At 38.4% G+C, this 72,089-nt stretch overlaps 1 long non-coding RNA gene and 1 pseudogene across 2 annotated transcripts; one reads left to right on the top strand and one right to left on the bottom strand.

Moving 5' to 3' along the window:
- Window positions 1-30,049: 30,049 nt before the first annotated feature.
- On the bottom strand, window positions 30,050-57,082 carry LOC118550625 (uncharacterized). Of its 2 annotated transcripts, XR_013447868.1 has the most exons (5): window positions 56,852-57,082; window positions 46,421-46,493; window positions 43,107-43,165; window positions 35,344-35,448; window positions 30,050-34,616 (listed from the first exon to the last, which is right to left on the bottom strand). It is a non-coding gene; the product is annotated as an uncharacterized LOC118550625 (long non-coding RNA). The 2 variants fall into 2 exon arrangements; XR_004924667.2 differs by lacking the exon at window positions 46,421-46,493.
- A 13,491-nt stretch (window positions 57,083-70,573) lies between these two features.
- LOC118550627 (programmed cell death protein 6 pseudogene) lies at window positions 70,574-70,930 on the top strand (annotated as a pseudogene).
- Window positions 70,931-72,089: the final 1,159 nt, after the last annotated feature.

Here is a 72,089-nt window from a genome sequence, read left to right as displayed (position 1 = left end):
TAAAGACAAAGAAAAAAATCTTGATAGAAGCAAGATAGAAATAACAACTTACCTACAAGAGAAAAGTAATTCAAATGTAAACAAATCTTTCATCAGAAACCATGGAGATCGGAAGAAAGTGGCACATTGTTCAAGTGCTGAAAGAACAGAATGGCCAAACCCCATTCCAGAGATAGTGACTTTTCAGGAGTGATGAAAGAAATCTAAGATAATTTGTTGCCAGGATACCTACCTTAAAAGAAAGGCTAGAAAAAGTTCTCTAAACAGAATGTTAATGAAAATTAAGAAATATTGGAACATCATCAGGAAAAAAGAAAACATGGTAAGCAAAAATATAAGTAAATATGGTAGGCTTGCCTTCTCCTCTTAAGTCTTCTGAATTATGTTTGATGGTTGTTGCAAAAATTATAACACTGTCTGATGTGGTTATAATTGTGTATAGAGAAAATATTTTAAACATTTATATTCTGAATGGGGGAAGGTAAAGTCACATACAGGGAAGTAAGTTTCCACACTTCACTCAAACTGGTAAAATGATGACACTAATAGAGTGATAAGTCATACATAAATAATGTAATATCCAGGGCAATCACTAAAAGAGCTATATGAATATATACATTAAAACACACCATAGATAAATAAAGATAGAATTCTAAAAAAATGTTTAAGTAACCAAATGGAAAGGCAAGAAAAAGAAAAGAGAAATGAAAAACAGAGAGAAAAAAATAGAAACAAAGAAATTCACTGACTTAAGCCCTAATATATCAATATATATATTCAATTGTAAGTGGTCTAAATACATCAATTAAAAGATATTGGTAATGTGGATTAAAATAATGACCCAACTATATGCTATCTACAAAAAACTCACTTTGAAAAGGTGAATAAAATTGACATATATCTAGCAAGACTAACGAAGAAAAAAAAAGGAGACACAAATATACCAATATATTGATATGTACCAATGTATCATATATATTAATATTAGGAACAAAACAGGAGCTATCACTAAGAATGTGCAGATATCAAAAGAATTATAAGGAAAAATTATGAACAACTCTACACACATAAATTTGACTACTTAGATGAAATGAGCCAATCCTAAAACAACAACAACAACAACTACCATAACTCATCCAATTTGAAATTGATAATTTGAATTACCTTGTAACTATTCAGGAAATTGATTTATAATTTAAAATTTCCCAGAAAAGAAATCTTCAGACACAGATGGTTTCGCTGGAGAATTCTACCAAACATTTAAAGAAGAATTAATGCCAATTCTCCACAATTTCTTCTAGAAAACAGAAAAGGAGGAAATACTTTCCAATGCATTTTATGAAGTTATTATTACCTTGTACAGAAAAAGAAAACCACAAACCAATATCCTTCATGAGTATAGACAAAATATCCCTTAAAAATATTAGTAGAGAGAATTCAGTACTTTATAAAAAGAATTATATATCATGGCAAAGTAGGATTTATTCCAAAGATGCCAGGCTGCTTTAGTATTTGAAAAGCAATCAGTATAATCCAATATATTAATAAGCTAAAGAAAAAAAAATCTCATGATCATATCAGCTGATACAACTAATTTGACAAAATCTAAATCTATTTATGATAAAAACTCTCAGAAAAATAGAAATAGTGAGGAACTTCCTCATCTTCATTAAGAGCATCTATGAGATGGATATAGCTAACATTATACTTAATGGTAAAAGATTGGATGCTTTCTTCTTAAGATTAGGAACAAGGCAAAGATGTCTGCTCTCTCTTTTTCAACATAATACTGGAAGTTTGAGCCAGTGCATTAAAAGCCATAAAAGAAAAGCACACACATCAAGAAAAAAAAGAAAATAAATAAAACTACCTAATTGCAGATGACATAACGGTTCACATAGAAAATTCCAAATTATCTACAAAAAAACTCTTTGAACTAATAAGTGAGTTTAGAACATCATACATAAAAGATCAATACATAACATTAATTTTATCTCTATATACAAACAATGATCATGTGGACATTAAAATTAAAAGTGTAATACCATTTCTTTTTATTATTATTATTTTTTGGAGAGAGAGAGAGAGAATCTTAAGCAGGCTCGACACCCAGCGGGGAGCCCAATGTGGGGCTCCATCTCACAACCCTGCGATCATGACCTGAGCTGAAATCAAGAGTCAGATGTTTGACCAACTGAGCCACCCAGGCACGCCAAAGTATAATACAATTTTTAATAGCTAATAAAAATGAGACATTTAGGTATAAATCTACCAAAACATTTACAGGACTTGAATGCTAAAAACTACATAACACTGATGAAAGAAATCAAAGAAGATCTAAATTATAGACCACGTTCATGGAATGGAAGACTCAACATAGTAAAGGTGTAAATTATCCCCAAATTGATATCAAGATTTAATGGAATTTCTACCAATATTTGAGCAAGATTTTTGTAGATATAGATAAGATATAGATATAGATATCTGAAATTTATATGGAAAGGCAAAGGAACTAGAATAGCTCAAATAATTTGAAAAAGAAGAAAGTGGGAGGAGTCAATCTACCTGATTTTAAGGCATTATTTAGGTATAGTAATTAAGACTATGTTGTGTTGGTGGAGGAACAGACACATAGATTAATGGAAAAGAACAGAAAACCCAGAAGTAGATCCATACAAATATGCCAACTTATTTTTGACAAAGATGCAAAAACAATTCAGTGGAAGAAAACTTTTCAATAAAGGTAGTGGAGCAAATGAATACCAACAGTTTAAAAAATAAATAACCTCAACCTAAGTCTGACAACTTACGTAAAAATTAATTCACAATGGGTCTTGAAATTTAATGTATAATGTAGTCATAAATATTTAAGAAACTAATATTGGAGAAAATCTTCGAGATGTGGGACTAGACAAAGAGTTTGTAGATTGACACTGGAGCACAATCCATTAAAGGAAAAAATGATGAACTGGACTTCACTAAAACTAAAAACTTATATTCTATAAAACATCCTGTTAAGAGAATGAAAAGACAAGCAAGATATGGCAGAAAATATTTGCAAACCACATGTCCAACAAAAGACTAATATCTAGAATACATTAAAAACTCTCAAAACTCAGCAGTAAAAAAAAACAAATAAAGAACAAAACAGGCAACTCGCTGAAGAGATTTCACCAAAGAGGATCTACAAGTGGAAAATTAGCACATGAAAAGACGTTCAAAATTAAAACCACAGTGAAATATTACTATGCACTCATCAGAATGGATGAGTAAGAAATAGTGACAATACCGAAGGCTAGAAAAGATATGGAGAACTGAAGAAACATTGCTGGAGGGAATGTAAAACGAATTAGCCATTCTAGGAAACAGTTTGGCAGTTTCTTTAAAAAATGAAACATGTAGCTACCTTATGACCCAGCAACTACAATCCTGAATATCCCCCCAAAATTAAAGACTTATGTTCACACAAAAACCTATATATGAACAGTTATAGCAATTTTATTCCTAATAGCCAAAAACTACAAATAATCCAGATATACTTAAGCAAGTGAATGGCCGAACAAACAGTAGTTTATCTACAATCATGGAAGACTGCTGAGCAGCAAAAAAGAATGGACTGTTGATACACACAACAACCTGGATAAATCTCCAGAGTGTTAAGCTGAATGAAAAAAGCCAGTCTCAGTTATAAACTGTATGATTCCATTTATACAACATTCTTCAAATGACAAACCTATAGACACCAAGAGATTAATGGTGACCCAGTTAAAGAGAGAGTGAACAAGAAATGGATGTGGCTAAAAAAAGGCAACATGTGGAATCCTGTGGTGATGAAATTGTTCTATATCTTGACTGAATCCATGTCAATATCCTGGTTGTTTTGTATTATAGTTTTGCAAGTGTTACCACTCGGGGAAACTGGATAAAGGATATATAGGATCTCGCTGTAGTATTTCTTACAACTGCATGTGAATCTACACTTACCTCAAAAAGTTTATTTTAAAAAACAAACTAAACTCCTCTCCCAAGAAAGGACACTAGAATTTTAAACAAATAAAGTTTATGTTTCAGAATGTCAAATGACCAAACAAAATCAGGAAAACTTAAAATCATAGTAATGAATATTAAAGAATTTTACATGTATACAATTTTAACAAAGCACTAATAAAAATTCACCATGTCAATTCAAGGCAACTATCCTGCAATGTCTTTGAGTATGTGCAATAATGAGATGCTAGAAAATGTGTATTTATTTTAACTGGGGGCAATTATTTAGAGATCTCCATTCTAAATATTTTTAGAGCCTGCATTCCAGCCATTAGGTTAGATAACTGGCCAAGTCATGATATCAAATGAATATAAAGTAACTCAGGAATAATCATCTGTTAAATATATATAGACCTCCTTCAGCAGATGTCACTGTGTACACAAGTGTATGAGCACATAATTTGCATTTTCATTTGATATATAAAACTTCCATCATCACAATTCTCTATCCATTTTAAAATAAAAGACATATTTTGTAGCTTTAAAGCCATATAAATTCTGTAACTGAATTTATCAATGTTGGTACTGGTAGGAAAAAGTAGGAAGAACTGCAAATGGTCCAGCAATATCATTCCCCAAAAATTACCTTTTTAATTTCATGGGGAGCAATGATAAGTAAGTGATAAAATGAAGGGCACTTTATTTCAAATTCTAATTTTACTTAGTCAGAAAGGAGAATGCACAGGGATTTAATTCTGGCAAATGATGTGGAGAAACAAATGGATGTTTTAAATTGTGTGAAAAGCAATGCAGAAGAGAAATCACAACTGGGAATTCTCAAAATAAAAAATCAGGAGCTTAAGACAAGTATGAAGCAAATAGTTAAAGACTTTGGTACCATTGCCAGAAAAGGCAAAGAAAGAGAGAAAGAAAAACTGTCAATAAGAAACACTTCAGGAACTTTAAGTTAACATTTATCAATTCTGAAAACAAGAAAAAAATCATATTTAAAAGAGAAAAAAGTGGTAACATTTCAAAATGTATCTTCCTTAAATCCTGTTTTAACATTTTGAAAATTAATAAAATAGAAGTTATAAATAGTAATATATTATAGATACAAATATTTCCATGAAAATTTACATATATAATTTATGCAAATATTTCCATTAAAAGTCTCTTCTTTGGGTATTAAGGAGGGCACTTGTTATGATGAGATGAGCACTGGGTGTTGTATGTAAGTGATGAAACACTAAATTCTACTCCAGAAACCAATTTTGCACTGTATGTTAACCACCTAGAATTTAAATTAAAAAAAAAAAAAGAAGTCTCTTGTTTAAGAAAACAAGGTTAACTGCATCATGTGCTCAGAAAACAGACCTACTTATTTTTAGAGAAAGTCTTATCCACTGACAAGCACTATCATAAGGCATTTCATAAGCACCAGCTATTTTAGAGTTATGTAATCACCACCTAAATTAGATATGTAGTTTCAGTGGGAATTAATCCATTTATAACCAGGCACACTTTTCAAATCTAAATATTTGATGAATTCTTAGCATGTGTTTCAAACTTGTGTCTGATACAGTCCTTTCTGAATGCTTTTTCCTCCTCTCTCATGAGAGGTAATGGAGAAGGCAACAGATCCTATTTCTGTCATATTCTATCTTTCCTTTATATTATCTTTGCCTCCTAAATACAAATGTATATAGCTTTTCCTTCTAAATTGTGCATTTCATTTATTATATTACTTTTCTATCCTTCAGCAGAATCCTGCAAATAAAGGGTAATGATGGTATTTATAGACATCCAGGTTAAAATGGAAACATGCCTGAACATTTCTGCTCAACTTGCCATTAAAATGCCCATGAAGATATCAAAAAAGATAAAAACTGGCAATTGCATCAGACACTAGCTACAAGAGAAGGTGACATGTCAAAGTCCAGGTGGAATGTGCACTAATTGCAATGTTGATTAAGATGACTTTATCAACACAGTCTTGGACGGTACCATCACATACTCTAGCCTCTGAATCAAGCAGAACAGTTCACCTTGAAGGAGTTGGGGGAAACCATTTTGACATGTCTCCACAGCTGAATCAAAAGATCCAAATTCAATCCAAGAGACTTGCATTAGAAGAATGCCAACTAGCCATTGCAAATTCTACCAACTTGGAATTTTAGGTTTAAATCTGGGATAGAAAATATTCTAGCCCAAGTTTATAGAAAAGGAATTTAGATTATTCCACTCTGTCGGAAACTCCAGGAATAAATAAAGATCTTCTTTTTCAATGTGTATAAACAGAAAAGAAAAATTATCCACTTTGTAGAGACTTAAGTCAAAAGAATCATTGCTCTGAAGGTTAAGAGAGTCATATTTCTGATTCTTATTTTCTTTTAAAAAAGATGAAAATTTTAGAAGAAATCTGATTAATGTCCTCCAAAAACTACAGAAAAATATGAACCATGTAGAAGAAAACACACACACAAAAAAAAACATTCATGAAAAAGAGATTTTAAGTGAGGTGGCTGAAGTATTAATGAAGATTTTAAAATATGATAGCAGAGGGGCACCTGGGTGGCTCAGTTGGTTGGGCAGTGAACTCTTGATTTCTGCTCAGGTCATGATCTCAGCGTCCTGGGATCTAGCCCCGAGTCGGGGCTCCATGCTCAGTGGGGAGTCTGCTTGACGATTCTCTCTTTCCCTCTCCTTCTGCCCCTCCCCCTCTTCGCATACATGTGCATGCACAAGTGCTCTCTCTCTCTCTCATAAAAAAAAAATGCATATAATAGCAGAAAAAGACTTAGGATACATAAAAATATAATACATAGGCTTTGGTTCATAAAGTTTTTTAGATAATTGGGAAGGATTAGTCGGGGAATGCCTGTAGGTGGGCCATGATACACATCTGACAGGAGAGCAAGGGCAGAAGGAGGCAGAATAGAGCGGGAGAGCCTCAGACTGTGACACAGATCTGACAGTGTCGGCCAATCCAGTGGATGAGCTCATTCAGGAGTCCCGCACTGGGCAGAAATGGCAGGCCCTCATGCCCCTGCTGTGCTCACTCACTGGCTGGAGGCTGCCCCGGAGGAGAAGGATCCTGGCTTGGATGTTTGGCAAATCCCAGAAGTGCTACATCTGGAGATTCGTCTAGCTGCTCACAGCTGAAGCCCAAGTTCCTTCTTGATGAGAGGTCCAAGCAGCTCACTTCCCTGGCTACATCACTGGGACACAAGCCAGTACACATTATTGTGCTATGCTTTTTGTTCATATTTTGGAAATTTTCATTTAAAATGTTCAAAAGCAATAGCAGGATTAAAATATACTTTGGAGGCAAGACAGCATAGAATCAAGGTTGCAGAAAAATGAAATCAACGATAGAAGACAAATATGGGAGACTCACCCAGAATATAGAAAAAAACAATGAAACGAAAAGGAACCTCTGAGAGAAGACAATTGCTCCAAAGGACAGAAAATCACCAGAGAAAGGATATCAAAAATCAGCCCAGAAATGATCATCATAGATATTTATAGATGGCATATTTCATTGGAAAAATATACAAGCCAAAGAGCCATTGAGCCCCCCCAAAAATGAATGAAAAAAACCACACTCTGAATATAGTGAAACTTGTCTTTTGATGTTGTTTTTACAAAGACAGAGCTCATTTCTTTAAAAGTATCGTCCCTTTCTTACAATTTGCTGTGCAGCAAATTTAGTCCAATCTGGTGAAAAACCGAACCTGGTTCACTAAGCTGAACAGTCTTTTAGGTTTAATTCAGTTACTTTGGAACAAATTCTTTTCAGATTCCTCCCCTGCCCACCCCTCCACCTGCTACCTCAACAAGGGCTTTTGGGATCCACTTTGTTTCCTGTGATTCCTTCGAGCTCTGGAGTGATAGCTTTTGTCTGCTTGGTTGCTTTTAACCTCATGGTACCATGGCTGAAGTTAGGGGCCAAAGAATACATGGGACCCTTGGTTCTCTCCGTCTGCTTTCTGTCAGAGAATGTCCCAAATTCCCCAGTCTTCTGCTAGGGCCAATCCCCTCTGCACACCCCCTCACCCATTGCCACAGCAGGCCCCAAGGCCTCAGTTCAGTTACACGGCCCCTCGACCTGGCCCCAAGGACCTGTGGGAACCCTAGTTTCCACTCATGCTTTACCCAAACTGTGCCGCTGACTTCTCAGTGATGCTGAGGTGCCAAGTTTGGACTGACAGCCTATGAAGCAGTGTCCTGCCTGAGTCCCCGGGGATGTCCTTGTCTTTCACATGTTCCTCACTCAGTCCAGCACACCCCCTGTAGTGGACAACCATGTGTCTCCCTCCTTGCTGCCTTACTTCCCTTTTTTCGAACAAGGAGGAATCCTAAGGGCATAATGTTGGGCAATTTAGAAAAGAACCAAAATAAGGCTCTCCTCAGACTTCTCCTTCTCAACACAAAGAGAAGCAAACTTTTGATCAAAAAATTAAATATCAAACCAAGCTGTCACATGTGCAAAAACAACGTGGACATGTACAGTTGAGGGAGGACTTAGAAAATGAACCTCTCTCAGACAACCAGCAGAAGAAATATACCCGCACATCCAAAAGATGTCTATCAATCAAGAATGACAAAGCCATATTATGGAAGAGGTGAATGAATTAAAAGTACACTATAAATTATAAATAGCTATTGTAAATATATACACAATAAAATACAAACATCAGTCTCTCTTCAAGGTAAGATTATTAAATTGTATAATAATGTGATGAAACTATAATCCCAGATAAACTTTTAAAAGCTTGTGAAGGGTTAGGGAGGGGATGAGCCAAATTGCCTCATAACCTATGAGGAAAGTTTTTATTCCTATGAAAAGAAATTTGGGCAACTTTTACATTCTCAAGAAAGAAATCAAATTAAGAAGCAAGCGGTTAAGGGTTATTGGAACAGTACATTGGAATATCTTAAATAGATATATTTGTATATATTTATAGGGTGGCTTGCACACGTCTATTCACTAATGTAAGTTGGTGTTGAATTGAGTGAACGGTTTTCAAACTGATCTTGGTGGCTACTTGTTGCTGTGACTACAGAACAGTCTTTTCCAAAGTTTGCGGGAACTGTTTTATTTTGCTTCCCTCTTGGTCTTCATTCAGGCAAAACTGCATGAGAGATTATCAGTGACTGGTCAGGTCTTCACCACAGATGAAGAGTTCTTCTTAAAGATAAATCTTTATTTATAGACATCTGGTTTTTGGTTTGAGAGTTGATAAGTGTGCATTTATTTTGTTTTTGCTTGAATCACTTGTAGAATCATCTGTCAGGACAATGCCCAGAAGCATTTAAGATTCTATGTAACAGGCATTGAACATAATGAGACAAATAAGTAGAAGTTTTATATTTAAAAGTGGGGGAAAGATCAGTCCCAACAATTCTGTGTCTTTGTGAAATAGCCAAATAATTGTCTTCTCTTCAGCTGAGCTACAATTTTTTTTTTTTTTTTAACTTATGAGTGGTGTTAATTCAGGCAGCAATGGTACAAATTCTTCCCTGGTTGGCCAAAAGAAAATCTATGAATATTTTGTTACCCATGACTACTTTAGTTAAGGAATTTAAACTGGTCTGTTTTATCTTTAGGCTATACTATTTACTATATCATCCAATATGAGGGAACAAAGTTCTGATGGCCACCTCAAGTTATCTGATTTCTAAGGAAGGAGTCACCATTATTAGGAATCTTTCCAAAAAAAGGAGGGAGTGGAGGGAAGATTTCCTATCTTTCTTGGTTTTCTGTGAAGAGATACAGCCCTTTAGTGGTGTTATGTAATCACATCTCTGGAATGACTTAACCCAAAGGGTTGACAAAGCATAACCTGAAGGCCAAATCCAGACTACAAGCTAAGAATGGTTTTTACATTTTTAAAAGAGTATTAAAAAGAATAAGAATATATGACAGAGACTGAGACTGTATATAGCTCAGAATGCTTAAAATACTTACTGTTCTCCCTTTACAGAAAACATTTGCCAACTCCTGGCTTAACAAGAGCCATATTAATGGAAAGACATTTTACCTAAAGCTTACACTTAAGCAAATCATTGCTATCAGTAAGGGGAATATGGTAGACTAAGTCAGAAGCACAGTAACTTTAAACTAGTAAAGAAATAGAACAAAAATAATAGTAGACAAGAGTATGCAAGATGAGTATGACATATAAAAGAATCTTGTTCTGATAGTCTTGGGCAGAAGCTTCCTACTTCATGTGATCATCAGCTTCTTCTGAGGTTGTGTCAGCCGTCAACCTCTGAGGATCACCTACTTCTTGAGACTCTGGAGAACTTCTGTTTAGGCTCTGTCATGGTTGTAACTTCCCATATCTGCTAAATTCCTTTCATTTTCAAGAGGATTGAGAGTAGTAGAGACAGATCTCTGAGTAAAGAGCAAAGCCTTGCATCAGTTATATACAAGAATAACTCTATTTCATGTTTCACGTTAGATGTATCCCATCTAAATGGACCATACATTAGAATGTCTAAGTAGGAAATGCAAAAGCCAATAGCATTTTAGCCATGGTGAATGTCATGGTTTCCAACAGAAAGATGCTTGGATTCATTCAGGAAAAAAATCAAGTCTACTATTATTAGTACATATTTAGAACCCATAGAGGAAAGCAACTGCATAAAATCTATTTGGAAGTATCTAAAGAGTGCTTTAGGCATGGGCCCAGTCCATAGTCTACCTCTACAGCTTTTCCAGATTAATTTAGCCACAGATATAACAAACTGGCTATGTCCTCCTCCTTTTGTGCAAAGTGATCCCAGTGTTTAATACTGAGGCATGGAAGATTTTTTTCAAGTGTATATTTGAGATTTTATTTGGTTCTTCTGGTGGCCATTTAGATTTTGCCATATCTTATTCTCATAAATAATACAACATGATCATTTCTAGAGTGTCTTTTCAGAATTTGTTTGGCTTATGGTTATTAACATATTTATGATATTTTTAAAGTATTAATATATTATTTCTAAAGTAATTAAGTAGCATTTTAAAAGTATTTTATGAAAACTACAGTATAGCATACTACTTTCTATAGTACATTTTTTCTGTCTTTACTTTTAAAAAACAGCTTTACTGAGGTATAATTCACATAAAACTCATCCATTTTAAGTATACAATTCAACAGCTTTAAGTACTTTTATTGAGTTGTGCAACTATTACCACAATCTGGTTTGAGAACATTTCTGATAAGTCACTTTTTTTTAATCCTTTATTTGACAGAGAGAGAGAGAGCACAAGCAGGGGGAGCGGGAGAGGGAGAAGCAGACTCCCCGCTGAGCAAGCTCCCCGCCCCCCATGTGGGGCTTGATCCCAGAACCCTGGGATCATGACCTGAGCCGAAGGCAGACACCTAACCAACTGAGCCATCCAGGTGCCCCTAGTAAGTCACTTTGGACAGCAAATATTTTAGGCAGCATCATGGTATCTATTTATTGCTCATTAATAGACTTGTCATTTTTATTAAAAAGGACCTAAGGAAATTTTTTAAAACTATTTTTCTGCTGCATTTTAAAATAAGGGGATAATTTTAAAATATACCAGCTACTAGTTTTATATTTACTAATTTATTTTAGTAATTTCATACGCCATTAGAGAAGACCAGACAGGTTCAGACATTCGAATAAGTTGGCTTCTTGTAAGGAATTAAATTTTACAGGAGAAACTAGACTACTTCTTAAAAATCAAGCCTGATATTGTCCTTCTTTTATTATAAATAAAAGACCCATCAACTCACCATTTGGTGTTGGTGTGTCCAAAAATTGTGTTTCTTCTTGACTTGAAGAAATATGATGGATTCCTCTCTATTGAGTAACGGTTAAGGTATTTCTGTATTAAGAGTATTATACCAGTAGATAGTGATACAGGAGATGGTAACAATAATTCATAATTAGTTAATCAACTACTATAAAAATGTTGGATAGTTTCCACTAACAGTAAGAATTTCCTATATGTGGTTGCATTAGATTTAAAGACCTAGTCTAAGTTCTAAAGGTGCTTTCACCAATTTAGTTGATACCTGTATTTGTCCTGAGGCAAGGAAACTAAGCACTGGCTACAGAATTAAGGATAGTTGAGGATACTTTGATGTGTAACATGTTATTGAGTAAATTACCTTAGAGCGTGGCTTAATCTTTTTATGTTTGTATGGAAAGAAAGGCTTATATAAGCCAGGAAGAATCAATTTGAATTCTTAAAAACTCATGCAATTGTCCTATGGTGTCTTTTACCCATAGGGATTCAGAGACCGTAACTATTTCTCTCTTAATTTCTTGAATCATACATGGTGAAACTATATTAAGGTTCATATTTGACAGTCATATCATGTATAGAAACTTCAGAACATTTTGTCTGGAGGCAGATTCCACCTTTTAAATTTGTAGGTGTTGTATTGCAAAGAATAAGTAAGCATTCCTTTGATAATAATTTCAAATGTCCATCTCAGATTAGGTCATAGAATCGTTAGAGGTTTTAACTACCGGAGTGATTCAAATCAACTAGGGTAAATTAAAGTTTGTTTTCCCATAAGCCTTCTACAATTTACTATGCATGTTCAAATTTGTCTTTTATTATCTTTTCCACCATCTGGCACAAGCAGTCATTTTTACTTTAAGATAACATTTTTCTCTTAAAAAATATTTTTGCTTATTACCCATCAATTTGCTTCTCTTTTTTCAGACAACTTTAAGACTTTACTTTGAAGGCTTTGATGTCCTATAGTAATGAAATTGATGGTGGAAAATGTGAAACCCATATAAAAAAGAAAGCTGTATTATTCCATAGGTAATTATAACACATCTTAGAAGTTTAAGAGAAAGATGGAAATGTTTGTAATGTACCCCATGGAGTGGAATTAATGATTAGATTTAGACAGTTTCCTTTTATTTTTTAGCCAATATCAAACACTGGTTTCTGCAATGGCCCTTCTGCGTGTCTTGTAATATCTGCATGCATACTGTTCTATAAATTCTAAAATTTTAAAAAACAGAGGGCAACCACTTGGGCTGTTTTACCTAGATAGCCATTAGCTGGATTGATTTATACCTTGCTTATTTTTAAGACTATATAGAAAAGCTTAGCCACTTACTGGATATGTTCTAAGTTGTTGATTTCACTTTATTTTTTCTTATTAAATTTCCTAATTTAGGGGTGCCTGGGTGGCTCAATGGGTTAAGCGTCTACCTTGGCTCAGGTCATGATCTCAAGGTTTTGGGATTGAGTCCCACATTGGGCTCCCTGCTCAATGCGGAGTCTGCTTCTCCCATTCCCTCTGCCTTCCTCACTCATGCTTGCTCTTTCTCTCAAATAAATAAATAAAATCATAAATAAATAATAAATAAATAAATAAATCCCCTAAGTTAGAATTTGAAGGCATTTACCAAAATAGGGGGCAAGGCTCCCTTTCTCAGTACTTGGGTCTAACCCAGAATACAACTTGAAAGTTATTTAAATCTATTCTTTACCTTTATTTACTTTCAATTTTTGGATCTTAGCTTAATCTTTTATTAAAGAAAGGCTTAGGGAATTTCCTACTTTGTTTGTTTTCCTACTTTTGTTTTTTAAATTTTACACAATAGTATTCTTAAAGTCTTCTTTTTTCCACCCTGTTTCTCTTAAATATTTTTACCAACTGAGGGGTTAACAATTAACTGATTAATTGGTATAGATCTTCAGTTTAGAATAAGTATTTAGCAAAGTCCTGTATTCTATAGGAAATTTTGCCTGTCCTTTTGAGGTTTAGGAAACTCCTTAATTATAGCTGTTAACTCTAGAGAAGGTTTTGATTCAGTTTCTATAGATCTGCACACATTTTGTCAATCACGTTCACACTGTGAGTGTTCTTTCCTTAGAAAATCCTGAAGGAAAGGTAACTCAAATAGAAGGTTAGGTAAAACTCACCTAGAGGAAGAGAGGGATGCAAGGAGGATAAGTTTCAGAAGGTTTCAAAGTGAGAAAAACTATCTTGGAGTTAGAGTTTTGTTTAGAAGATTTAGTAAATCTATTTTAAAACCTGACTGTTGCCTTGTGTTAAGAACTCAAACGTATTAATTTGCTGATTTTTGACATTTCAAATGTCAAATGTCATTTTGGTATTGTTAAGTCAATTTTTTTACATTAAAAAATTAAGTGCAACAGTTGGGTTTATAATACCCCTTAATGTGGAAAGGAGAAGTTTTTCTAGAAGTTTGAGACTTTGACATAAACAGATCCATGACAAACTAGAGAGAGGAGCTACGATAGCTGGTCAGCAATATGTGCTTATAAGTGATAACTCAGGTCCACAGATGAAGCAGAGGTGAGGAAGGGGCTATCTGATTGATAAAGGACTACAAATTAAAGAAATTGACTCTCTTTCAAAAATTGACAGGACAAGGAATACACACCTGACAGGTTTGTAGGGGAACTACATAGGTTGGCCACTGTCTTTTCTACAAATTTGTTGCTAGTTTAGTGGACCTTTAAACTCAGCCTACTTGGATTGGATTGGAGTCTTATCAGACAGATGCCTCAATCCACTCTCTTATACATATGAAAACACATTGCAGAACAAAACAAAACCACCTGAAAGAAAATTTTGCATATATAAATACATGCAAAACCAAAGAAGCAGCAGAATAAGCAGGTCAATGGAAAATATATTTATCAAATGGTATACCTCCAAAACAAAAAGTCTAGTTACCTTATTCCAAATGGTGCTCTTCAAACCAAAGAATTAATTACTCTTTAAAGAAAAATATGAGACCTAATTACTTTATCAAAGAACTAAGTCTAATGGCCTTCTACAAAGATCTAACTGGCTACCATTCCTAGGATAACACAACTAATCCATCAACAAGAGCTCATTGAAACAAGAGCTCAGATCATTGCTGGATTCACATCCCTGACAGCAGCTACGAAGGAGGAGTGGAGTTTGGGTGAAAGGGCCCCAGTAAGAGTTGCATAGAATGCTGCCTTGCAGGGTGCCTTCAAAATTGTCAGTGGAACTTTCTGAATTGTCAAAGAATGAGACCATCACTTAACACCTAAAATAAACAAAGCTGAACTTATTGCTTATTATGGTAAGAGAGCAATGTTGGTCAGGCACATTCTTTCTGAGCGCAATGCTAATCTTATTTGGGTTTTGGAGAAGCACAAAATTTGGGGGTTGATGGACTTTCAGAGGCATAAGTAAGTTGGAATTATCGGTAGAAGTGTGGTTACTCATGTGTGGCTGTTGTTGACTGATTAGCACTCAGTGGTGTTTTGTAGACTATCTCTACTTAACTGAATTACAGAAGCAAGAGATTGATACTGAATTGACTGACTTGCAAAAGCATGTTCACTGAATTGAGTTGTCACTGATTAATTGAACAGGCTTAAAATACATTCTAGTAGCTACTTATTACCATGGCTACAGAGCAATCAGTCTTTTTCTAAGTTTGGGGGAACTTTTAAATCCTTATTTTGAAGGAAAACTGTACTGAGCTTGATTCCTGGCTCTGTTATTTAATGTGTGTAATAGCTCTGTATTTTGGCAGATTACTAGATCACTCTAAACCCCCAAGAAAAATGAAATAACTATGTCTGTCTTGCATTATTAGACAACAATATATTAAAGAACCTTGTATTTAGTTCATATTGAAGAAATAATAAATTTTATTTCATAATCTAAAATAGACAAAAATAAAAATATATAATACTAGAGAGAGCTTATTATGTACCAGGCATTTTTTCCAAAGGCTTTTACATATTACTCATTTGAACCTATAAGCAGCCCTCTGGTATAGGTACTATTATGTCATTTTCCAGATAAGAAAATGGAGGCACAGTGCCAGTAACTAAAATGTTCTGTCACGGGCACCTGGGTGGCTCAGTTGGTTGGGTGACTGCCTTCGGCTCAGGTCATGATCCTGGAGTCCCGGGATCAAGTCCCACATCGGGCTCCCTGCTCAGCAGGGAGTCTGCTTCTCCCTCTGACCCTCCCCCCTCTCATGTGCTCTCTCTCTCTCTCTCTCATTCTCTCTCTCAAATAAATAAATAAAATCTTTAAAAAAAAAAATGTTCTGTCACACAGGTAGTAAGTGGTGGCTCTGAGACTTGAAGCTAGGCAATCTGGGCTGCAGAAATTTTTGTGTTTAACCACTATACCAAACTGCCAATCTAATGCACAATGAAGAAATATGTGATAAATATATATATGATATGATACTATAGATAAATTACCAGAGACCAATGAGGAAGGACTAAATTTTCAACCAATATTGGGGAAAGTGACAGAGGTTAATTAATATAAAAATCAATTAGAAAATGTCTTCTTATTGTGATGGGACTAGGTAATTTAAGCAATATTTCCATCATGGACAATAAGAAAAGCTGGACAAAATTTTAAGAGATGTGCTTAAAGTCATGGAAAACTTTAAAAAGTAGTGAGACATCACTGGGATAATATCCAGGACAAGACTGATTTTAGAGAAATAGTCTTAGTATAAAGGGCCATGTTTCCAGGGGGCCATTTGTTGATGAGCAGAATAATATAATAATATAATATGTAATGTGTAATTATTTCAGCACTTATAAATTTCCATCTGCTAGCATTAATACATTTCAATAATATAACAAAGTGATGAAATTCCACTTATTGTAAATACCATTTTGTTATTTAAGGAGGAAAATACTGTAATTTGTCTCAGATGCATTGTTGGTGTAGCCTGAAAGCAAATAGATTGGAAGCAGGTGGTCTTTATTTGTTAGCCACATAGGAAGATAAAGCATTTTATTAAGTGTAGTGTACATTCCAGTCTTACAAGCAGAAAGAGAGTTCTACAAATTCATATATTTAGAGCTTAGGATATAATTTCTGATTTTAAAAACAAATTTTGTGAAAAAGTTTAAAGAAATTACTTAAAATTAAATTGCAACTTTTTATTATATAACTGAGTGAATATAGTTATGAATCCAAATAAGTAAAATGGGCCCAATTTCACAGTGAAAAGCTATTAATGAATAGCTTTTTATCTGTTATCAGTTTAACCCTTTTTCTAGCATTCAATTTAAATCTAAAAAATCCCTTTGTATCATACTTATGGACATGCCAAAAGGACATAATGAGCTCTTACCTTGGAAGTATAAACAAAGCCCAGTTACCTTTAAAAGTAAGAGATCAGATTAACTGAAATCAGTGACAATTATGAACCTAATCATAATTCTTAAATGAGATAGTTCACTGTCCAGAAAATTGCTGCTATAGAAAAAATATAAGGAAAAATAAAGCATGTGATTAAGGAAAAGGAAAAATAAATAAATATATCCACCTTTCCCCCAACTATTCACTTTCTTCTTCTTCTTCTTCTTCTTCTTCTTCTTCTTCTTCTTCTTCTTCTTCTTCTTCTTCTTCTTCTTCTTCTTCTTCTTCTCCTTCTCTTGAATTGTAACAAGATGGAATATTCAACTGTATCACCTTATTAAAGGATGGTCAAGTCATTCCACAATTTTATTTAACTGACTGGAGATCAAATAATCCTATGCCCAAAGTTTTCCAGTGAAAATTACAATAACTTCTCTTGACTCCTGTGCCTTCTGATGAAAATGAAGTACATAATGATGTAAGATTTTTTAAAAGCTAGCATGTGGAAGAGGACTTAGAGCAGATTTATCATGTAAGCCATGCACACCCACCATGAGAGCATCCAAAAGGCATATGTTTCATCATGACTGAGAAATAAATTTGGAGGCAGGAACCCCAGAATTCTTGAAGAGGTCTATGGTCAATCTTTTCAGTAGGATGAAATTACAGTGGGAACTTCTACTTGAAATGAGAACCCTAAATGCAATGGAGATAATGGGGTCCCAGGATGGCAGGGGCTAGGTGGTGGCACTTAATCATGACAGACAAGGTGGGCAGAATAGTCTGACTTGCACAGACGTATGGTGTTGACTAGCTGATCAAGGTATTCCCTGAAAAATATATAGTTGACAGCCTACGAATTTCTAACTTGATCTATATAAACAGAAGAGTTCTGGGTTTAGTGAACAAAAATCTAACTTGAATCACCAAAACAGAGTCATGGCCCCTCAGTCAATTCCCAGACTTAACCCAGCTTACAGACCCAGGCACAGAGCCACCAAGCTAGAAAAATGTTGCAGGGCTGGGGCAAGGTTCCCCAGGAGGCTATATATGCTCTAAATCAGTGTCCAATACCTGGTGCTGGTTCTCCCATAGCCAGGATCCATGGGTGCAGGAATCAAGGGGTGGAAATGGGAGTTGCTCTCCTACTAATCCCATTGATCCACCAGCAAAATTTTTGCTTCCTGGTGCCACAACTTCAGGCTCTGGTTGTCTAGAGGGAAGAATGCTTCCACTAGGAGATACAACAATGATTCTATTGAACTGAAAACTGAACCTGCCACCTAGCTATTTTAGGCTATTCATGTCTGAATGAATGGGCCAAGAAGGAGGTTACTGTACTGATTTGGATGACTAATCCTGATTAGCAAGGGAAAATTGGGTTGCTACTACACAACAGACATAAGGAAGACTATGTCTGGAATATATGAGATTCCTTAGGGTGTCTCTTAGTACTACTATGTCCTATCATTAAAGTCAATGGAAAACTATGACAACCCAATTCAGGCAGAACTAATAATGACCCAGAGCATTCAGGAATGAAGGTCTGGGTCACCTCACCATGCAAAGAACCATGGCCAGCTGAGGTGCTTCCTAAAGGCAAAGGGAATACATAATGGGTAATAGAAGAAGGTAGTTATAAATACCAGCTACAACTGTCTGTCCAGTTGCAGAAATAAGAACTAGAAGAGTTATGAATCTCTCTTCCTTACTTTGTTATAAATATATTTGTGCATATATATGTATATATACTAAATATTTTGGTTTTCTTTCCTCTCTTATCCCCTTATCATCTAACATAAGATGGAATAATAACAGTTAACTTTATGTCACAGTGTTTAAGTTATGGGATATCAAAGAAGAATGAAGTACTTTACATCCTCTTCTGAGTGAAGGGTTACCACATTTTCAGTTGGACAGGGGATAGTTGTATTATGTTAGGCAGAAGTATGACTTTGTTATTGTCTTTATTGGGAGAGTAAGTATACCTTAAAGAGATGTGTATGGATGCCATGTTGACAAGGGATAAAATGTTTTAAATGTCAACTTGGCTAGGTTACAGTCTCCAGTTATCCAATCAAACACCAATCTGGGTGTTGCGATGAAAGTGTTTTGTAGATGCAATTAAAGTCCATAATCAGTTGACTTTAATAAGGAAAGTTAGCCTAGGTAATCTGTAGGGGCATGACTCACTCAATTGAAAGGTCTTAAGAGCTGGAGGCTTCCCTGAAGAAAAAGAGATTCTGCCTATGACGGTAACTATAGACCATGCCTAAGGGTTCCATCCTGCCTCTCTGAGAGCCTGCTCTCTGGATTGTGGACTTCCTTAGCCTGACACCACATTATGTGAGCCAACATTTCACAATAAATCTCTTAGTGTATATCTCTTATTGGTCTATTTCTCTGGTTAAACTCTGACTGATACACCGATCTTATTCTCAGTATCAAAGCACTAAGCCTAAGGCCCAACATGTAGTAAGGCGGGACTTCAAAAACTACTTTATATTTAAAGATATCCCCAAACTGGGAGAGTTACCATTTATATTTATATTTAAGTAAAAGAGTTTAACAAAAGTCCCTTTAATTATTTTCTCTTTGTAACTCACTACCTAGGTACAGTGCTTGGTGAATTAATGAGTATTTAATAAATGTTTACCAAAAAACAAATAAATGAGGGAATTCATTAATAAATTATGATTACAGCTGCAGGGATTTATAAACAGTACATCATGGCAGAAAATTTTTACAAATCACCACATTTTGTAGATTTGAAACAATTAAACAGATGCTAGCATTTAGTTAACTGCAATTTCACTTTGTTTCTCTGAAAATGATGCTCTTAAGAACTATAATGAAATGACTTGGGGATAAGGATAATTTACTTCTTAATAAACATCTCTGTGAAAGGGTAGGCTATTACGTTTTTGAGTATTACACAACCTCCCTATGAGTCTTGACTCACAGGGCTAGGAAAGCTTCTGGGAGGCCATCAGTCCAGCCATTTGCTTCCCAAATGCCTCCCTTGTTTCATTCTAATAAATGAAGGAAATCCTGGGGAGAACACACTGCTAAAAACTGGCCCAGACATAAGGTGGCACATATTTAATAGTGGTGTAGGATAAATGATGTAGAATCATTGTTTTACAATAAGGAGAACAAGACAAGAAAAAAAGGAAACTGCAAGGAGAAGGAAAAGGAGCACAAAAGGGGCTTTGGACCTTTAAAAGTAAGTTGGGAGGTGTTGATGATGATGCTGTCAGTGAATATGTATCTAAGATAATGGAAAAGAAGAAATAAAAGGGGAAAGGAGAAACCAAAGGAAGTTGAAGTTCTAGTAACTTCTTTCTCAGGAAAAATACTATCATTAGAATAGCTTTAATGCTATGACCAGTATTGACAGAGAAAATAGATTTGTACAGTGCAATGAGGTGGGGAATCAATCAGGGTAGATGTTACTGAATTTCATCTGCCCAAATCGGGCATAATTTTGAGAAATGATTCAGAAAAATATTTAAAAGATTATTTTGAACTCTGAGGACTGTGAAATCTCGCTCTAAGGGATACAGACTTGGAGGCTCCCTATTTTCAGAGCAACTATAAAATGGTCCTAATATGCCCATTTGGGTGGGAGAATGTTCTAGACATCTGCAGTCCAAGGTCTCATATTTCCATCAAAAAGATCTGACACAATGGAGATTTTTTTTTTAAATGGCTACAAATTCTTTGACATTCCTACCATTAAGAGATAGGGTTCTATCACCCTTTCCCTGGGCTGCCATGCCATGCTTGAAAGAAGCCCAAGCTACATGGAGGGGCCATGTGTAGGTACTCTGATCAGCCATCACAGCTGAACCCAGCCTGAGAGTGACCCCAGAGCCGACTCAGATATGAAAGTGAACATACCCAGGTAATTCCTGCTTCTGGCCATTCCTGTCCTCAGAACTGAGGCCTCAGACATCGTGATACTGTGCAGTAGAGATAAGGCATCCCTTGACCAACAGAATCAGGGAGCATAATAAAATGGCTGTTTCCTATCACTAAGTTGGGGTAGTTTGTTACCCAGCATAGGTAACTGAAATCCAGAAAAACAAAAAAAACAGTACCTATTTCTGTTGGGATGGTAACTCTCCCAGTCTGGGGATATCTTTAAATTTTTTGAAAAGATAAAACTATTATTACCTTAGTATATATTTCCAACCTAGAAAAGGTTTAGAAGTAAATAGTTGATGAAATTAAACCACCCAATAGTATTACAATTCTGTGTTAAATTGAGCATATTAATCCATTCAAAATTGATAAAATTTTTGCATATTGAGATTCTGACAGATTTACCTTGCAAATTCCATTTTCAAGTAGGTAATTGAATAATTGATCTTAAATGTGTAATCTTAAAGTAAAAAGTACCTAGTTTAAATGTTTCCGGGAATTTAAGTAACTAAATAGTAAATTAGACTCTGTTTAAGGGGGTTTAATCTCAATTAACTTTAGTTCATTGTTCATTGAATTTTTTAAATCTTAATTTATGTAATACAAAAATAATGACTTTTAAGAAAATAGAAAAACACATGACAGGAAACTTCCTTGCAATCCACTGTAAGTAGGTAAATGTGATTGCCTCATTAGAAGACTCGGGCAGAAAGGCAATGAAGATGCTCAAGTCAGAACCCAAAGCATCTCATCTGGGCTCAGCTTGTATGGCCCAACATAAATCGGGTGACTATATAATTTATCATGCAAAATAGGACTTTTTTTTCAGAATGACAGAATTATTAAAATTTGAACAAGAATAAGAGCATAATCTGGGACTTCCTGGTAAACAGGACTTATATCTAAATCATTCACCTGCAGCCTTCATGAGTGGCACCTCGTCTGGGTGAGCCCTGAAGCCAATGAAGCATAAGCGTCAGGTCCCTCCATTGAATGGGGGTCCCTGTTGTTCATTGAATTTTAATCACATAAAAAGTATAGGTGACTGTTCTCAGTTTAGTATTAAAATCTAAATATTAATTTTATAAACACTGAATATTAATTTAAAATGGGAGCATTCTAAATAAAATAAATAATTCTAAATAATCTTTATATGTACAAAAATATACACCCTTCTCGTGGACGTTAAAAAATGCACATTGATATGAGGAAACAGCATACAAAAGTAGAAAGAGAAATAGAAAAAGGACAGAAACCTAATAATTTTTCCACAGGAAAAACTCTGGAGTTAGAGCAGCAGGGAAAGATCAGTTTTCTGCCACATACAAGAGGTCATTTGCAGCTTCTAAGAAATACCATAAATGGCTCACACTGATTTCTTCCAGGAAGATGATGACCCCATTCTAATACTGAACAAACATATCTATTAGTAATTCCACACTGTATAAAACCAGAGTACTTTAGGGCGCCTGGGTGGCTCGGTTGGTTGGGCGACTGCCTTCGGCTCAGGTCATGATCCTGGAGTCCCAGGATCGAGGCCCGCATCGGGCTCCCTGCTCAACGGGGAGTCTGCTTCTCCCTCTGACCCTCCCCCCTCTCATGTGCTCTCTCTCTCTCTCTCTCAAATAAATAAATAAAATCTTTAAAAAAAAAAAAAAACAGAGTACTTTAGGCTGCAGTTTGGGGCAACTTCCTCTTATTTATTTATGAGTACAAACTAAAAACATCTGGTTATCCGCCTTTTCTCAATATAAAAATATTTGCGCCATTATTTATTCATTTGTTTAGGGAAACCACATGCTCTGTATCCAACACAAATATAATATTGGATACGTATGTTCCAGTGTTATATAAATAAGGATGGAGGAGTAAGAGATTTTAAAAGAGGTTCTGAGAATAGTTCTAACCAGAATTCTAAGAATTATTCCAAATTCAGATGAATTTCTTGAGAGTGGAGACCAAAATGTGAAGCACAATGGATTAAACAAAACTTTATCCTGTATTTTACTCTTTTTTGATGACATGATCTCACCTCCTATACTCTTTCAGTATCATTATTTCCTCACCCCATAATCATTTTTACATTTTTCTGGATTAAAAAAAAAAAGTTCTCCAAATTCATCTTAAGCTGTGGAACCCCAAACTGAACACTACAGAGCAATCACCAAAGTTTTGAACTTCCACATAAAAGTTAAATTAGGAAAACTTCCGGGTAGTAAAGGAAGAGACAGAACAAAGTGACATGCAAACAAACTCCATTCTGAAATTAGAACCAGTTACAAAACAAAATGTTCAGTGAGGGGGGAAGAATTAGAAAGAACCACAATAGAAATCTTAAGGTGATAGCAAAATTGTAAATAGAATTTTAAGATACGATTACTCTTTTCTAAAAAATTAACCTAATGCTGGAAAGTATAACAGAGAAAAATGTCCCCCAATGCCCAGAGATGAACAGATAGCATGTGAACAACTTTCTCTAAGCTCACTGTGGACACCTGCAGCCTGGAGTTGGGTGTTACCTAGATGTGTGCCTCCCCCTCGCTGCGGCTTACTCAACCTCCCCTTCTCAAGGCCATTGGAGTGCAGACGTCAGTCCTGTCCAGGCTGTCCACAGAAACGTAATCTCAGGCAGCATTTCATTTTCATTTCTTTGGACTAAAAGAGGATGGTTGGTGTATAAGAAGGGATCACATCTCACACCATCCAGCACGTGACCTCCGTCCAAGTCCAAATTCCCATGACATTTTCCCGCCCCGTTTTTTTCCCATCCTTTCCTCACAATGTGCCCTGTTTTTACTGCCACCCATTCTCTTGCATATCCAGCCCTCACAACTCCACTGTGAAGAGCAATCCAGCCCTGTGTTCGTGTCTACCTCCAAATTACTATTAGAAAGTAAGCTCCATGATGGGGGAGTTGGGGGTGTTTAGTTCTTGTTGCATCTCCCGCACCCAGGAAAATACAAGGCATATAATAGACACTCAACAAATGATTGTTGAATGAATGCATGACTGAGGAAATGACTCAACGGCCATGTGCCCCCCTACAAATGGCAATGTTTTTTAAATCAGCTACTTGGACATCCCCTCAACTCCCCCCCACACACACACACAGACTCAGAAAGCAGTAAGATTAAGAAATAACACATTTCTCTCTGGTTCACCTGCCCTGAGATAAATACTTGTAATCCTTTCCTGTCTATTTTGCTGATTCCTTCCCTCTTGAGGAGAAAACACAATTCTCTTCCAGGATTTATATTGACACTGGCAATACCCAAATCCACCTTATTGCCTGGCTATAGGGATAGATGCTCACTTTTTCTCTGGAAAACTTTTCTCAGAGCAGCCAAGTTAGCAGAATTCTTGAATGAAGTTAGTAGTGGGTGGGATGGGAGTTTCTGTCCAAGAAAATTTATAACTGGCATTGATCAGATGTGATAGTACATTGTTAGGATTTAACACTCTGCTCCCCGAAAGAATGGAGTTCCCAGGGTGCCTTCTCCCACAGGGTTTCTTCTGGGATGGGGGGCGGGTGGGGAAAACCATGAGGCAAGCCTTGACTGCTTGCCCCACCTTCTCCTTCCAAGAGGAGACAGGATTTGCATGCCTCTATACGTCTGTTTTTTCAAACTTAATTTTTGGAGGACCAGGATTGGACTCTCCTCGTGGGCAAAGTCTATCACACAGTGTCCATCTTCTTCACAACAGTAACAACAAAATCTACAGGCATTTCTGCTCCACAGAGTCCTAGGCAGTATAATATTGGTTTGTTAGATTTTATCTGAATCTTGCCTAAATATACCAAGTTAGGTTCCAGAGGGTGCACTCTTGCAATAACTTACTTCAAATCATATGTAGCAATTTTTTCTCCTTCCTATCAGTGGAAGTGCTCCACCAAAGAACATAAGCTAAAAGCTTTGATATATATGGCAAATTAACTTCTAGAATAATGGTGTTGGTTTTAAATGTCACCTACATTATGTAAGTAAACATTTTTTCCACACCTTTGCCTTTGAAAAATAAACATGGAAAAGACAGAAATAATAGCCATCATGTTAGAATAACACGTCAATAACACGTTGTTTTCAAAATTGTCTGGGCTGTTATATTATTTCAGTAAAAATTTTAAAATAAATATAGGTATGTGTTTTACTTCAAAGGGAACATGCTCCTAAGACACTGAGGTTACCTTCAGAAGAGCAGGTGGATTAATTCAGAGGAGGAATAATGATGGTGGTGATGGAGGAGTGAGTTATGAGAAATGATTAAAGATAAAGATTATGTCTGGTGTTGCTAAGTAATGGCTGAGGGGGGACCAATAATTGACGACAAAAATCTGACAGGAGAAATACTGAACAGGCAGTAAGAATTATTCAATCAGGTTTAGGACAGTTTAGCTAGAAGTGTAAGGAAGGAAAGAAAAATTTACCCTGAATGGGAGAGAAAACTTTCTGACAGTAAAAATTATTATTTAAGAAAAATATTGCAAGAAAAGTGATGAAAGCCCATCCCTAGGGATATTTAAAATAAGGCTGGATGGAAACCAAGAGAATGTATATGACAGAGAACCACAGGGCTATGATTTGGGGCTAGCTTCCATCTCTGATTTTATAAGAGCCTTGGGAAAAAAATTGGTCAGTCACTCATGGTGGAGGATTAAAACATGGCTGAGGCACGTTTCCACAGTTCTGGGTAACATTGTGTTTACACAGTTTTGGGGTGTCCTGCTTCCATGCTTGCCACTAGACTAACCTGAGCCAATGTCTTTGTCTGTAACATGACCTGCTGTGTGTGACTGGGAACTCCCACTAGGGCATGGCTGCTACATATGTGATGGGGATAGGGTGTCAGCAGATTACCCGAGCCAAAATGTCATGCCAGTAACCAGTTCCTGGATCACAGAATACTACAGCTCATGGAGAATGGATCTAACCACTTCCTTTGAAAATAATGAAGAGCTCTACCTACCAGGTATGTGTCATGGACCAAACACCATGTTAGATGTTTTACCAATGTAATCTCATTGGATTCTCCCAACAACCTTGGAGCGTAACTGTTGAGAGCCACATTTAAAAAATGAGCTGAAATGAGGATTTCAATCCAGGGATATGTATTTCTCTACACGCTGCTATCTCAATAGACAAAGAGGGGAGTGACTCACACAAGACTGGACAGTCCAATTTAGAGCCCAGTCTAGATCTTACAATTCTTATTCTTGGTCTGTGTCTTTTACCAAAATTAGTTCTCATCTCCATCTTCTTGGGTCCTCCCCTCCACCCTCTTACCCTCTCCTCGTGATAAGGAGCAGAGGAAGAAAGAAAACTATATTTTGATGTTTTAAACTGGAGATTGGTAGGGAAAATGTGCATATGTAAATTTAGTCCTTTGATTCTTTAGTTTATTTTATATGATTCCAAAATTCATTGTATTATTTAACTGGTTAGTTTGATATTCTACCTTTTTAAATTGTCTGAATCAGATAAGTAATTTAGTCCTGTAATAACAAAGCAATACTCATTGTATATATGGTTCAAATACATATTTTTCAGTCTAATAATCTAAAATAAGTTGAATAATTAAAATAGGAGTAATATATATCAGTGAGATGCTTCATTTTTTATTTCCTTATATTTATAATATTGCTTCATTATTGTCTGCAAGACAAAAGAAATCTATTAAGAATATAAAAGTTGTAACAGTATATACACTATGAATTTATTAAGGCCATTATCTACTTTGTTTTAATATTTATCTTAATAGATTGCATTCTTTCTGGTGCATATTCCTCATTCTAATAAAGTTAGTTAATAGACAAACATTGTGAAATGAACGCATTAAGTAACTTTGAGCAATCAGGAGCTAACCAAATAGCAATAAGAATGAAGATCACCTAAGAAACATTCGGGCTATCCTCAACTCACTAGAAATGACTCATCACATATATTCAAACTTTCTGTCTTTTTACTGTCCTCCTATATATAAAGTTAATTATATCTGGAAAAGGAAAGCTGTATGCCTTACAGCCTTCAGACATCCATTCCTCCAACCCTGAGAAACATCTTGAATAAAGCAAAATCTAATGAAACAAGTTAGTTTCTAATAGTGCTTAACGTGTTGAAAGAGGAAATCGAGTGACATTGGGGAGGATGGAGATTGGAGAAAATAGTGTTTCGAATCCTCTTTATGCTGCTCTGTTGCTTGGTTCACCCCTGGAGACAAGGGGAAATGGCCATCTGGGATGTGCCCACAAAAGGATGCTCTGCTGGGGAAAAAGCCTTTTATTATACAAAGAGGTATTTCTTCTCTGCCACACAGTTGCTGAGGTTCAGAGGACTCAACCGTCCCCTCCTGCAAGGGCCACTGGAAGAAACTGTAGAAACAGTAGAACCCTATTCAGAAGAGCTGAATATGACACAGACCTGAATACTTTAAATAATTTAGGAGCACACTGTTGCTTTTCTGACAGCCTTTTACAAATTTTAATTGTGCGCCTAGAGATTGTGACATACGCCACAACCTACATAGGAGAAGCATTTGGAGGCCAGGATACCTACATTCCCTTCCCTAAGGCTCTGGGTCTGCTGCGCACAGAAAGCCTAACTGAGAAATCCTTTCTGAAAATTGAGTCTGCAATGTTGAATTCTAGACCTGGTGGCTTCCTTTCCTATGTTTGTGTATATTCTCATTTTTCTCATTATTTGCAAAACAGACAAGAAGGCTACCTTTCCTTTGACAAGACAAAAATAAAAAGCAAATAGTTTCCTCAAGAAAGCCACAAATTTCATTATTCTGTTACTCAATAGTCCAATGTAAAACTCAGTTATCCACTGAAATATAAAACCAAAAATATGACATGTTCATATTCTTAAGCCCAATGTCACAGTTTTATGTTCATATTAAATAAATTTTTTAATAATTGACTCTATATCTAAGGTTTCCATAAACACCCTCCCTATATTTTCTACTTCCACAGCATATCTTCTGATAATGACAGTTACGGAAAATATACCTTTTAATAAAATACTTATTGGGCACAGTTTTGTTTCAACATAGCAATCAGAATAAATAAAATTTAAGTTATATCTTGAAGCCCTTTGGTCATCTGTGAAACAGAGTCTGGATCAGTAATTTTTTAAAAATTATTGTCAAATTTAAGAAATGGAAAGCAAAAACAAATGTGAAATAATGTAAAATAGCCAAAATACAGGTCTCACTTTGTTCATCTAATTCAGCCCTTAACTGTTCCTGTACATTTTTCAGAGTTGCAAATCCTTTGTGTGTTTGACAGCATCTTACCGGTAATGGTTTACTTTAAACTTGATTGTCAGAATAACATGTAATGTAAAATTGTGCCCCACCACCACCCACATGCAAATCCATTATTCCAGTAGTCTTGTGAGGTAATAATTCCTTATGTTAAATAATTTCCCCGTCCTTTCCTGGTAAAAATAATCAATAAGCTAGCAATGAACTCAAACCTGCATTCCTGGGTGTTTGATCCTTAATTCACTTGTAAGTTGGTAAGAGTTGCTGTAGAGCCAACACTTCCTATATTGTAGAACTGGCGATACTACTATTAACTGGGAAGGAAACCAAGGCCCACAGAGAAATTACTTGGCCAGAGAATTAGCTAGGAAAGGTTCTGGAGGTGCATTTTCTTCATTTTTTTGTGTAGTGATTTTTTTTTAGAGAGAGAGAAAGTGAGACAGAGTGTGTGCGGGGAGGGAGAGACCCTTAAGCAGGCTTCATGCCCAGCACTGAGCCCAGACTCACATCTCGATCTCACCACCCTGAGACCATAGACCTGAGCCAAAATCAAGAGTCAGAAGCTTAACCGATTGAGCCACCCAGGCGCCCCTGTATAGTGATTTTTTTTTTAATGACCCAATGCTGTTTCCAGGATTCGAATAGATCATAGAACCAAAACTTAGTTCATTTTAAGTATGTTTTCACCTTTTCCCCAAAGCCTGTTAATTAATTTGAACTAGTGTGAATTTTTCTAGCATTCCCTTGTTGCTAGCCAACTCGAGAGGAAATCACCAAACGCTAGGCAGTGGGAGAAAACAGAGAAGGAGCCCCCAAAAACTGACAGCAAAGGTCTCCAGACTCTAGATGTTCAGGGTTGGACTGCATCCACCATGCATGTAGTAGTAAACAAAGTGATTACCCTATAAATGATTCAAAGGGTTGCTTCTAAGTTTTTGTTAAGAGAGAAAGAAACAAAGAAAGAAAGAGAGAAAGAAAAAAGAAAGAAAGAAAAGAAAAAAAAGAAAAAGAAAAAGAAAAATACTATGACATAACCACATCTTATTGATTCAAATTTTCATCTTGGTGAAAACAAGACGATTTGATCACACACAGAGAGGTGAGCCTGTTTGGCCTGTTGGCCCAGATCTTGGCTGTGGGGGAGGGGAGGAGGGTCAAAGTGGACCCACGCAAATGAACCCTCCCTTGGGAATAGCTTTTTGTGAGTGCAAGTTGTGTCTGCCGAATTTTGTGAAACAATGAATTCCCTCTAAATATTGTTCATGGGGAAGTGCTGAACTGTGAAAATATCGGATACTTCTGATATGGCCCAGTTTTCTTTAGCCAATGTTATGCTTGGCAAAAAGCATGAGAAATGCCCCACAAGCAGCTCAACAGAAGTGACCACTGTGAAGTGCTGCCTACATGGGAGTAACCTGTTCCGGAGAAAGCTTTGTCTTCATCCCCACGTTAGATCAAGTTGTCCTAAAGCCCATGTCAGTGTGCTTCCGTTGACCACTCTTCAACAAGTAACCCTATAACATATTCTTGCCCCCTCTGTGTTCAGAGGCAATTCAGACAAAGAATTTAACTTCTTGTCTGTTTTGCAAAGTTGAATTCCTGCAAAATTCAGGAATTTGCCTGCTGTATCTTTTATTCAGATCTTATAAAGTAATTAATTAATTAATTTTATATATATAATGTGCTTAACATTTGATATAAAAAAATATACACATAACAACTACAAATTTTAATAGCTAAGCCTTTATTTAGACTTTACTATGTGCAGGCAGGCACTGTGCTAAGCACTTTACATGCATCATTTCATTTAATCCGCACCAATCCCATGTGGTTGATAGATCCTGAAATTATCCCACATTTATATATAAAGAAGCGAAGCTTAAGCAGGTTAAGTAAATTACAGACGATCACACGGCTTGTAAGTAGCAAAGGCAGGAAAAGGTAGCCGCAGAAGTCAGGTACCAGATCACAGGAATGCAATGTTCATGGAAAGGGCATTTGGATGTTGTTCATAATGTGATGGGAAGACCGTGGCGGTTTCTGGGCAAAAGAACAGCATGATCTGATCTTTGTGCGTGTGTCTACGGCAAAATATACATAATACAAAATACACTGTTTTAATCCTTTTCAAGTGTACAATTCAGTGGCATTAAGAACATTCATATTGTTGTGCAACCATCACCACCATCCATCTCCAGAATTTTCCTACTTCCCAAACTGAAACTCTGTACCCATTAAACACTAACTCCCTGTTTCTCCCTCCCCCCAGTCTCTGGTAACCATGTTTCTACTTCCTGCCTTGATTCTGACAACTCTAGATACCTCATATGGAATCATACAATTTGTATTTTTGCATCTGGCCAATTTCATTCAGGATAATGTTTTCTAGGTCCGTCCATGTTATATCATGTATCAGAATTTCATTCCTTTTATGACTAAAAAATATTCTACTATAGGGATATACTACATTTTGTTTATCCAATGGATTAAATAAAATCTATTATCAAAATTAATTTCATTTCCTTCTTTTTACTTTTTAAAAATATGGCTCTTTGAAAAGGAGCAGTTACATATGTAACCCACATTTGTAGATTGCCTCATATGTCTCTTGGACAGCTCTGCTTTAGAGTCTTTGTACAATTATGGAGAAAGCATGGAAAAACTACCTTAATAATTTTTTAAGTGTCATGGGGAAGAAAGGAAAGCAGGTTGTTGCTGACTATAAGAGCCCCCAAGAACAGAACTATGCCCTACAAAAGCACAAAATGCCCCAGAAATAGCAGTTTTGTATGAAGGACACATGATTTTATGGCCAAAGAAAGCATTTGTTATAGTGGATTGTTCACCAAAGAGAATTCATTGAAATCAAATCAACAGCTCATTCATTATGGAGGGTGGAGGAATCTAATGGGAAACAGGAACCATTTGCTCACTGCTAGCCTGATGAAGATTAAAATGAGTGTCAAGCAATCAGTAGAATGAAACATGAATGTGTTCTGTAAAATGTTTATTAACCTTTCTAAACAAGACATCATACTATAACAGAAATATTTTGCTGAGAGATTTTTTTTTAAGTCACAAATCTGGTAGTAAAAAAAAATCACAAAAGCTGAACCAAAACACACCAGCAGCTTGAGAAGCACTGGATGTACTGGGTGGCATCGTCATTCACCATCATTCTTGTTCAGAGATGCACGGACAGAAAAAATGCAGACATTGAGGGTTCAAGTTGGAATCTGACCAAAGAATGCAGTAGCCTCCAAATACCCAATTTAGAGCTGATGTGAGCTCATATGATGACATCCTACACACACAAAACGGTATTCCATGTCTTTGTTCCAAAATCAATAGAGCTATGTCTGAGCTGTTTTACCAATAGTGAGCCATCCACTCCTTCTTTTAACATAAGACAACACGGTCCTTTTGAGAAGCCCAAAGGGGTTGGTGCACAGAGAGCTTGGAAAATTAACATTCATTTATTAGTGTTATCACAAGGTCACTTCAGCCCAGGGGCATACTTTGGAATGCTGAGTTTTTAGTAGATTGCCTATCTTTTTGCATGCGTGTTTTAAAATTTCTGTGTAACTTCTCCTTTCAGCATTGTATCACTCTTCCAAAAAATAAAAATAAAAAGCACTCTTCCTGATTAAAAATTACTCAGTCCATGTTGGAGCTACTGTCCATATTATGACCACAAGCCATCCTCCTTCTGGGTTTCAGAGCTGTTGGGATCCGGAGATCTGCACGTCCTCTTACCTGCCGCACCCATGGAGATACAGGGCAAGTGCATAAAGATAAAGCTCTGCTGACAGACCTACGTTTTCAAATTACCACAAGAAACTTTCTCTAAGCAGTCTATTATTTAGGAATGACAGGACACAAAAGGGAGTAATGATATATGGTTGCCCAATTTGCATATGATCAGGTGACGCTCCACCCCAGAGAGGACTAGAACAGAATGCTCTGAATTTAGGCCAAGCTCTGATGACTAAATTTCATGCTGGATGTAGGTCTCCCAACACGCATGTTCCAGTGTAAGCTACTTTAACCTTCTGGCCCCTGCTCTATTTCCCCATACAATCTTTTTCCTTAAGGAAAGGGTTAGACCCGTTTGCCTTCCTGAAGCATTAGTCCGTGCCAGCAACCGGAGTCCGGGGGAAGACACTGCTACCAAAAGACAGAAATGACCCGTCCTGCCACCCCTCCTTGTGGCCGTGTGGATGAACATGTCAGTTACAGAACCTGTCATCCCCGAGGGCCCGAGGCCAGGACGGAGAATACACACGCGTCCCCTGGGACAGGGCAGCGCGCTCCCACCCGCTCACACCTCTGGGCCCTGCGCTCCACAAGAGCTGTTACTGATGAGAATGCAAAGCCTGCTCACCGAGGGGAGAAGGGGTAAGTAGAGCACAGTGCCCATAAAAGAGCTGTTTGCTACCTATTTTTCTTCTCAGCTCCTAGCACAGCCTCTACCTAGTAGGTGTTCGGTTCATGGTAGATATTTCCTGAATAAATTGAGTCCTCTGCTCCTGGGAGACCACGTATCACTGTGATACATAACAAGTCAGCTACCCTTATGTGAAAAGACAGTCCCTACGCAAAGTTCTTGCTATTCCTGATTACTCAAAATGTGAGCCCTTTCTCGTAGTTTCTCTGGTTTTGTATACACAGATTCGGGACGAAGCCCTCTGGTTGTGTTTGTAAATCTCTAGAGCAGGACATTAGCATTCAGAAGCACTTATGAGAGGAATAAAGCCCTTATGAGAATCCAGAACTCCACAATAAGATATTTCTCAGCTGTCAAACAAATAATTTACAACATGGATGATGGAGTCAGGGGCAGGATTTGGATTTTAAATGAAGCAAGTATGCAGAACTAGAAGATTATAGTTTCGAGCAGGAAAATCAATGGGATGTTGGAAATTTGAGATCTCCTCACAGGCTTAATAATATAAAACACCAGGATCAGATAACAGATATTGGGTTCTTGGGAAACCACAAGGTTGGGTAAGTCGACTTTTGCTTGAAATGTACATTTCCTGGAGCTTGGGAGGAAGAACAACAGTGGAACTCTGCCAAGGGAGGAGGAGGGAGAGGGAGGGGGAGAGTCCTTTCATTCAGATCCATCATCTTTGACCCGAAATCAGTGCCCTTACCTCTCAAAAGACAGTATTGTATTTTTCTCCCACTACAGGTAAGTTTTACTCAGTCCCCTCTAGTTTCATGAGCAGTTGGAGCTTTCAAAAATGTTTCCGTTGTGGAGGGGGGTCCAAAACGGAAATTTGTCTGGACTTGCTGACCCCTACAAATCCCATACAATTTGTTCAGGACAAAATAATACATCTGTATTTCATTGACCTTAGGTCCACGGCTTCAAGTTCACAGAAAACTATATTTGATAAACATGCAGAGAAAAGGAAACAGATACCAAACCATCATCAAGGCAGCCTGCTGTGAAAATACATGGTACCAATGACACCGAGACTTCTGAGATTTCGTTTCTTTCCTTCCTTCCTTCCTTCCTTCCTTCCTTCCTTCCTTCCTCCTCTTTTCAAGCATGTGTTTATTCAACACACATTTATTGGACACCTAATACCCTTTACATATCTGTTGCCAGCTGATCCTTTCAGGCCAGGCACACATTTGCATTTTATTTTCACATCCAAAAATCTGCCTGAAGTTGAGCAAACTTGGGCCGAAGACACAGGGACCCACTCTCAGCGCTTGGGTGTCCCAGCACCTGCCAGCCGCGCGTCCCCGGAATTGAGGACATCGTGTTTTCAATTTTCTTCAATAAAGCAATGAATCTGGCAATTTGCTGGCCTGCTTCAGCTAAACAGAAAGGACAATTTGAGAAAGATCATAGTTCAGGCCCAGTCAGACGGAAACGATTGAAAACAGAGAGCTGGCCGCTATGTTTCCCCAATGCAGCTTGCTGCCGCAGTTTGACTGACAAACTGACTTTTTTGAGGTGCTCATGCCCATTTCAGTCAGAGTTTATTGAAGGTGATTTTGATCTTCTCCATGAGGCCACAGCAGTGGCCATGCCATCTGTCACCTTGATTGCATCGTGGATTCTCTGGAGAGAGCGCCGTGGCTCCTGATCATTTACAGATTGCGCTGCTTTCCCCTCCATAAGGACCACATGCACAGAGCCAGATGGTGAACATGCACGCTTATTATAAGTCTTTATCTCCGTGCAGGAAGGAGAGGAACCATTAGGTCTCCCTCAGGAGCTCTGCTCCTCTCTACCATCATGCTGCTCCTCAGCAAATACAGTCTTCTTCAGCTGTCATCAGCCTACCTCTGAAAATTAAAAAAATAAACAATAATTCCATCAGCCAAGGCCAGAAAAACCAAGACCAGACCGCAAAGCAATCCCCCCTTGACTTGCCTTCCTTTCTTTTCTTTAACCTCCCACTGGCCTGACTGTCAGCACAAGGTAAAAACAAGTTTGTTTGCAAATGCATCATTCATGTGTTGATTTTTTTTTTTAAAGAGGTCAGGAGGGCCTGCCGCTTGGAAATCAAGCGACATGATCCTATTTTCTGTTATTGGGCTCATGACTTCCACTGCACTGGCCTCATTTGGTTCCATTTAAGGAGTCGGGGTTCATTTGACAGATTTTAAAATTCTATGTGGTTTTTCTACAATAATCCCAGGAAGGGGACCACCTGTGAGCCAAACGTAAGGGATGTCGGTGCTGGTGACTGAGCAAGAATGGAAAACCCCAAGTAGAGTGGAACTCTAGAAAAAGTCCTTTTAGTAACCTCTCCACGGGGAAAGAGAGAACGTGGGAGGCTGGGGGCGCGTCTGGAGAGCGGAGCGAGCTCAGCTCAGAGATCCAAGTGACAGCTGGTCAAAATGTGTGTCTTCTCGCAAACCACCACTGTCACTGACTGTTAGGGATTCCGAGAGGGTCCAAAAGAAACCGAAGTGGAACTGAAACACGTGCAAAAATACTGACAAAGTAAGTACACATTAGTTGTAAACGAGATCCTCAACTTTTTTCATTTTTATAGGTGTAACTTACATATAGTAAAGCACAGACTTCTTAAAGGTAGATTTTGGTTTTTGCATATAAATACTCCACCAAGGTCCGGATGTAGGACATGTCCAGAACTCCAGCAGCAGCAGGCTTGTGATAAATAAATAAATAAAATAAATGTTTATAGGCAGATTTAGTAAGAAGCCCACGTCCTCTGTCTGCTCTGCTTTTTCCATAAAAAATACACTCAAGCTGTGAAGTCTCTTCTTGTGTGCTCGCTCTCTCCCGCTCAACCCCCACTCTCTCTTTCTCTCCCTCTCTCTCTCTCTCTCACACACACACAGAGAAGATCGAAGGAAAGAGAGTGAGGCTTGGCCTTTGCCACCAGGAGACCCCAGCTCTGTGGGAAAGCCTCCACCAGTGAGCAGCTGTATGCAGAAACCAGGGAAAGGTTTCCAGTGACCCATAACCTTGAAGTCTCACCTACATGGGTCATTCATTTCAAATAGCTGCCATGTTAACCCAATGGTTGCAATTACTAAAATCCAATAGCTTTGCTCAGACACTAAATCTAAGTGATCTCGGAGCCCACTAAGACAGTCACATAATCTCTTTTGGTTTAGGTTAAAATGGCATAGGATTTCTCTCTTCATGAAATGCTAAGTCGAGACCATCTCCTACACAACATTTCTCAAGGACCTGGCTCTTCCAGAAGTATCAGCGTTTGGTGGGAATGCAGGATAAGCTACAACAGAGTAAGTGTAAAAGAAAAAAAAACAGTGACTGAGAAATCCCACTGGAGAGTGGAAGCGTGCACACACGCATACACACACACACACACCAAGCTGCTTACGCATCCACGTCTCCTCAAAAAGTAATTGAATCCAAATCACTTCCTAAACCAAGTCCAAAAGTTATTTCACATGTTTAGGTGACATATCAGGGACCTTTCCAGTATATATTTGAATAGAAGATAATTAATTATCAAACAGACCGATTTCATTTTTGTAAGCCCATCGTTTATAAACCCATCAACTTCCATGATGGTACAGCTTTATTTACATTTTCTGTGAAATAAAACAACTGCTCTTAACAGAATAAAGTCACTACCAAATATTTTTAGAGGAAGAAATTTAGTGTGGTTTTAATCCAATGCAAATGTTTTTTCAGAGGAGAGGTTTATGATACACTCCTATTCTTAAACCAGCTTTTTTTTTTTTTCCACTTTGGGGCATGAGGAAATGTGTGCCCATAACACTCTGTGAGGATGTGGGTGTGTGCAGGAAATGTATGGATTTGATAGGCTTGTGTGCTCACTATACTTGAGATAGTTTGCAAATGGTAGTTAAAAACACGAATAAGAAAAAACTAGTCATGCCTATCTAAAATAATTCCTGGTCCCTGAACATAGCCTCAAATACTTAAGCACACAGATTTTTAAAAAATATCATCGTTCTCCCCAATGTTTATCATTTTTCTACCAAGGATAGATAGGAATAAGTGTGGAATTAGCTCTACCTAGTTAAACAGATGATCTTGATCTTCGTAACATCACGCTGTTCTGTACTTTTGGCACAAAAACCATTTATAGAGATGCACATTGAAAACCAAATCACCAAGTACAGTTCACCCTCTCCAAAAGGAAGCAAGATAATCAGAAATAATATGGTGCATTTGATTAAAAGTAAAAATTGTGGTTTCATAAAGTGAAAACAGATGACTAAGGCCCAGGAAAAGGAAAGGGAAACTGGGTTTGATTACTTAGTGTTAACGAAATGTGCTAAGAGAGAGGAAGACTCCCCGGCCCCCACGTGGGGAGAAGATACTCCTGCAAATCTGAAACATGGACTGTTTCTATTTTGTGTTCTGGTTATGTCAATTCTAGTAAGGCTAGGATCAGAAGCTCAGTGCACTGCCGCCCTGGCTACGTCCTCGTGTTCAAGTGCAGGGAGAGGCCAAGTGGCCATGGAATCAGGCTGGGGTTGAATTGCAGCCTTTTTACTTGGCCTTGCACTTGGACAGGTTGCTCGCTTTCTCCCAGTTGCATATTCTCTCTCTGCCAATGAGCAAAATAATTCCAATCTCCCAAGTGAGGATTCACTGAGATGAATGAGAAAACCTCTGACATGTTATCTGGCTTGTACTGAGCCCTGAAAGCACGCTATGACTGAAATGAAACTAGCACAAACGTCACCATTTCTCGTAAAAGAGGGGGCTGCAAACACATACCCCGTGCAATAATGAAGATTATTAGGTGTCAGCGTAGAAATCATATTTTGTAAAGCAGCCAGAACTGTAAATGCATATTTGATGGCAGGGAAGTGGGCAGGCTGATGAAGAATAGGAGTCCTACATTGAGCTCTAGGCTCCACCTGCCATTTGGTTACTCTGTGACCTTGTGCACCTCACTGAAGTTCTCCGTGTTCCGGTTTCTCCACCTGAAAAAGGGGGTGACAATGAAGAACCTACCTCAGGATTAGATGAGTTCGTGGAGGTAACGTGCCTGGCAAATCAGAACCATTATAAAAGTTAGCCAGCGCTCCAAGGGCTCCGAAGGCTGTGAAATAGTAGCTCATGATTTCATCCGTTGCTAACTTGGCTGTGGTGCAGCCATAAAACCTTATTGCAGCTCAAAAGCCCAGCAAACTGACCAAAATTCATTGCTCAATTTTATTGGCTGCCTTTGGTTTCCAGTGTTTGCTAAGTTGGAACTCTTGTTTATTTTATTTCATTGCTACAAACCATACGTATAAACTTACTAAGCTGTGTCGCATCTCACACACACGTGGACAGACATATTCTTTGGACAGCGTGGGGGTAGCCCACAGCCAAAGTACAACAGAAGAGTGGCATTCTTTTGGACTCACAAGACTTGGATCTTGGTCCTCTATTACTTCATTCTATTACTTCACCTTGGATAAAGCACTTATACTCTCTGTATCTATAAAATAGGTCTTGGAATGCCTTTTTACTTCATGGGGTTGCTGTAATCTGTGAAAGGACTTTGAAACATCTGAAGCACCATACAAGCTTAAATATCAGGCATTGGTATTCTGTATGAAAGACAGCATCACCACCAAACATTAATGAGTAGTATATAGATTAATGAAGATTTGGTAATAATTGTATGACTGTCAGAAATAAGATTCTAGTTGAGAAGCAAAAGCATCAAAATCTACTGCCTTCTGAACCACAAGGCCGATATGGAGATCTATCTAAATTCTGCTCCCAGGGGCCTCAGGGGTTCCCGGATCAAGTGATTTTGATTAATAGAGTGGACGAATAGGGCTCACATTTTAATTTTGCTTCTTCCTATCTTTGAGAATATTTCCAATATTACATTGTCTATCCCCCAAATAGCATAATACCCAAATGAAAGTAAATCCAACAAAATCTGCTTAACTCAGGCTGCTTTAAAATAAGAGTTCCTACAATGGGACAGTTGGTCCCAATCCTGGTTTAATATGTCTGCAGTACAAAGGGTCTTTGCTGCCTCCTGTTACTGCAGAAAAAGGAGCTTATTAAAATAAATGTAGAATAGAATTTAAGCTCCTAATAGGAATGGAAAAACAATAATTATTATTGTAGATTAGTATTAATAATAAACAATAGACCTGTTTTTCAGGATATTTCTTATTCTTGCACTGTAATTTAATTCAGTAATATTCAAATTTCAAGGGTTACTTCATATGAATGAAAAAAATGGAAATAATTATTTTTCCTTAAAAAGTTCCAGAGATTCTTTTAAAGAATGATATGACAATAAAAAGGCAGTTCTAAAAATAAATTCAAACAACCCATAATGAATAAAGTAATTCAAATCAAAATAGCATTAGAAAACATACAAGCACATAACCTTTTCTTTTTTTCTTTCTGTCATTCTGTAAGCCTCAGAAGCTAATTAATTACGATTTAAAAAATAAGTATTTTTAAATAATAATATCATAATGTGTAAAATAAAAATCAGTGTGCGTATGTCTGTGTGTTTGTGTGTACATGAGTGTACGTGTGTATGCATGAGTGTGTGTCTGCTCAAGCCAAGTTCAACTAGCAGGCAGTGATCACACGTCTCATCTTGTGAATGGCATTAGATATCTTGTTCAAAATCTCTGATTAATCTGATTAAGCTAGTGAGTGAATAATCCTTTAATCCTCTCAAGAATACAGTTTATGTCTGCTGAGTGTCAAATTTAAGACTAGTAAGCTGTAAATACTGAAATTTAAGTGAAAGAAAGGCAAGAAAGGCAGCCACCCAAAGTCAAACTGTGTCGCCTCTTTTCTGGATTCTGTCTTTTGTGGGTGACCTTCTCGGCTGAAATGAGAAGGAGAAACATTAGGAAAAATAATAAATCATCCTGCAGCAGTGGTTCTGCAGCAGGGAGCATATCAGTCACCGAGGACCAATCTCCTAGCATGTGCTTCTCTTTTCCCAACCAGTTTAATTATAAATTAATGGATACTGCCTTTCGCTTCTCATTTCATTCTGAAGCAGAAATGCTTAAAACCAGATATTTATTTTATAGTTGGAAAACTATCTCAGAAGCTGACAATGGCTAAATATTTGCAGAATCACACAAACAATTAAAAAAAAAAAAAAAAACAGGAAAAGGAACATCCTCTCATTAAAATCCCAGAGGATGACACTTTAGAAACTATTACTGCATTTAGAATAACAGGGAGTTTTAGGTCAAATGAATTGAGGCGCCTTAATGCTGCTTTATCATTGCGCACCAAATTTAAAAAAGAACAATAAGGTAAGATAGTGCGGTGAGGTGGTTAGAGGAGGATGGTGGTGATTCTTTTGCTGCCCAAGGAAAATAAAAAGTAAACAAAAAAAAATTATTTTGAACCAATTGGCTTACTTGCTTCCTTGTTAAGGGCATTTGACCACCTACTTTTTTTTTCTTAAATATGGTTGAATACTCTTCTCCATTTCTGGGGCTTCTGGGGGGCTCAGTCAGTTAAGTGTCTGCCTTCAGCTCAGGTCATGATCCCAGGACCCTGGGATGGAGCCCAGTGCTCAGCATGGAGTTTGCTTCTCCCTCTGCCCCTCCCACACCCTCCGCGCATGCGTGTGTGTGTGTGTGTGTGTGTGTGTGTGTGTGTCTCAAATAAATAAATAAAATCTTTTTAAAAAATACTCTTCTCCATTTCTGTACAAAACAACACCAAGATTTTGCTGCTTAAGATCTCTCTGTAGAAGCTATAGAGAATGCACAGGGTACGGTTTCCGACCCGCGCCCCACCCACTCTTATTTATGTGTTCGTATGTGTAAGTGTAATATGTTATCAGTAATATTGATACACACATCAATACATAATGCAATATATTGACTGCCTACTTTTAACTGGAATATAGACATATCATCCCAATCAGAAGTTTATTATGTCTGTAGCCTGAAATGTGCTGTGAATTTGTTTCCCTGAAACATTTTTTGGGTCAGCTGTTTATGAAAATCATCCCCTGCCCCTAAAAACCTTAACTAATATCTGCTAGAAGGGCAAAGGGCAAGACTGCTACACGCAATTAATTTGCCCTCAACTACTTTTTGCATTTACTAATTTGACAAGAGTCAAAGGGATCTGATCTAATTAAAGTATTGGCTCACCCTTAAAAGCAGGAAGTCCATATTATCCCTTCATTCCTCATGATGTGAGGGAATGAGGCAAAGAAAGACTCCCTCCCAGGCTGTGTAGCTCCAGAATCAGCGCCACAGTCTGAGAAGTGACGCTGAGCTGAGAGCAGCTCATTCTGCTCTTTGCTGTTTGGGCTCTGGTGTAGCCTCTACTTGTCAACTTTTCCAATGAAGACTGGAAAACCTGGAGAAGCTGGGTGCTCAGTAACCAGACAATGGAGGGAAGCAGGTGGAGAAACCTTCTCCTGACTTTCTCTATTTTTGCCTGAATGGAGGTGCTGTACGTCTAGGTTTGCCCCGAATACATGGGGGTAAGACAAGCGGCGAGAAGCATCTGGCCCAGTACAACTAGCCACACGCTCAGCCAACTGTTATCTCTCACCCCAGAATCTGCCAACCTCTGTGAGTAAAGCTTTCAGTGCTGCTAACTTCAGCATCTTTCTGTAATGTCAAACATCTGGCACCACCTAGTAGTTTGGGTCCTTTGTCTTTACAGAAAAATAAGCCCCCCAAAACGTCTATAGGTAAATGTCTCACATCTCTGGCCCATGTGTTTAGCTCTAACTTTCTTCCTGAATACTCAGTGGTAATGACTTCTGTAATTTGACTTGCTACACTATTTGTGATCCCCATGGATATTTAGACTCTTAGTAGCTTTAACCAATCTACCTTTGTCTGTGAAATTTTCCCCAGCACCCTAAGGTGGATATGAGCTAATGCCTGATTTTGAAGAGCATGACCGGTGCTCAGGCTTTGAGGACTATACACCCCATTACAGCTTCTAGACTGAGACAGACCCAAAGTCAGAAGGGTAGGTTTAGAATTTTCTGCAAACTCTCTTGTAAGGCGTTAAAGAATGGACTGGAAGACTGAGAATAGTTTTCAGCCACCTCTGTCAATGAATTGTGCAGTTGAAGAGTGAGTGCATGAAGATGAATCCCATACTGGTAACAAATTATAGAATGACCTTGTGCTTTTGTTCAAATAGTAAGGGCTTTCTTAAAACTCCAAAGAATAGTGTTTACTAGCTATGTAAAATCATTTCTGAAATTATTTTATAACGAACTTAATTATGCATAAATATCTAAGAGAATATGTGTATTAATTGTGCTATATGTATTTTTTTTCATTTTCTACAGATCCTCTAATTTACTGTCTTTAGATCCTGTTCTCACCTTCTCATAATCACTGTTACTCATATTACAGAATAACAGACATACCCTTTTGCCTTTACATGGCATGCAAATTAATTTAGCCCTCTCTTTTGCTGTTCATTTACTCATTTATTCACCCAACAAATGTTTACTGAAAGTTTGTTAAGTGCATGGACATAAGGAAGCTATTTAAAATGATGAATGGGAAGTGGGATTGAAGATGGCAACGAGAAGATTCTGAACTCACTTCCTCCCGTGGACACATCCAATCTACAGCTACATACTGATCATTTCCCTCTGAAAACTAGTTGAACTGCTTCTCCACAACAAAGGGTAAAAGGACTACATTGACATGAGTAGGACAGGTAGAGACAAAATCTCACCAAAAATCCCACCCCTCTGCCTCCATACAGAGTAAAGAAGGATCTCACAAGTCTGTCACTTATCCCAGAGAAATGAGGGTTTTCTCCCCCAAATCAGGCACCAGAACCCTAGGGATCGACACCAGAGAAATAAGCCCCCCAAAATGTCTGGCTTAGAAAATCAATGGGGCTGATGTCCAAGACACCCAAAGTGCTCTAAGAAACTGAGATTTTCTTATTAAAATGCTCATGGGCAGTCTCACTAGCCCTAGGATCTGGTGAAAAAGCACTGACTTGAAAAATGCCTCAACTGTATGTAAAGGAGACTCATTTTTGAGTCTGGAGCAATCTGCTGCAGGGGCAGGGGACATTTGGAGCGCTCTCCAGAGATGGAAGCACAGGCAGATGCCATTTTGTGCTCTCCACCTACCCCACTAGTGCTGGTGGTGTATTCAGGCACAGCACCCTCCCTCAGCCTCGCTGAGTCAGGAAGGGTGAGTGGTCATGACATTGTCTTGCTGCCTTGCCAAGGCCAGAGAGCGGAGGCAGTTGCAGTGATGCCCTGCTCCCGGGCTAAGGCAAGTGAACACCAGTGATCATAGCATTCTCCCAGTCCCTTACCAAAGTCAGTGAGCATGGGCAGTTGCAACACTTACCCTGCATCCTGGCTGGGGCTGGCAAACAGGATCCATCATGGCATTCTTCAGGCTCTGTCCTGAGGCAAGCATACATCCACAGTCAAGGCACTCTCCTGCAGCATTGCTGAAGCCCCCAGGCCAGACAGTCAAGACATTTTCCCATGGCCTTTTCTGAAGCTAGTGAGTGTGTCCCACCCCTGCACTTTTCAGCTGCCCTACTAGGGCCAGCAGGTCCACATAAACCACACAGGAGATGCTATTGTTTGCCTGGCCCAGGTGGCCAAGGGGGCTGGAGTTTCTGAGCTCCAAGAGATTTTAACAATCAGAAAGATAGTCTTGGCAGGCCACCACTCCCAGGGCACTGCATAAACAGCAGACTGAAACACAACCTCAATCTTCCTGTGAAAAGACCTATTTATTTATCCTGTACCTTCAGCCTAAGAGGCAGGATTCAGTTTTCCCACACATCTAGAAGCTATGGAGGCACTCCTAGGGAATGTGAATAAAGTGACACCATCTTGGCACACTCCCTTGGCCAATTCCTCCCAGAAAGGAGCTTACACACACATCTGGAGCCCCAGTTTTTGCAACTGTCATCCAGGGGTAACCTCCAGATCTCCTGGTCAGGAGGCCAACAGGGTTTACAATTTGATCCCACAGGACTGTATATATTTGCATATTTTAAAAGCTGCTGCCTAAGGGTCTGGCTTCTCATCAGCCTGAAACTAGGTGCTAAATGGGATTCTTCCCCTTGGAACACTGACAGGTCTTGGCACACCCTCAGCAACAGGAACATATCAAGAACAAACCAGGCTGTTGATTAAGAGGTAAAATGTGACATCAAAAACAAAATATGAGGGGGGAGTAAAAATGTAGAGTTTTGGAATGTGTTCAAATTTAAGTTGCTATCAACCTAAATAGACTGTTATATACATAGGATGTTATATGTGAACTTCACAGTCACCACAAATCAAAAACTTACAGTAAATACACAAAAGAAAATGAGAAAGAAATGTAAATATAACACTGGAGAAACTCATCATACCACAAGGGAAGAAAGAAAAAGAAGAAAGGAACAGAAAGGAACTATAAAAACAGCCAGAAAACAATTTCTAAAATGTCAGTAAGTACATACCTATCACTACTTTAAATGTAAATGGACTAAATTCTCCAGTCAAAGGCTATGGCTGAATGCATAAAAAAACAAGACTCACCTATAAACTGCCTACAAGAGACTCACTTCAGATCCAAAGACACACACAGGTGGAAAGTGAAAGGATGGAAAAATATATTCCATGCAAAGGAAATGAAAACTAATGTAACCTATACTTATATCAGACAAAATAAACTTTAAAACAAAGACTATAATCCAAGACAAAGAATGGCATTACTTAATGATAAAGGCATCAGTCAAGCAAGAAGATACAATATTTATAAATATATATGCACCCAACATAGGAGCATCAAAATATATAAAGCAAATATTAACAGACCTAAATGGGGAAAGAAGAAAACTGGAAAAAACACAAAAACCTGAGGATTAAACAACATGCTATTGCACAGTCACCAGGTCATCAAAGAAATCAAAGGAGAAGTTTAAAAATATTTAGAAACTAGTGAAAATAGAAATATGACATACCAAAATCTATGGGATATAGCAAAAGTGGTTCTAAGAGGGAAGTTCATAGCAGTAAAAGCTTAGCTCAAGAAATAAGAGAAATCTAAAATAATCTAAATTTACACCTAAAGGAATTAGAAAAAGAAGAATAAGTGAAGCCCAAAGTTGGTAGAAGGAAGGAAATGATAAAAAATCAGAATGGAAATAAAGAGACTAAAAAGACAATAGAAAAGATCAGTGAAATGAAAAGCGGGTTCTAAAAGGTAAACTAAATTGACAAACCTTTAGATAGACTCACCAAGAAAAAAAGACAAAAGGCTCAAATAAACAAAATCAAAATGAAAGAGGAGAAATTACAATTGATATCGCAAAAATACAAAGAATCATAAGCAAACAATTATATGCCAACAAATTGGACAATCTAGAAGAAATGGGCAAATTCCTAAAAACACAATTTTCTTACACCGAGTGAGGAAGAAATAAAAAAAATTGAATAGGCTGATTACTAGTAAGAATATTGAACTGGTAATCAAAACCCTCCCGACAAACAAAAGTCCAGGATCAGACTAGTGAATTCTACCAAACATTCAAAGATTTAACACCTACCCTTTTCAAAATCTGCCAAAAAAACTGAAGAGGAGGGAACACTTCCAAACTCATTTTATAAGGCCAGCATTACCCTGATACCAAAACCAGACAAAAACACCACAAAAATTACAGGCCAATATCCCTGATGAACCCAGATGCAAAAATCCTTAACAAAATATTAGCAAACTGAATTCAACAATACATTAAAATGATTATATGGCATGATCAAGTGGAACTTAATTCAGGGATCCAAGGATGGTTCAGCATTTGCAAATCAATCAGCATGATACACCACATTAACAAAAGGAAAGATTAAAATCATATGATCATCTCAATAGATGCAGGAAAAAAACATTTGACAAAATTCAGTATCTATTTATGATTAAAAACTCTCGGGGCACCTGGGTGGCTCAGTCGATAAGCATCTGCCTTCAGCTCAGGTCATGATCCCAGGGTCCTGGGATTGAGCCCCACATCGGTCTCCCTGCTCAGCAGGAAGCCTGCTTCTCCCTCTCCCACTCCCCCTACTTGTGTTCCCTCTCTCGCTGTGTCTCTTTCTGTCAAATAAATAAATAAAATCTTAAAAAAAAAACTCTCAACAAAGTGGGCATAGAGAAAATGTACCTCAACATAATAAAGCCCATTTATGACAAACCCACAGCTAATATCATACTCAATGGTGAAGAGCTTAAAGCTTTTCCTCTAAGATCAGGAACAAAACAAGGATGTCCACTCTGCCCACTTTTATTCAACATAGTATTGGAAGTGACTTTATTGCCTCTAGTCCTGTAGCAACCAGCATGTAGTCAAACGTTTTCAAAAGGAATAGAAAACTAGATTTTATCACCTAGTTTTGAGTCCCAATTTTATATTTTACCATACACTTCGACAAAATAGCATTAAAAAGTTCAAGAAATTCATTAGATTGATTAAAATTGCAAAACTGAATAATGCCATTGTTCCTGGGCATATGGATGTATCAAAACCTTCATATGCCTGCTGGCTTAAGCATAGACTGGTACAGACCTTCTGGAAACAACTTGGTAGTAGCTCTTAGGTAAATTAAATGTTCCCTATGGCAAATAGTACTCTTCTTTGGGTACAATTCTTTAAAATATTCACATACAGTGGAGGGCATCTTCCATGATATTTATCACAGTGTTGTCGGTAGTGGTGGGAGGCAATCATGGAGTTTATCACTGGTGGACAGGTAAAACATAGTAGATACCAATTATAAAGTATTCTGCAGCAATTAGAAACAAATAGCTGAATGTTTACACAGCTATATGGATAGGTCTTAGAAACAATAGGCCATAATGATAAAAAGAAAATAGAATGATCTGTCTAACAATGGTATTTGTATAAACTAGAATGCAGGAACAGATGTCTTATAAAAATACATGAAAACAAAAAGATACCATCAAACACATTAATATGACTGCTTGTGATAGGAGGAAGAACAAGAGTGGCAGTGAGAAATCGAGAACTGGGAATTAAATGAGATAGATTGATAAAAAGATGGATGGATAGATGATAGAGAGATAGATGACATATAAGTGAATCAGCCAGTTGGTTGAGAGAAGCCTATGCAAACTAATGATACGGTGTCATGAACTAAGATATGTAATTAACAACTTTTTGAACGTGAAATCCAGAAATAAACTAAAACAGTCCAAGAAAGCTGGTAAGTTTCTAGGGCAATAATATAATATTGATGTGGCACACTCCAGATAGAGATTAAGTCTAAACACTGAGTTGTGGTGTTACTCAACCCTCACCCTGCTTATAAGACTTACATTCACCGTGACCATCACGTCTGGCTCCTTGAGATGTCTGTCAGTTACCAGCCAACAGTGAGAGCCTAGAATGGGACCAGTCTACTGGTTCAGCATCTTCAGCAGAAGAGGCATAAGCAGCTGCTAGATAGCAAGCTGGAGTGAGACAGCCACTAGCAGAGAGTAAAGACATCTTAAAATAGTCCAGTCATCCAGGCAGAGCCATAGCACATTGCAAACTGCAGTGTCTGACAGCCCGACCTAGTAAATGCAGCAACCGGACAAGTAATAGTTGTGGAAAAGCTCAGCCTCTGCAGCCTGGGCAAACCCAAGAGTAGCCTTTGCATATAGGAATGGAAAGCAGACTTCCCCACTCTCACTCCTTCTAGCCATTCACCCATATATACTTACAGTTTCAAGTCTCAAGATCACATAGAAATGACAACATTTTACAGCCTTTGAAATAATTCATCCTTCAAAAGAGTCCCTCTTAGAGAACTCATATGCGGATGGAGGATTCACAGCCCAGGGCTAAATTGTCCAATATGGCAGCCACTACCCACATGCGGCCATTGAACACTTGAACTATGGCTAATTCACATTGAGATGTGGAGACCTAGTCTGATAAAAGAATGTCAAATATCTCGTTAATAATTTTTATATTCATTAAATGTTAAGATGATATTCTGGAAATAATGGGTTAAATAAAATATGTTATTAAATTACTTTCACCTGTTTCCACTTTTTTTGAAGTAGCTAGTAGTAAGTTTTAAATTACATCTGTGGCTCACTTTCTATTTCTATTAGACAGGGTTGATCTGGGGACTTCTGTGTTGATTTACAGCTTCTCTTTCAGTTTAGTAATGTGAAATTGAAGCCTAACTATTTTCCCACAAAGGTGTTAGATTCTCTCTTCCAGATGTTACTGTTCAAAATCATGTTTGGTCCCCTAACATTTCTTATCGGTGGTGATTCCCACTAGAAATTTCTGGCCTTTTCTATGTTTTTAATTCTACCTTTTAGTCTAAATAGAGCATGATCAAATCACAATAGAACAAGAGGTCCACGTAGGTTGGGGATAGCCTGCAAATACCCTGATGATCATCTAAATTACATTAGAGTTGCTCAGGTCTTTTGTGCCAAGATATCTTGTAGCATCCAGAAGGTCTCTTCTAGGCTTCTACTTGCAATCTTGGCATGAAATCTCACTGACAATCTAAGATGGAAAAGAAATGAAAACAATTCATACCCAAATATGTCACTTTCCACCATAAGGGAAAGTTGGGAAATGGAATCCATTCACCTCTTATTCCCAAGAGTCAATGTGATAGAAATTCAAGATTTTTAAAAACAAGATACTTCTTTGAAATTAGGGGGTGGGGGAAGCTTTAGTAAAAATACACCTTGTGGAATTGAAATCTTGAAATGTCACTAAAGACCTTTCATTAATTTGGGAATAGAGCGCATTTTCTAGTTTGATTATTACCACATAAATATATCACCACTCTTTTATTATTATTATTTTTTCCTTCATTTAAGCCTGATCCCTGGAGTCAACCCCTAGTTGTCAGGGGACTTGTTGTAAGTAATGGTCATTTGTGTTTCATAATTATCTTGAATCAACACAATTAGTTCCACATTCTGCTGTTTTCTTCCTAAGGCATCTGTAAACATTTTTTATACAATTCTAGCAAATAGCTTTTGGCAATAATTAAATTTTTCTAATTAAAAAAAAGTAGAGTGATCCAGGATAGCTATTTTAAATGTGCTTTACAGACCCCTCCAAGAGTATTAGAAAATATTCTTCAAGATGCCAGGAGATTTGCTCTTTCAATTATCAACCACAGTTCCACAATTTAGAATGTCTTTGGTCACAGTTTTAACATGGTTAAATCAACCTAAAGCCTGAAAGACATTTAATTTTTTTAAAAGTTCTATATTTGAATAGTTTTTTAAATTTCCTTGGAACATTTTTATTCATTTCACAAAAAAACGTATTGAACACCAACTATGTACAAGACAATAGATGTGATGGTGTCAGATTTTTCATGTGTGTCAGAATTACCTATGTAGTACCTTAGCAGCTCTGATCCAGCGAGTAAAAGCAAATCCCAGTAATGTGCACCTATAACATCTACCCAAGATGATTCTGAAATAGGTGGGACTCAAACCCCCACTTTTGAGAAGTACTGAGACAGAGCTTCAGATTCTGTCCCTTAACCTTGAGAGAGGTGTGGAATACAAATGCTCACCCCTGAAAAATCAGAGGTGGTTATGTGTCTCACATAATTTCAGTAAAACTAAAATGATCTAAATGCAGTGGTCCTGACTCACCTGCAGCTGGGAAAGCATGTTTAAGAAGAAGGTGGAAATGTGGGTGTCATTTCCAAAAAGTCTACTTTGGATTTCTAAGAAGGCTCTCTTCAAGAACTGCTCCAAAAATAATATTTTCTAATAGGTTCTTCATAAATAGGCAAATCTTCTACTGAGTGATAAAATCTATAGACAGGGACTAAGCATGGAAAATGCATTCTCTTCAGGCCACTTACCCGAAAGCATTTAGAGCCATCTGGAGGGTGTGGCCATCAAAACAGGGTCACTGAACACAGCCATTGTGCTGTGCTCTCTCCTAAGCCCCGAGTCCCTTCACCGATGCTATATTCAGATACGTGTTTTGTTTTGTCTTGTCTTTTTGTGCTGTTTCCCCCAAGGAAAAGGTTTGGCAAATTTTAAATAGTGTAATTACAGGCTGACAACGGAGGTATTTCCGGTGTTCTGAGGCCTGAAAACATAAGTGGTGCTGCCTGCCCATAGTCTATAGGCCCAGGGAGGGAGAGAACCTGGCCTCCTCCCACAGAAGTGAGGGCAAAGGGCTGCAGCATTGAAGGCTCAGCCTTGTGACATGAAAGTATGGATTGAAAGTCCTTCTATATTTGTCACTCTGAGTTCTAACAGGATCCTAACCAGAGAGAGATGAAAATCAGAGGGTATCAATAAAATACTAGAGTATATCAATATCAATAATGGGGTATCATTAAGTATTGTATATCACTAAAGTGTATCGACAAAACTTGAAAGATTAAAATTAGTGAGCCCCACCCTTGCCATAATGAAGAACAGCACCAATCCCACCTCAGGAATAGAAATCGGTGGCCTCAGCCTATCAGGATGCATTTCCCACAGTGGATTCAGCATCCTGTTTTAAATTATAGTATTATTTTCTTTACTTTCCCCCAAATTAATTTCCAGTAATAAAAGGTAATTTCCCTATCCACGTTTGACAATTGTGAGAACATTTAGCCACTTTAAAGTCAGGTGTTGGCACTGTACGGAAAAGACATGAGGTAGTTAAAAATTTGAAGAATATGTCAATTGGTAAAATTAGATAAAAAGTTACGCTGTGTTCTGCCCTACATTTGGACTATCGCAAGTGAGGCAAACTTTTCTAGGCAAACTGCTGAGGACTGCCAATTTAACAAGCTGTTCCATGCTGCAAGGGACATATTTATGGACATACTTTCAACAAGACGTACCTAGTGCTACCAAGCTGTGCTGTACTAAAGAGCAGAAAGAATCAGAACGATAGATGAAAAAAAAATAAAGGATTTCACACATGGGTCCTATTAAAATCAGATCAACTATTCTGAAATTTACAGGCAAAAATATTTAAAATAATGACAGGGTTGTTGCAGGATCTCAGAAGAAAACACCCAGGAAATGTAAAAGATAAGATTGACACAGCATGTTTAGCTCAGGCTGTTGTACAACAAGGCTCTTGGAGAGAGAGAGAGGAAAAGCCAAACTACATTGTGAATCTTCTCATTTTTAATTAGTTGGGTCAACATGACTCTAGCGCTTTTCTCATGGATGGTTTTCAATATAAAAATTACCGTTCACAAAAATCTTTCAAAAAAGATTGATTTCCTGTCTCTTTATCTTTTGACAGTCCAAAAGTCACCTGAAATGACTACTAGTACTACGAGTACTAGCACTTACTTATTTTGAGAAGCCATTGGCTGTTCCCTATGATAGCACTTCCTCATCCTTGGGAGTGTGTTTGGGATAATGATGAATCAGACTGTGCTCTATTTAAAACTTGCTACCTATTTCTATTTCTGGAAGTGAGGCTATCAAATCAACTCAGAGCTCATCTTCTTTGTTCTAGGGGAAACAAATCATTGCTCTGGGGAAAGAGTATGAAAGAATTGGTGGTGGTAGTTTGACAAGAACCTGGCGTGTAGTTGCTTTGATGATTGGCGCTACCCCTCACACATGCATTCACTTATATCTATCCATTTATTTGACTCCAGAACCTTGTAGGAGAAAAATAAACAGGACCAAGAACATTTTACGTAGATAATCAATGTCCCTCTAACATTCTGAACGGTCACGGGTGTCTGAACACATTTTTCCCACAAAGGGCCAGGTAGGCTCTGTAGGCCACAGGGTGTCACCGCAGGTCCTCAACTCCGCTGTGTGAAAGCAGCCATAGAAGCTATGTAAACAAATGAGCATGGCTGTGTTCCAATTAAACTTTTATTTACAAAAACAGTAGCAGGCTGGATGTGGCCCCATGGGCTGTAGTTTGATGAGCCCTGCACTAAGGTGAATCCAACAATCCAACCCTGCAGGAGAACCAAAAGGACCCCTGAGGAGGAAAGGAGAGTCCAAAACTGGTGACCCAACTCTAGGATCAGGACCACAGGAGAGGAGGACTGTCCCGAGGCCCCGAAGCGGTCAAGGCTCAATTCCCTTTTGGGGGTCACTCTGGAACTACTGCATGCCCAGGGCAGGGCTGGGGGTGTGAGAACTGAGATTGCTGCCTGCATTGGGCTTTAACCCTGGAAGCTCTGCAGGAGGCAGGGCCTGGAGTGAGGCCAGGCGTCCCAGCCCAGATGTTGGGCTCCTAGCATTAACCTGCTGCCTCCACCCTCACAGAGGGTGTGCGCGGGGCCCACGCGCTTGGGGCGGACTCCTTGGGCAAGCTGTCCTCCTCCCTTCCCTGATCCTCGTGCTGAGAAACCACCAGTGACCCCATGACAATCTTAACAAAGCAGCCTGTCTACAGGCAGGACATCAGCTCCGAAACTTGTGGGGCTTGCTGTTGATGGCAGCAACGGCAGCAGAGAAGGGGCTCTTCTGCAATTGGACCAGATGTTCTAATTTCTTCCTTTGTAAAGTGATGTATCTATAGAGACTAAGCTCTTTGGACTGAGCAAGTTCCTAGGGATCTTGGTTTTTTTCATGGAACCCCACAGGGAAAGAGGAAATTGGATGAAATACAGTTAATTTCATTTGAATAACAAAATAAATGTGACCTCATCCTCTCTCCTAACCTGGTGAGGGGGTCACATTGACTATAGTTATCAATTAACGCTACAAACCAGGAGAGTGTCTCCTCTTTGTTCTTTGGACAAAGGTGTTAAGCTGGCAAGACGCGTGGGTTCAGATTCTCTCCTAAGACAAGGACTGTGATGCAATCATTAAAAGTCTACTTTGGTGGGAGTGAGAATAACTCAATGGATTAAAAAAATCAAGGTGGGTTAAAACAAAGTTGGTGTCCAGCAACCTAATCTGGTTCAGTTATAGAAACAAATTATTTCCACTAGTCACGCTAGACAAGGAGACAAATCAGGATTTTATTTGATATCTAAATAATTTGCTTCATATTTATATACACTTCAGAGTTTTCGCATTGCATATTCATGCACTGCTTTATTTTATCCTGAGAACAATGTGTGAGGCAGGTAGAAACAAGTGCTCATATTACTCCCAGTATTTTTTCAGACGCAACAATTATGAACCCCCTCAAAATGTCAATGATTTGTTTAGGGTTCCAGAAGAGCAAGTGCCCATGGCTGTACTGGTCTTCAGCCCAGTCTGTTTATTTCGAATCCCATGTTCTCCCCACTCTAGCCGCCCCCAGGACCTTTACTTGTGTGGCATCTCAACAAAGTCAAGGTCAAAGGGAGCCCGGAAGGCGGGCAACAGAGCAACTCAGATACTCACTGCCCTTGTCTCTTTGCTGAGGTGAGCTGCCTGGTGTTGCAAACACCTACTGATGACCTGTTCACCTCAGGCTGGTTCTTATTCTTATTGGAATAAGGTAGAAGGATCACAGAAGAGAAACTGGAGGTCACAGAGCACACAACCAGGAGATGCATAATTTCATGGGAACAGTACCAAGCAGAGGTCCGGCACACGCTCTGAAACCTTGGGCAAGTTATTTACCTTCTCTGTCCTCAATTCCTTTATCTGTAGGATAACGAAAGTACCTACTTCAAAGACATGCAGTACAGGTGAATTGACTTAAAATGTATAATGTGCTTAAAGCGATGCCTAGTAGACTGTTAAGTGCTAGGCAAAAGTAAGAGACATAGACATAGAATGGTCTCAAGGAAAGAAGTCTTGAGCAAGAATCAGAAAAAGGAAGGAATCTGGTCTGGCTAGATGGGACCAAAAACAAGTTATTTTACCTCCTGGCCTCCTATCTTCTCCTCTGTGAATAGGAGACAACACTATCTAAACTATTGTAGAGAAGGGCTGAGAGTGCTTTGTAAAGTTCTGGTCAAATGGTAAACTGTCTTGGTAATTACCTTCTTTTCAAGGGACTCGTACCACACAGTGCAATTTTAGGACTATGAAGCAGAAAATGTCAGAAAGTGATTTATATAAAATGTAAATACAACCTGCTTACCCCTTCTTAAAATTCCTTCCATCACACTTAGAAAAAAAAAAAGAAAAGAAAAGAAAAGAAAGAAATGTCATCATCTGCCCCATCTCGAGCTGTCAAAATCCTAAGCATGCAGAGAGTATTCCAATAATTGCCACCATTTATTGAGTCCTCGCTCTGTGCTCGGCCCAGGGAGTTGCATGGACTACCTCATTTAATCCCCATGGAAATGCGGTAAGTATAATAAACCTAGTTTTACAGATGAGGAATCTAAAACTTACAGAGGTTAAATAATCTGTCCCATGTCAACAGCCAGCAAATAGTGAAGCTGATTCAGTCCAGGTCCCTGTGGTACCAAGGACCATGACTTTAACCAACCACTCTACATGTTCCCTCCATTAAAAGGAATCTCTCCCTACTCAGAGATGATATAGTACTCTGCTCATATTCTTTTCAGAGGAATACAATTCTATCTTGAATTATGATTTTTTGCATACATATCACAGCTTAACTGCTGGTTGACAGGCTTCCCAGAAACAGAGGATAAGCTTTGTGCACCTGTAAACATACCCTAGTTGCCAGGCAGGTGCCTGGGTATGGTGGGCCAGCAGCATGACCAAGGGCCAAGGGCAAGGTCTGAACTTGCTTGAGCTTTAGCTGCCTTACCTGAGAATGAGGTGAAAAATCCCTACTTCACAGGATTGCTGTAAAGGTTGTCAAATGACAAAAGCAATTAGATTTAATAACAAGTCTGATACCTTTATTCAAGGAAAGACAACGCACCATCGACTGGAGGAGTCCATTGCTTCAAAATCAATGGGGCACTCTTCTTGAGAGATTTTGGGCAAGAGCAACTTTCATAGAGCGTTAAAAGCAGCAATAAGGATGCAAGGCATGACTGACGAGAAGGCCAGGGATTTCCTTATATATAGGGCTAGCAGGGCCTATTTTCTAGGGTAAGTTAAGCCAACTAGAGCTGAGTTGGAGGATTGTGATTGGTGGGTGGTAGGTTTCCCTGACAGTGAAATGTTTCCCTTAAATGCAGGCCAACTTGGGTTTAGATTTGTGACATGCGATGGGCTACTGGGGTGGCCTCCATTTTGTGGGTCCAGATATACAAATTACCTTTGTCAGGGCCTATTAAGAGAACCATGTTAAAAGCACTGTGCAAACCACAGAACGCTACCAGTGTGGTCACAATTCAAGTTGATTAAGTCGTACTAAAATCAGAGTAGTTTGTGGGATAGATTGGCTCTTAACCAAGAAGAGGTAGTCAATAGGGATATAAACACAGATGGAGAATGACCCGGGACTACCTGCCCAATTTCCCTGGCAGGCAGAATTTTAAGGAAAGTAATGAACAAATAAGTAATAATGAAGAGAAAAATGTGTAAAAGGAAGACAAAAGTACGGAGAAGGGGTTACATGCTATCAGTACTTGCAACCCTCAGGGGGCAGCAGTGGGCGGTCTACCTATAACTTCCTGTGCCCCACCTGATCTACACATGCTGCTGGGTTATGGGGGAGCGAGGTTGGTAGTTCATCTGAAGGCTCTCACACCAGAAAGTGCTACACAGGTGTGGGGTGCCGGTGGTCTTGTTCTTACTGCAGAGCAGTACCATGGCCTCCTCGGTGGAAAAGCCCAGCCTGGGTCGTCAGCCCCTTCCACCAGGCCTGTCAGAACACCAAGGTCATTCACAGGATCTGGGATTCACTCTCCGGGATTCAGGCTCTCCTGTGGCATATTTTAGCTCTAGGAACAACTCCAGGTGACTTCTGTGAGAGACTGACTATATCCATCAATTCTTAATAAAGTTTCCACCAGGTTTACCAAGGGAGCCTTAAATGGGGAGAACAGCTTGTTTCCTTGACAGCAAAAATCGACAGTTTTTTTTTAAAATCTTTTGTTGTCTGTCAAGAATTCCATAGAAATAATAGATGCCTAAAAACACAAGGAAACAGCATGCGGGTTTTTTTTTTCTTCCAACTTCGGGGTTTGCTTCCAAGGAGACTGACAAGAGGAAAGAAGAGGGTTTCTGAAATGTGAGCAGTGGGCTACAAAGACCTTCAGAGCCAGTTGGGGGGGGGAACGGGGGGACAAGTTGCGACTCAAAACTTGCCTTTCCCCAAGTCAAGGAAGTCTTTGCAGCCTTAGGACCAGCAGGCTGCTGGGGAAGCAGGAAGGCAGCATTTCAAAACAAAAACAAACAACAAACAAACACTGCAGAAAGGGACGACGCCGTTTGCATAGCTAAACCCGGGCCCAGGCGGCAGCTCGGGACCCGGCCTTGCTTCCAGCGGGTCTGCGGGGCTCCGCGCAGCCTCCAGAGCAGCGCACCGCCGCGCGGGCCTTGGGCCCTGGGGCTTCCTCCGGGCCGGGGTTTCTATCCTGGGCGCGGGCTCTACGGCTGCCTCGCCCCGGAGCTGTGAACCCCTGCGTTCGCCAGGCCCATCGATTATTAATGAGCCATCGTTAAAAGACTTGCTGGGCGAGGCTCCGATTGACTAGCCCACTCTATAGAGAAAACAAAAAGGATAGAGGGGGGAGGGGGAAGAGGTGAGGGGGCACTGGGGAACTAGGCGAAAATGCAGCTTTCAAGTTCAAAAAGCTTACTTTGCATGAGAAAACACATGGGGACGTGGGGATTGGTGGTAGGCATCCCCCCCCTCCCCCATCTTCAATATCTGCTCAGCAAAAAGTCAGGATTAAAACCATCGGCCTCTGGGACACCTTAAAAAAAAAAACCCTTTCTTCTGTGTCCTTATGTACAAGGGTAAAGACCAGCTTTCTCTGTCCAAGTCGGGAGTGCTGAAGGGAGAGCTAGCAGTGGGGCGCCCAGCCGGAGCCTCTGTCCTCTGCCTGTTCCCGATTCCATGGCCTGAGGCGATGGTTTGCATTTTTAGGACAACAGCCGGCTATCGGCAAGCAGGAGACCTCTCGTCAGGCTTCATTACTGCACACAAAATGACACGAGCGAGCCTGTGGTCACAACTGCGCTTATGAAGTGCTGCGAAGCCATTGCCTCTCCCTGCAAACCCAACCCTCTTCTGCCCGCACACACCCCGACTGCCCCAAACCTGAGCTCTGTTTCTGTGAGCCGCGCCTTACCTTAGGACCCATTGCTCCCGCTGGCAATCAGGCTCTACCACCTTGCTTGCTGGTTGGCTTATACATTTCCAGAGAGACAGAGAAGAGCTGTATTTGCCCACTGAACTCTGTAGTTCAACCCGCTCTCTCCCTTCCTTCCCCTCTGATATGCTTCCCGAGGCAGAGGCTCTGTTGCACCATCTCCTGATCTAGACAGGACGCTTTAGCCAGCATTGGGAGCACAGCTGGGAATACAGACCCCTCTCTTTACAAGGTCATTTAAGGCTTTTTAGTTACCTCCCTAATTGCAATAGTCTTATGTGTCTGGCCTAAATCATAACTGCCCTCTTAAAAAGAAATCCCACAGCCCACAGCTGCAGATATCACCATTAAATCCTATCTATTAAGAGTTAACGCCACTCCCCTATTTTTTCCAACAAGGGTGAATCTGTTTGCATCAGCCAGAGAAGGGGTCATGACGGTTTGTTCACTGCTGACACACCAAGCATTCTAAACCAATATGTCAGAATAAGGATATGTAAGTACACAATTGCTGATTATGAGGTTACTGATTATTCTGAAGAAATTATTTCAGTGGAAAACTTTTGTGTCATCAGCCAGGTAGATTGAACTTGACCCTGAATTTTTCTGAAGCCTCTGGGACTCAAGTTATATGGAAGATTGCTAGGTGAACCCAACATCTGAACCCTTAAAGAGAGCCACCAGGAGAGATGTGATGTGGGACACGAACAGCAAATAGCAGACCCACTGGCTAACAGTGAGGTGTGGAAAGGGAGATCATCACATTACCTAGCAGCTTCTCCTTACCTATTCCATCAGTTAGGGTATGGGCTCAGCCACTGTAGCAATGAGACCCCACATACATATGGCTTACGTATGATGGAGCTTATTTTTCCTTTGCTGAGCAGTCCTGAGATGAGCTAGCCAAACTGACAGAGTAAGTGTGCGCCACAAAATTATTCAAATCCAAGTGTCTTCTATCTCATTGATTTAGCAGGCCCCGCGGCAAGAGTTCTCAAACTTCAATGCCGAGGTTGGTTAAGTTTTTCTGTAAAGGACCATATAATAAATATCTTCCTCTTTGCGGCCCACAGAGAATGTCAATTAAATATTCTTTGTTTTTATTTGTTGTGGCGGTGGTGGCAACTCTTTAAAAACATGGAAACCATTCTTAGCTCACCAGCTGTACAAAATCAGGCCTCCCAGTGATTTTGGTCCGCGCCATAGTTTGTCAGTCCCTGCTTCAGGGCATCAGAATCACCTGGAGGGCTCTCTGAGCCCACTCCAGAGTTTCTGATTCATTAGGTCAGTGTGGGATCCAAGAATCTGCATTTCTAACAAGTTCTTATGAGATACTGATGCTGACGTTTTAGAGACCACACATTGGGAACCACAGCCCTACAGGGTTGCCTTTGCCTTTAACGACAAAGCTGAATCTCTTGCACATGCAGGTTCCAGCACAAAAGAAAAGGAAAAAAGAGTCAAGAAAAAGTCTCTTTAAGTATGTAACCAGGAAACTGTACACATCACTTTCACTCACATCTCACTGGCCTAATCTTAGTCATATGGCCGTGACTGGCTGCAAAGGAAGTTGGGAAATGTGGACTATAAATGGATGTTCATGAGTCCTGCTACAACTCAAGAGGTTTTATTATTAAGAGGAAGAAGGGGAGAGTTTGCTTTGCAGAACAGTTAGCAGATTCTGGCACACTAGGAAAGGAGGGACCAGTGGAAGTTCTTCCACACTTTGTCACGTTGACCTCACAGTGTTTACCCTGGGATTTATTGCAGCATCTCTCTGCTACGTTCACAGACAAAAAGTAAACTCATGGCGTACCAGAGGGACCTTAAAGTATATATATAGCAGACAGCTACCACAAGGAGTAATTTAAGCTCCCATTTTCTAAATAAATATCTGTTCTAGGTGCCCCTCAGGATGCTAAAAATTCTTTAAGCTTAAAGTCCTTCAGGATTTTTAGTCTTAATGAGTTTCTAGAAATTTACCAACCACTTGTGGTAAATAATAATAATAACAAATCTATTTCATATTATATAACAAACCAATATCAGATGAATTTAACGTAATGAAAAATAATCATGAGATTACCTTATTAAATGTTTTTAAAAAATATTTTTAGAATATTTATGTAATCCTGATGCAGGAAAACAGTCTTCATGGTGGTAATGAGAATACCAAGAAGGTAAAGAATATCTGACTTGACTATAATAAGATAAAATAAGTCATATTCCTAAATATTCCCTCCAAAAAAATAAAATAGCACCAAGATCAACAGACATATGAGAGAAAAATGCTTGAAACAAGTGTAACAATAAATAATGCTAATACTCTACCCAGGGGACATGGAAGGCAATTCTCAAAAGAGAAATGTACACATAACCAAGGAACATGGAAATATACACTTACTTTCAATTATAAACAAATATATTCAAATAAAAATGTATCATTCTCTATCAAATTGGTAACTTATTTTTTCAAATTGGTCAATGTTATAGGAAAAAGGTCATACTAATTCTGTGCTAATACAGATACATTTGCAGTTTGGTTATATTCATCAAAAGTTTTAAGCATGTATTATAGTGGACAGATAGTTAGGATGGCCCCCATGACCCTGCTTCTGGGTGTTCATGCCCTTATGTCATGCCCTCCCCTGCAGTATCATGGGACCTGTAACTTATGCCAGCCAATAGAATGAATACAGGGGAAAAAAAAAAAAAAGGTTACATGTAATTACATGATTATGTTACATAAGATTTTAACACTTGTCTTGCTGAAGTATGTTTTTCTTGTTGGCTTAAAGAAGCAAACTGCCATGTTGGGCGCTGCCTCTGTTAGGAGGCCACATGGCAGTGAACTTTCAGCTATCTCTAGGAGGTGAAGACATCCTCTAGCCTATAGCAAACAAGGGCTTTTGGTCCTACAGCAGCAAGGAAATGGATTCTTCCAACAACCTGAGTGAGTTTGCAAGTGGATGCTTCCCAGTACAGCCTCAAGTGAGACCACAACCCCCATTGATGACTGACACCTTGATTGGTGCCTTCAAGAGGGACCAGCTAAGTCGCATCCATACTCTTGACCTACAGCAGTTGCAATCATAAAAGTGTGTTGTTTTAAGCTAAGTTTGAGATAATTTGTTATGCAGCAATAGATACTAATATGTGTGTATTAACCCAAAAGTCCTACTTCTAAGAATTTATCTAAAGAAACTTAGCCACAAGGATACTACTCATGATGGTATCTTATATTTATGAAAAATTAGAAACAACCAATATATGCAAAAATAGAAAATTTGTCAAATTATGGAAAATCCACACATAGAAATATGATTTAGCTAACAAAGACTGTGATGAAAATACATACATATTTTTAAAGAAAACTTTTAAATACAACTATAAATGAAAATGTAGTTTCTAAACCAGCTTGCATAATCAATTCCCACTTTAACTTTTTAAAGATTTATGCATGTATAGAATATAGTGCTTAAAGTTACATACCCGTGTTAATAATAGTTTTCTCTGAGAGGTAGAATTATAGATTTTTTATTATAAGACATATGTTTTTACAGTTTTCTATACTAAACATTTCATGTCTTTGCAAAACAACCAGAACCTAAAAATGAATTTTAAATGCAAAATGAAGGGAAGAATAAAGTCCCAGCTCCATGAAAAAGAAAAGGTTAAAGTCCAATGCAAATGTTAGTTATTTATGGTTATTAAATATAAGATGCAAATGTCCCCAGAGGCTAATAAACTGCTAACAATAATGACTACCATTTTTTGAGCATTTACAATGAGCTAGGCACATGCTAAAACTTTGGAGTGCGTTTGTTTGTTAAATCATGGATAAAAGGTTAGATTTGTCCCCTGTGTTCACAGAGAAGGGCAGCCCATACCCCTGGGCATTCTGCTAGTCATACCTCCACTTTACCCCTTGCTGTAAGGCAGTTAACTAGTGAGGCACATCATGACCAAGAGCAAAGGGATCACTGGTCACCCAGGACCTGGGTCAACTCCCTTAAATGTGGTCTGGGCACTGGTCCCAAATCAATCAACTAGTTTTGCCATTGCACAGCAGTTCTCAAAACCTTGCAGTTTGGGTTCCAAGGAGCCAGAGAGACGTTCTTTATTTGTTGTGGAGTCTACCACAAAAATAGAAGAGGCCCTTACCGCACACTTTCCCGTTGAATGACTGAAAACAACAGTTGCTCTTACAGATGCATGGAAAGAGCAAAGATATTTCAGTAGGCTTGAGGACAAGCTAAAAATTACCAGCTCCTCAGGAATTACTCATTCTGCTAGAGAACAATTGAAGGTTAGATCTTCCCAAAAATCTATCTCACTTTGCAAACTGAGGTTAATCTTGGTTTAATGGACCTAGGCAAATCATGTAATGTCTAGGACCTCAGTTGTCCTCTCTGTAAAATGAATCTCTGTTACTTTCCCCAATTAGAGGCTAGTCAGGGTGATCTCTTGGTTCCTATCAAATTGATGGTATGTGATTCTGAAACAGATTCCCTCATCCAGGTGTTTTATTAGTCAAAACTTTTTTAAAAAAGAAGTCTACAAGACATATCTATAACACTGACTCAATGAATGAGTAAAGCTTTCAGAAAGATTAATACATAGTGACTTTGGGCTTACCAAAAACCCTTATACAGGATTTCCTCTTAATGAACTCTACAGGCTTCTAGTATAGTGCCTTCAACTGACCTTCTAGTAGAGTTCTATTGTCCTGCGGCTTGAAGGCAAGTTCCCTGCTCTTCCGTGAGAGCAAGAGAACCAAAAACACCTGCTCTTTGATAGATTGACCACAGACAATCACTTCTTAGAAGGTCACTTTTATTGCTTTAAGTCAGTCTAAAGATTTTCTGTCTGAGAAAGTACAGCAATGACATCTGTTCATTCTTCAACATAGACCAGCCTTTTACCCACGATTTTTCAATATTTAAACAAACAGCGAAAACAAAGCTGTGCATCAGTGTTAACCTTGTAAACTTAAAAGTCTGCACCTGTACAATTACTAATTAGCATGTTCAGTAACAAAGCTGGTAGGTAACGGGTGACATTCACACTTCTTAATTGGTGCGATTAGCGGTCCTTTTGTTGTCAACCATTAGCCGCTCTCCTCGAGTGTAAAATGCCACAGGTAAAGGGACATTGGCAATGGGTGGAGTGAAGGGGGGAAGGTGAGAGTGAATAAAAGTTTGTAAAACAGATTAGGCTGATTTAGAGGGAAGAAAAAATATGGTCACTACAAGAAACTGGCTAAAACTGCCAAATGAATAGGAGCATCAGCGATTGTATCTCCTTTTATTCTTTATTGATGATGTAAATCCTGACTTTGTAAAAAAATCAACTCCCCCATTACTTTGCAAAATGGGAAGGCCCCACTTTCAGTAAATTTAATCATGAACAGGAAAATCAAATCAATTTTGTTTTTAAATGAAAGCAGGTATGTCTAGGGAGCTTTTGCTCTCCTAGCAATACACTATAATATTTACTAGGAGATTCTTGACAACAAATATCCATAGGTTTTTAAAGTAGAGCCCAATTATACAAGACTCTTCAGGAATACAGGAAGCAAAATATATTTCTGCATTTCTTGTTTAATCCTCTCTTCTCTTTTTCAAAATAATAATAGCAGGCTCTTCTCCAGCTACTTGAGTAACTTCTTTATCTATCCAGTGTTGAACCCTCATCATCCATGACCAACAAACTTTTACTTAGGTTTCCTAGAAGGCATGGCCCTGTATTAGCATCAGGCCTGTTTTCAGGTTTTAGCTTCCAGGCTTGGCTTTTCTATAGTTTCCTCATAGGTTTGTCTTCTTTTCTTCAGGATATGGCTTCATATGAACCATGCAGAAATGTTACTGTTCTCCTACGGACTAGAGTTTCCAATATTTCTTCAAAATAGGAGGGGTTACCGTGTTGTCATTCTGGGACCAAAATTTGATGTAATATGTTTGTGTGCTCCATGAGGGCAAGAATTATGTCTCCTCCACCTATAAACCACCAACTTCTAGCCCATATACACCTTCAATAAATAGACATTACTTATAGAATGTGAACGCTGATGTTAATGAGATTTTTCTTTCTCCTAGCTTCCCTTTCACATTACACAATTTTGGTTTTTACACATTTCTTTTCTTCTGGGGTGAGTATGAGCAGATTATTTACAATGCAAGTTGGATTTAACACAAATATGTACTTCATCCTTATTTATAGACTCATCTTCCTTAGTTATAGACTCTCCAATTATTAGTCTTCCTTAGTTATAGACTCTTTTTCCTTAGTTATACACTCTCCAGTTATTACTCAGAATACTGTGATCTGGGATAATGATTATATTTTTCAGCTACCTTGCTGCCATGTAAATATATTCTGTCTGATTGTATGTAAGCAGGAGTGTCATGCATGAAATCTGAGAAGTCCCTAAATAAGTACAACTGTCTGCATTCTTTCCTCTTTCCTACTGGCAAAGGGAAAAATGATGCTTGGAGCTCTAGCAGCCATCTTGAATCATGTAGTGGACATCATGGACTAAGGATGGCAAAGCAATGAGATAGACAGGGCCTCAGATTCTGATGACTGCTCTACCTACTCCTAGCTCTGTGCTACATATCATATTTATTTATCCATGAGACAAACTTCTACCTTTTTTAGACCTTGTTACTTGAATTTTCTGTCACTTGTAGTGAAACCTGGTTCTAATACATCCTTCTGCTGGTAAGGTCAGTTGGGTAATTTAGTCAGGTTAAAACAACAACTGAATTTAAACTGTTCTTCCAACAGACACAGTATATAAACTTGCAAAGGCTGATTAAATTTCACTAGGGCAGATCTTTATAAAAAGAATAAGTAACATATGTAAATATCACATCCGAATTTAAATACAGTATTTAACTGCCCTAGATTTCACAATGTATTCATAGCCTTGAGAGGGGATAAGAAACCACTTTATAATTCATTGATCCTTGTAAATTCTGTTTACATGTGTTTTTTAAATATGACATGTCTGTGCTGTGTTGATGTCAAGAGCTCTGTATTGTTAAATATCTTTCATGAACACTCTGGAGAATAAACCAAGAAGTGGTCTGTGACCTGGAAGCCCCTGCTGGGGTAGAGGGCAGTGCTTTGGGAAAGAAAACCCATTTATAAAAGCCAATGGATTCTTTTTCTGAAGTGGCTGCCAGACACCACCACTCTAATTCAATGTTCACTAGCTCTTGAAGCTTCCTCTCCCCTTTCCTTCTACAAAGCCTTCCACACTCAGTCTACACGTTCCCAATACCTGCTAGAATTAACCTTTTAAAAATAACATCTGATCATGTCATTTCACCATGAACACACTTGTGATTCCTTGTTGCCTATAGCTTGGTTATAAAATGGCTTGCATTTTTTCTGTCTTATCTTCCATGAACTTGCCCAGTCCTTTATCACACTTGCTCTATATTTAAACATGATGAAAATTTCACCTTGTTCCAAATATGCCATGCCTTTCACACCCCTGCATTTGGAATTGGCCATTTTCTGTGCCTGAAATAACACCCCAACCCCCAAACTTGCTTTTTAGGATGTTCAGGATGCATCTCATGGATCTAAATGACTTTGCTCAGAAAGATTCAAAAGCCTTTGTCACTACTACAGGCGAGGTGAACCACTTCTTCCCTTGCCCATATTCTGCCTTTTGTTCTACCCCCTGTCAGAGCACTTACCGGGTGATATTATAATTGATCTGTCTTCAAATCTGATTCCTCCTGTGTGAGATGCTGGAGCTTTTCTAGTATGCAGCTCAATGTCCACAATAGAGTAGCAACTTGCTATGTCTTGCAGAATAGGCTAGATCCATGGCTGAGACAAGGTCCTCCCAACAAAAAGGCATTTGTGTCTAAATGTAGATTTTAGGTTTGTGTGATAAGGGGAGAAACTAGGTAAATTATAGGACTTACGCAGATGTTTTCAACTTCTTGGAAAAGATATTCATAGGCGTATACAGGAACATGCATGGGTATACTACAACCTACAGTATCTTTCTTCCCACCTTGAAAAGAAATTCAGCATGCCTTAGAGCTGAATTTTCCTAGAATTAAAATTATGGAGTCATAGAATTCTATAGCTTAAAAGGACCTTAAAAATTATTGACTCCAACTTTATAATTTATAAATGAGAAAACTAAGGCCCAGAGAGATTAAAAGATTTGTCAAAGGACACCCAGCTAGTTAGTGTCAATCAGATCTGAAATCCTGGTCTCTTGACTCCAGTGTTCTTCAAACATTTCAGTTGTAAGTCCCTGGTTAAGGGCAGCCAGCAGCTGTGAAGCACACGGACTTTAATTTCAAGTTAAATCAGAGCTAAAGCACAGATAAACCCAAGGGTTTCAGCTACAAATTAAACAGGTGAGAGAAGATAAATGAAATTATTTGATGAAAATTTTTAAGTCATACACTGTTAGAGTGTAAGAGTCCAAGCCCCCAGTTTTCATAAATGAAAATAAGAAGGAAATGAATTGACTTCCTCCACCTCAATCATAAAGCCAGAGACAGAGACAAAACAAGAACTTTGAATGCAATTGTGATATGCACTTCACAAAACTCCTGTAGATAAAAGGAGATACTACATAGAATAATAGTCCTCTCTTCCAAAAAATTGCAGCCTGTAGTTGGTCAATTAATTAAAAGTTAGGTAAATTGGAAATTGGTAAAAAAAAAAAAAGATACATACATACCACAATAATGACAATAATTTTATTTTAATTTTAAGCATGAATGTACACTTATTCTCCATATGTGGATAAACAAACTTCAAAAAAATATGTGAATTAATTTCTTATTGCGGCTGTAACAAGTTACCGCAAGCACAGTGGCTTAAAATGATACAACATTATTATCCTATAATTCTGGAGGTCAGAAGTCCAAAATGGATCTCACTGGGCTAAAGCAAGGTGTCTGTACGGCTGCAGGGCTATAGGGCAGCCTCCCACGGAGGCTCCAGGGAACAATCTGTTCCTTGCCTTCTCCAGCTTCTAGACATCCCCCACATTCCTTGGCTTATGGTTCCTTCCCATCTTCAAAGCCAGCAATTACCCCTCCAGCCTCTGTGTCTCTCATTACATCTCCTCCTCTCACTGTGACTCTACTACCTTTCTTTCAGTTGGGATTACATTGGATCCAACTGGATAAACCAGGATAATCTCTCCATCTCAAGATCCTTAATTTAATCACATCTTTAAGGCCCCTTTGGCCATATGAGGTAACATACTCACAGAGTCTGAGGACTGGGATGTGATATCTTTGAGGATGGGGATGGGGGCATTATTCTGCCAAACACAACATGGCTATGTGATTGACGATGAGTTTTCTTTCCTTCGTCAGTCATTCATTAAGTGTATTGTCTACGATTTCTAGTGTGTGTCTTTATATTTTTTTAAGATTTATTTATTAATTTGAGAGAGAGAAAGAGAGAGAGTGGGGGGAGTGGCAGTGGAGAGGGAGAAGGATGGAGAGAAGCCCAAGCAGATTCCCCGCTGAGCACAGAGCCCAACACAGGGGCTCCGATCCCACAACCCAGAGATCATGACCTGAGCCAAAATCAAGAGTCAGACACTCAACCAACTGAGCCACCTAGGCAACCCTCTACTGTGTATCTTTAAAGTTAAAGTAATAATTTAGGGCATTTGGAAAGAAACCTGGTTAGAATTCTTCAAGTTGTCTCTCAATTTTTTTTTATGATGTCTGTCCCACAACCAATTTCAAATTAATTTTTGAGGTGATTTGTCTTTTTTGGTCCTTCTGAAGTATTGATTTAGATGTTATAGATACAATTGTCTTTTTTGCACTCCTATGTCACTGGTTTATATACTAATATACACACAATTACAGTAACAAGTACTCCTCACTTAAACAGTTTTGAAGACAAACAGAACTTGGTACAAATTGCTTCACTGTGGGGCACAAAGGTAACCAGGTTGTTGACAAGGGGCCAACTAGTTCCTGGTCCTCAGTGTGCCCAGAAATAAATGAAAAGTTTTCTTCACCTAGTAGATTGTGTACATGAAATTGGTTTAAGAAAGCTTCTGTTATATAAAGTGCCTTGCACATTATAAGGCATTCTATAGATATAAACTATCATTATTATTTCTGCTTTTAATTCAAGATCTGGTATTAAAAATTATACAAATAAACATTTATGACTGAATATGGATGATGCATGCCAGGTGAAAAAAAGCAGTCTAGGGAGACCTGGGTGGCTCAGTCGGGTAGGTGTCTGCCTTCAGCTCAGGTTGTGATCTCAGGGTCTTAGGATCTAGTCCCACATCTGGCTCCTTGCTCAGTGGGGAGCCCACTTCTCCCTCTGCCTGCTTGTGCACGCTCTCTCTCTCTCTCTGACAAATAAATAAATAAAATCTTTAAAGAAAGAAAAAAGCAGGCTAGAAATTAGCCCGACGACTAGGGAAAGTCAGAACTTGAAAAAACATTCTGCTCAAGCCAGGATAAAATCTAGAATTAAATTAAGTTAGTTAACAATATAGTCAAGTTTCAATCAATAAAGTCTTTAATTATAATTAATGGTTTATATCCTTTATTAATCTGCTTTTAAGCCTACCCACTATCTCTCTGAAAATTTAGGTTTAACTGCCTAACTAAAGAGCTATTTTCAAAAATATTTAATTGGTTGGAAAGAGTGTATTGAACTCTTCTTTCAGTTGACCTATCTTTAAAAAACTGAGCTATTTGGCTCATTAAACTATAAATGTATCCAGGCATCCTCGTGAAAGCATATTTTAACTCAGACTAAGTACTGCAGGGTAAAGCGACACGTACTAATATCTTGAGACAGTAAACACAGATAGTAAAATGTGACAGTATATGGATCAAAAAATCAATGCTAAATCTAGAGCTGAAGGGTTTCCCATAGATGTGTTCTTTTGCCCTCAAACTCTATTATTTTTGACTGCTGAGTCAGGAACTGTCTCCATCTACTAGGTTGCTGAGGAGGACAAGAGAGATTCTAAGTGACCGTAAGAGGATCGGCTCCTAAGCACAAGGTATACTCACCCAAAGACATGGGTCTCTTTATCCCTACCCAAAGCACAAGCAAAGCACACAGTTTCCTGAAGCTGCCACAACAAAGAACCAGAAACTAGATGACTTAAACAATAGAAACTTATTGTCTCACAGTTTGAGAAGCTAGACTTCTGAGATCACGGTGTTGGCAGGGTCATGCTCTCTCTGAAAGTTCTAGCAAAGGCCTCTCTCCCAGCTTCTGATAGTTCCTTGCTTGTGTTACCATAACTCCAACCATTTTGTGAGATTCTCCCTGTGTGTATTATCTGTGTCCAAATTTCCCCTTCTTATAAGGGCATCAGTCACATTGTAGTAGGAACCCATCCTATTCCAGTATAACCTCATCTTAACTAATTACATCTGCAATAACCCTATTTCCAAATAAGTTAATATTCTGAGGAACTGGGGGTTGGAATTTCAGCATGTGAAATTTTGGTGGACACAGTTCCACCCATAACACTCTCAATGGAGGAAGCCATCATAATCATATGCTTCATACTAATTTTCCAAATAATTTTTAACTTATTAAAACAGTACCTGGTCAAATTTAACCAGCTTCTTCAGTAACAATCATAATCATAAAAATTATAGTGAGAGCCAGTAGAAACAATAAACAAATAAACAGATTAATAAAAGTTGATAAAAATTGATGGGATCCGTTATTAGCTAGGAATAAGAACAACATCACCAGTAAGAAAAAAGAAACTAACTGAGAACATGGAAATATGAGAAGCAGAGAAAAGATTTTAAAAAAGAAAAAGCAGAGGGAATAGATCAAGTATAAGGGACATCAGGAACTAGAAAAGGATGTCCATTCTCACCACTGCTACTCAACATAGTATTAGATGTTCTATCCACAACAATCAGAAAAGAAAAAGAAATAAAAGTCATCCTAATTGGTAAGGAAGAAGTAAAACATTCACTATTTGCAGATGACATGATACTATATATAGAAAACCCTAAAGACTCCACCAAAAAACTGGTAGAACTGATAAATGAATTCAGTAATGTCACAAGATACAAAATCAATATACAGAAACCCACTGCATTGTTTTTAAGATTTTATATACTTAATTTATAAAGAGAGCACGAAGGGGGGGGGAGGAGCGAAGGGGAGGGAGAGGGAGGTGGAAAGAATCCCTTAGAGCAGACTCACACTGAGCATGGAGCCCAACATGAGGTTCAATCTCAGGACCCCAAGATCATGACCTGAGCCAAAACCAAGAGTCAGAGGCTTAATTGACTGAGCCACCCAGCCACCCCAAATGCACTGCATTCCTATACACTAAAAATGAAGTAGCAGAAAGAGAAATTAAGAAAATAATCCCATTTATAATTGCACAAAAATACCTAGGAATAAACTTAACCAAGGAAATGAAAGACCTATACTTTGAAAACTATAAAACAATAATGAAAGAAATTGAAGGTAACACAAACAAATGGGAAGATATTCCATGCTCATGGATTGGGAGAACAAATATTGCTAAAATGTCCATAATACCTAAAGAAATCTGCAGATTTAATGCAATCCTTATCAAAATACCAACAGCAGTTTTCATAGAACTAGAACAAATAATCCTAAAATTTGTATGGAACCACAAAGACCCCAAAGAGCCAAGCAGTCTTGAAAAAGAAGAACAAAACTAGAGTTATCACAATCCCAGTTTCAAGATATACTTCAAAGCTGTAGTAATCAAAATAGCATGGTACGGGGCACCTGGGTGGCTCAGTTGTTAAGCGTCTGCCTTCAGCTCAAGTCATAATCCCAGGGTCCTGGGATCGAGACCCGCATCAGGCCCCCTACTAGGCGGAGAGCCTGCTTCTCCCTCTCCCACTCCCCGTGCCTGTGTTCCTCTCTTGCTGTGTCTCTCTCTGACAAATAAATAAATAAAATATTTTTTAAAAAAAATAGCATGGTACTGACACAAAACAGACACATAGGTCAATGGAACAGAATAGGGACCCCAGAAATAAACCCATAATTACATGGTCAATCTTCAACAAAGGAGGAAAGAATGTGCAATGGGAAAAAGACAGTCTCTTCAACATGGTGTTGGGAAAACTACACACAGAAGAATGAAACTGGACCACTTTCTTGCAACCTACACAAAAATAAACTCAAAATGGATCAAGGACTTAAATGTGAGACCTGAAACCATAAAAAATCCCAGAAGAGGACACAGGCAGTAATTTCTCTGACGTTGGCAGTGGAAACATTTTTCTAGATATGTCTCCTGAGGCAAGGGAAACAAAAGCAAAAATAAAGTATTGGGACTACATCAAATAAAAAGCTTCTGCACAGCAAAGGAAACAATCAACAAAACAAAATGACAGCCTACTGAATGGGAGAAGATATTTGCATATGACATGTCCAATACAGGGTTAGTATTTAAAATATATAAAGATTCTCCTCTGCGCCTCAGCCCAGCCTTGCCTGGGTCCATGGCCACCTACCCCTACGGGTCCTCCCTGCCAGCCCTGCCAGACGTATGGTGCTGTCATACCAGAGCTTTGGGGTAACATTTTCCAGAGGGATGATAAAGACGGGAGCCAAGTGATAGCGGACAACGAGCTTCAGCAAGCACTGTCCAATGGCACATGGACTCCATTGAATCCAGTGACTGTCAGGTCAATCATATCTATGTTTGACTGAGAGAACAAGGCTGGAATGAACTTCAGCAAGTTCAATGGCACCTGGAAGTACATCACAGACTGCAGAACCTCTTCTACACTTATGACAGGGACAACTCTGAAATGATTGACAAGAGCAAGCTAAACCAAGCTCTCTCAGGGTACTGGCTCTCTGACCAGTTTCACGACATCCTCATTAGAAAGTATGACAGACAAGTACGGGGCAGATTGCATTTGATGACTTCATCCGGGATGCATCCTCTTGCAGAGGTTGACAGATATATGCAGGCATCATGATAGGGATCAGGATGGCTGAATTCAGGTGTCATATGAACAGTATCTGTCCATGGTCTTCAGCATCATATAACACTGGCCTTTGCAAATAGCTATGTGATTTAGGGGAGGAAGACTAAAAATGCCAAATCTCTCTTTAAAGAAATGGAATGCATATGCAGCTAGATACTGTTCTTCCTTTAGATTTTATATAATTAATATTTGGGGAACTGACTGTACATATGTGGATAAGCTGATTAAGGTTTTTGCAAATGTAAAAATAGTTATAATCATAATTCACATATGAACATTTGATTTCAAATTGTTCAGCTGTGCCATGACATAAGATATAATAATATTTCAGGTATCCTTCTTGCAAAAAATTCATCTTGTGCATTTCTAGATAGCTCCAGTTCTGTAATGGAAAGCCACTTTTATTAGCCAATAGGAATTTAAAAATAATACAGAATTTGCACAGAGGCTTTTACATGTCTCACATTTTTAAAATGGGGTTTACTGTATTTGTTTGAATATGCAACATAAGCAATGAAGCAAATGCACCCCCCTGTCAAAAAAAAAAATATATATATATATATAAAGAACTAATACAACTCAACACCAAAAAAAATTTTTTTAAATGGGCAGAAGACATGAACAGACATATCTCCAAAGAAAATATCCAGATGACCAACAGACACATGAAATGATGCTCATCATCACTCATCATCAGGGAAATGCAAATCAAAACCACAATGAGATATCCCCTCACACCAGTCAGAAGAGCTAAAATCAAAAACACAAGAAACAACAAGTGTTGGTAAGGATGTGGAGAAAAAGGAACCCTCGTGCACTGTTGATGGGAATGCAAACTGGTACAGTCACTATGGAAAACCATATGGAGGTTCTTCAAAAAGTTAAAAATAGAACTACCATATGATCCAGCAATTCTACTACTGGATATTTACTCAAAGAATACAAAAACACTAATTCAAAGGAATTATGCATCCCTATGCTTATTGTAGCATTATTTACAATAGCGAAAATTATGGAAACAACCTATGTATCCATTGATAGATGAATGGATAAAGAAGATGTTGTATGTATATACAATGGAATATTATTCAGCCATAAAAAAAGAATGAAATCTTGCCATTTTCAACAACATGGACAGGTCTAAAGGGTAAAATTCAAAGTGAAATAAGTCAGAGAAAGACAAATATGATTCAGTCATATGTGGAACTTCAGAAACAAAA

Source organism: Halichoerus grypus, chromosome 5, assembly GCF_964656455.1.
Source record: "Halichoerus grypus chromosome 5, mHalGry1.hap1.1, whole genome shotgun sequence".
Classification (NCBI taxonomy): domain Eukaryota; kingdom Metazoa; phylum Chordata; class Mammalia; order Carnivora; family Phocidae; genus Halichoerus; species Halichoerus grypus.
This window is presented reverse-complemented; position numbering and strand designations above follow the sequence as displayed.